The 62217-nt window shown below is 49.3% G+C and overlaps 24 protein-coding genes; 14 read left to right on the top strand and 10 right to left on the bottom strand.

The window, feature by feature from the left end:
- Window positions 1-1529: 1529 nt before the first annotated feature.
- Window positions 1530-3026, bottom strand: FFUJ_07711 (uncharacterized protein; the record flags this gene model as incomplete). XM_023577993.1 has 3 exons in its annotated part: window positions 1530-2052; window positions 2106-2498; window positions 2557-3026. 3 exons carry the CDS (start codon window positions 3024-3026, stop codon window positions 1530-1532), a joined length of 1386 nt encoding a protein of 461 aa, XP_023430966.1.
- Window positions 3027-4228: 1202 nt separating this feature from the next.
- FFUJ_07710 (putative GDP-mannose transporter) lies at window positions 4229-5597 on the top strand (the record flags this gene model as incomplete). XM_023577992.1 has 4 exons in its annotated part: window positions 4229-4516; window positions 4576-4666; window positions 4722-5105; window positions 5188-5597. The coding sequence occupies 4 exons, from the start codon at window positions 4229-4231 to the stop codon at window positions 5595-5597; spliced, it is 1173 nt and encodes a 390-aa protein (XP_023430965.1).
- A 1560-nt stretch (window positions 5598-7157) lies between these two features.
- On the bottom strand, window positions 7158-8672 carry FFUJ_07709 (probable RRB1-involved in the regulation of ribosome biosynthesis; the record flags this gene model as incomplete). XM_023577991.1 has 2 exons in its annotated part: window positions 7158-8419; window positions 8471-8672. The coding sequence occupies 2 exons, from the start codon at window positions 8670-8672 to the stop codon at window positions 7158-7160; spliced, it is 1464 nt and encodes a 487-aa protein (XP_023430964.1).
- A 1057-nt stretch (window positions 8673-9729) lies between these two features.
- FFUJ_07708 (probable thioredoxin) lies at window positions 9730-10131 on the top strand (the record flags this gene model as incomplete). The annotated part of the gene is made up of 1 exon (XM_023577990.1): window positions 9730-10131. One exon carries the CDS (start codon window positions 9730-9732, stop codon window positions 10129-10131), a length of 402 nt encoding a protein of 133 aa, XP_023430963.1.
- A 640-nt stretch (window positions 10132-10771) lies between these two features.
- On the bottom strand, window positions 10772-13952 carry FFUJ_07707 (related to WD repeat-containing protein 44; the record flags this gene model as incomplete). XM_023577989.1 has 3 exons in its annotated part: window positions 10772-13357; window positions 13430-13590; window positions 13817-13952. The coding sequence occupies 3 exons, from the start codon at window positions 13950-13952 to the stop codon at window positions 10772-10774; spliced, it is 2883 nt and encodes a 960-aa protein (XP_023430962.1).
- Window positions 13953-17636: 3684 nt separating this feature from the next.
- FFUJ_07706 (related to DOM34-functions in protein translation to promote G1 progression and differentiation) lies at window positions 17637-19112 on the top strand (the record flags this gene model as incomplete). XM_023577988.1 has 2 exons in its annotated part: window positions 17637-17720; window positions 17991-19112. The coding sequence occupies 2 exons, from the start codon at window positions 17637-17639 to the stop codon at window positions 19110-19112; spliced, it is 1206 nt and encodes a 401-aa protein (XP_023430961.1).
- Window positions 19113-19658: 546 nt separating this feature from the next.
- On the top strand, window positions 19659-20693 carry FFUJ_07705 (related to 2,5-diketo-D-gluconic acid reductase; the record flags this gene model as incomplete). XM_023577987.1 has 4 exons in its annotated part: window positions 19659-19733; window positions 19784-19794; window positions 19848-19905; window positions 19956-20693. The coding sequence occupies 4 exons, from the start codon at window positions 19659-19661 to the stop codon at window positions 20691-20693; spliced, it is 882 nt and encodes a 293-aa protein (XP_023431454.1).
- Window positions 20694-20973: 280 nt separating this feature from the next.
- Window positions 20974-22779, top strand: FFUJ_07704 (uncharacterized protein; the record flags this gene model as incomplete). The annotated part of the gene is made up of 1 exon (XM_023577986.1): window positions 20974-22779. One exon carries the CDS (start codon window positions 20974-20976, stop codon window positions 22777-22779), a length of 1806 nt encoding a protein of 601 aa, XP_023430960.1.
- Window positions 22780-23250: 471 nt separating this feature from the next.
- On the bottom strand, window positions 23251-24354 carry FFUJ_07703 (uncharacterized protein; the record flags this gene model as incomplete). XM_023577985.1 has 2 exons in its annotated part: window positions 23251-23430; window positions 23482-24354. 2 exons carry the CDS (start codon window positions 24352-24354, stop codon window positions 23251-23253), a joined length of 1053 nt encoding a protein of 350 aa, XP_023430959.1.
- Window positions 24355-25250: 896 nt separating this feature from the next.
- On the bottom strand, window positions 25251-26892 carry FFUJ_07702 (related to non-snRNP spliceosome component (pre-mRNA splicing protein PRP19); the record flags this gene model as incomplete). XM_023577984.1 has 5 exons in its annotated part: window positions 25251-25726; window positions 25779-26239; window positions 26289-26727; window positions 26781-26825; window positions 26880-26892. 5 exons carry the CDS (start codon window positions 26890-26892, stop codon window positions 25251-25253), a joined length of 1434 nt encoding a protein of 477 aa, XP_023431453.1.
- A 378-nt stretch (window positions 26893-27270) lies between these two features.
- Window positions 27271-27847, top strand: FFUJ_07701 (uncharacterized protein; the record flags this gene model as incomplete). XM_023577982.1 has 2 exons in its annotated part: window positions 27271-27744; window positions 27794-27847. The coding sequence occupies 2 exons, from the start codon at window positions 27271-27273 to the stop codon at window positions 27845-27847; spliced, it is 528 nt and encodes a 175-aa protein (XP_023430958.1).
- A 255-nt stretch (window positions 27848-28102) lies between these two features.
- FFUJ_07700 (uncharacterized protein) lies at window positions 28103-29323 on the bottom strand (the record flags this gene model as incomplete). Its single annotated transcript, XM_023577981.1, has 1 exon — window positions 28103-29323. One exon carries the CDS (start codon window positions 29321-29323, stop codon window positions 28103-28105), a length of 1221 nt encoding a protein of 406 aa, XP_023430957.1.
- Window positions 29324-31469: 2146 nt separating this feature from the next.
- On the bottom strand, window positions 31470-33695 carry FFUJ_07699 (uncharacterized protein; the record flags this gene model as incomplete). Its single annotated transcript, XM_023577980.1, has 1 exon — window positions 31470-33695. One exon carries the CDS (start codon window positions 33693-33695, stop codon window positions 31470-31472), a length of 2226 nt encoding a protein of 741 aa, XP_023430956.1.
- A 953-nt stretch (window positions 33696-34648) lies between these two features.
- Window positions 34649-35795, top strand: FFUJ_07698 (uncharacterized protein; the record flags this gene model as incomplete). XM_023577979.1 has 2 exons in its annotated part: window positions 34649-34939; window positions 34986-35795. The coding sequence occupies 2 exons, from the start codon at window positions 34649-34651 to the stop codon at window positions 35793-35795; spliced, it is 1101 nt and encodes a 366-aa protein (XP_023430955.1).
- A 1990-nt stretch (window positions 35796-37785) lies between these two features.
- FFUJ_07697 (uncharacterized protein) lies at window positions 37786-38733 on the top strand (the record flags this gene model as incomplete). Its single annotated transcript, XM_023577978.1, has 1 exon — window positions 37786-38733. One exon carries the CDS (start codon window positions 37786-37788, stop codon window positions 38731-38733), a length of 948 nt encoding a protein of 315 aa, XP_023430954.1.
- A 905-nt stretch (window positions 38734-39638) lies between these two features.
- On the top strand, window positions 39639-40733 carry FFUJ_07696 (related to FMN-dependent 2-nitropropane dioxygenase; the record flags this gene model as incomplete). The annotated part of the gene is made up of 1 exon (XM_023577977.1): window positions 39639-40733. One exon carries the CDS (start codon window positions 39639-39641, stop codon window positions 40731-40733), a length of 1095 nt encoding a protein of 364 aa, XP_023430953.1.
- Window positions 40734-41583: 850 nt separating this feature from the next.
- On the top strand, window positions 41584-42572 carry FFUJ_07695 (probable cytochrome-c oxidase chain IV precursor; the record flags this gene model as incomplete). XM_023577976.1 has 4 exons in its annotated part: window positions 41584-41803; window positions 41887-41979; window positions 42089-42348; window positions 42411-42572. The coding sequence occupies 4 exons, from the start codon at window positions 41584-41586 to the stop codon at window positions 42570-42572; spliced, it is 735 nt and encodes a 244-aa protein (XP_023430952.1).
- A 585-nt stretch (window positions 42573-43157) lies between these two features.
- FFUJ_07694 (uncharacterized protein) lies at window positions 43158-43655 on the bottom strand (the record flags this gene model as incomplete). The annotated part of the gene is made up of 1 exon (XM_023577975.1): window positions 43158-43655. One exon carries the CDS (start codon window positions 43653-43655, stop codon window positions 43158-43160), a length of 498 nt encoding a protein of 165 aa, XP_023430951.1.
- Window positions 43656-45443: 1788 nt separating this feature from the next.
- FFUJ_07693 (probable KTR5-putative mannosyltransferase) lies at window positions 45444-47184 on the top strand (the record flags this gene model as incomplete). XM_023577974.1 has 5 exons in its annotated part: window positions 45444-45727; window positions 45786-46184; window positions 46238-46324; window positions 46379-46790; window positions 46840-47184. 5 exons carry the CDS (start codon window positions 45444-45446, stop codon window positions 47182-47184), a joined length of 1527 nt encoding a protein of 508 aa, XP_023430950.1.
- A 788-nt stretch (window positions 47185-47972) lies between these two features.
- Window positions 47973-48839, top strand: FFUJ_07692 (related to Ser/Thr protein phosphatase superfamily; the record flags this gene model as incomplete). The annotated part of the gene is made up of 1 exon (XM_023577973.1): window positions 47973-48839. One exon carries the CDS (start codon window positions 47973-47975, stop codon window positions 48837-48839), a length of 867 nt encoding a protein of 288 aa, XP_023430949.1.
- A 1680-nt stretch (window positions 48840-50519) lies between these two features.
- On the top strand, window positions 50520-51486 carry FFUJ_07691 (related to MVP1 protein; the record flags this gene model as incomplete). XM_023577971.1 has 2 exons in its annotated part: window positions 50520-50836; window positions 50916-51486. The coding sequence occupies 2 exons, from the start codon at window positions 50520-50522 to the stop codon at window positions 51484-51486; spliced, it is 888 nt and encodes a 295-aa protein (XP_023430948.1).
- Window positions 51487-52066: 580 nt separating this feature from the next.
- On the top strand, window positions 52067-54585 carry FFUJ_07690 (related to MVP1 protein; the record flags this gene model as incomplete). XM_023577970.1 has 4 exons in its annotated part: window positions 52067-52571; window positions 52773-53674; window positions 53732-54325; window positions 54376-54585. The coding sequence occupies 4 exons, from the start codon at window positions 52067-52069 to the stop codon at window positions 54583-54585; spliced, it is 2211 nt and encodes a 736-aa protein (XP_023430947.1).
- A 455-nt stretch (window positions 54586-55040) lies between these two features.
- FFUJ_07689 (probable dihydroxy-acid dehydratase) lies at window positions 55041-57045 on the bottom strand (the record flags this gene model as incomplete). XM_023577969.1 has 5 exons in its annotated part: window positions 55041-56497; window positions 56546-56653; window positions 56703-56710; window positions 56763-56860; window positions 56914-57045. 5 exons carry the CDS (start codon window positions 57043-57045, stop codon window positions 55041-55043), a joined length of 1803 nt encoding a protein of 600 aa, XP_023431452.1.
- Window positions 57046-59905: 2860 nt separating this feature from the next.
- Window positions 59906-61023, bottom strand: FFUJ_07688 (uncharacterized protein; the record flags this gene model as incomplete). XM_023577968.1 has 2 exons in its annotated part: window positions 59906-60805; window positions 60859-61023. The coding sequence occupies 2 exons, from the start codon at window positions 61021-61023 to the stop codon at window positions 59906-59908; spliced, it is 1065 nt and encodes a 354-aa protein (XP_023430946.1).
- Between the last annotated feature and the right edge of the window lie 1194 nt (window positions 61024-62217).

Here is a 62217-nt window from a genome sequence, read left to right as displayed (position 1 = left end):
CATCTGCTGCTGCAATGATGGGAAGTGGGAGGAATTACTTGGTGGAAACTGTGCAGGATAGCGCTTATGGCCGCTGGTGGGGGGGGGGGGGGGTCCGTCTAGCCACTGAGGATATGCAGCTACAGAGGCTCTTGCGAGTGACGTAGAGATTCTGGGAAATGCAGGTGTTGATCAAACCTCCGCCATTGGTCCCCTGTCGCGGCGAATAAGGTAGGATGACCCCTTACTAAAACTCAAACAAATAAGCCAATTTTTAAGTCTATGTACTAAGGGTTGCAGTCAGTTTGAATGGATGGACACAGACAGACTTCGATGTTTTGTTTTACAGTGTTACCCGCTGTAAGCTTCGGAAGGATCATCGGTGCCATGCCGACGACTCAGTCAGCCGTTGATAGTATGCACAAACGCACTCGAGGCGCGAGTAATGCATGAGACTCCACCGGAATACCTCCTCTACTGCAGATGCAAGAAAACGCCCGAGGATACTTCACTTGCTGTACTGTACTGTAATGTGTGTACCGAACCGTGGGCCAAGAGTAAACAGGAAGCGAGACAAGAGCCAAGATAGCAGTAATCAGGTTTTGCTGCAGCCACGCATAACAACCCATCACCTTGTCCTCTCCCGTCCATGATCTTCCATTACCTCCTCAGCCGAATACTACCTTCATTTCTCTCCTCTTCTCTTCATTACTCCGATGTAGGATATTCTCCACGTGATAATTACACAAACTCGCCTCAGTGGCCAGAGACCGGCTGGAGGAATCCATGCAGCGTTTCAGCTTAGAGAGACGATCCCCAAGGTTTGAGTTCTCTCTTCCTCCGTGCTCGTCATTTTCTTGAACAAAGACAGGGCAGATCTCGGTGAGTTGCATTATAAGGAATCTTAGCCCCGAAAAAAATAATCGAGGGGAAGGAAAAAGTGGACGGCTCTTTGATGAAGATGGACAAGTTACTCCGCCCGGATGATGATTATGTGAAACCTGAGTAAGGCATTGGCTGCTTGGCGATGCGTGTATCAATCACGTTTGCGAATAATGGGTCCTGGAACTGGCCACTCTGTGAACAACGTGAGACTTGGGTGAGGTGATGATTGTTTTATTCTTGGTTTCGTTATTGTACAGCTCGCAAAGGACGCGTGTATGCGATTTTCTTTTTTCGCTCTGTCTTGATTCTTGTTCATACAGGCAAGGACATAACTGTAAAGAGACGAGCGAGTATGTAAAAAATCTAAGATGCGGTGACGAAATTAAACACAGTATGGTAGCGCCATGCATGGTATCCCCTGTTCCGTTCCCCATTCAGTGCCCCAGACAAGATAGGCCTGCTCCATCATGATGAGATGGGTGACATGTCGGTATGTATGCGTATGTTAAAAGTGTCTCCCATCAAAATAGCAGAATATCCCCCAGCCGGCTCGGGGCAACCATTTAACTCTAAGCAGAAAAACATCATTGGTAATAGTAATAAAGAGCTCCAATGCTGGGTATGGGTAGTAAGGAAAACATTGTATCTGGCTGCTAGCCAGTTCATCATGATGAGCCAGCCTCAGCCTGGGGAGTAGGTGTAGGTACAGACTTGGGCTTGGGCGGGTCAACAGCCCTGAGGCCATCCTTGACCTCCTGCTCAAAGTACATGCGCGCCACGTCAAACGCAGAGTCGATGCTCTTTGTAATCTTGGTACAGCCGCAGTCGCGCGTCCATGTGTTGTGGAAGTTGAGGTTCTTGCCCAACTTGCTATCCATCAGCACGTGTGGCACGCCTATGACTGTCGATAGAATGTGACCGTGGAGGCGGTCGGTGATGACGAAGTGAGCAGACCCCAAGAGCTCGAAGCCCGCCATCGACTTGGCCCACGCTCGCTGGTTCTTGCCCTCCTCGCGCTGTGCGTCGTCGTCGATCGAAGGGGTCTTGGTGAACTTCCAGTCAACCTTGTTGTATGTTACGTTGCCGATGCTGCCACCCAAGTCGACCTTGCCCTCGCCAAACTCGATGCTGGCAGAATCACCGTCAGAAATCTCGGCATCCTTTCGGGCGAGAATCAGAATATCGTGGCTAGATATAAAGTTAGCTCTCGTTCAACGGTTAGGCTGGCTGGCAGTACTAACGTCTTCTTTGTGTTGTGTCGGAAGTCAGATCGGTTGCCCCACATGAAGGCAATATCAGGAACAAGATCACTCTGAATACCCTCAGTCTGTCCAAAGTTGTCCATAAGCCAGTCGTAGCTGGGTTTGTCACGAGCAGCCAACTGCAAATCATGGTGCTTGGTGAAAGCCTTTTTGGTCTTGTCGATCCTCTCGGGGTTGGTCATGTAGATACTCTGGGGAAAAGCTCGGATGGAGACGTTGAGGAAGTTCTCAATCATGTTCATGCGCGAAGGTTGGTCCTCCCAGTAGTAATCGTTGAAGTTACCGCCACCAGCCATGATGATACCAGAGTGTGGGCGGTGGTCCTCCAACTTTTTGCGGAACTTTGTAATGTCGCAGTCCTTGTACATGAAGCTGTGTCACATTACATTAATATTGACGTTGTCCAACGTGGTACAGACAAGATGCTTACCGGCAGGCTTCCATAGTCTCGATTCCAAGGATGCTCAGCAGAATCTGCTGTGCGGACCAAATCGCAGCATCACCCTTGTTCTCCGTCTCGAGATAACCCCAGATGTTGGCATAGCGAATTCCTTCGAACCTCTTCTGGTAAGCGTGGATGAGACGCTGCTGTAAGTCGTTGACGATGTTCTCGCAGCCCGGTGTAGGAGCTCGAGTCAAATCGTAGGAGATGTCTGTGTTGGGGTCCTTGTCCAACTCTGTGTCCTCCTCTCCAGCGCCCACGGCACCAGCGGCGTCGGTAGGCTTTGGGGGCTCGTCGATAGTGACATTGTCGCCTTTCGAAGGCCAATGCCAGTCTGCGCTTGGTAAATGATCCTTGAAGCTCTCGGGTGCCTGGTAAGACACCAATATAGCGAAGACGAAGAGCACAGCAATCACGGCTAGCGCGATGCGTGTGAAGCGGTTCATCGCAGGTAACATGATGAACTCATGGGAAGCAGATGTTTTAGGTTAGAGTTATGGTTGTGCTTGTGGGAAAGGAGTGGAACACCCGGATACTTCTATCACGGGCTGGGCTTAAAGAAGCAAGGAAAAAACGGCGAAAAGACAAGGTGGAAGATGCAATGGAAGGGAAAGAGAAAAAGAAAGTATATTGAAACGTCTTTTGAACTTGGGAATAAAAAGATGCGACCCCCCATCCCCCATACCACAACATCCTAGTCCTTCTACTAAGTCGGTACCTACCTCTAGGCTCTAACTTAGTGTCTCCCGTCCCATCCATACCTAATCCACATTCACCCACCTCCATCTCCTGGGCTTGGCTGGCGTAGGCTGGTTCCTAACTTCCTCCACTCGGGCGATTCGATGATGGATGCGTTCAAAGTGCGCCACGACCACGCGCCTGCACCGCACCCATGATCCATCCACAGATTGTCTCGGCAGGGATGCAGAGGCTCTGATGTTGATGATAATCGTTGTAGCCCCTTATTCCTCTGTGGCATACGTATGTATGTATGGTATGTAAATATCCAAGGAGACTCTGTCTGCAGCCAGTTCGGAGATGCCAGGGACCCTCGGCCGGGATGTGGATTCCTGACGTCGACGGCCTCATCAGCAGCAGCACCCTTCGTATCCCGGCAAGATTCACACAGCGGGGTCATCCACTTATACGGCATATGAAGATAGACAGAAGATGCAATTATTGACTCTTACGCGGCGCAAGGGGAAAAGAGTGGGAAAGGTCTTACCGGGATCCTTATCGCCTTAGTTGAATGTAGCCAAGTTGGCCAAGAACGGACGCAAGCCCCCTTTTCCTCACTTCTCACTGACAATTGTACCGCGCAGCAGAGGTTACAGTGATACGCCTTTTTTTCTTATTCCCATCCCTCCCTATCCCTATCCACTTGACTTGGCATCTCCACGGTGGCCTTTGGTTGATTGACTGGATCGATTTTTATCTGGAGCCCTTCGCTTTTTCTCGTCTTATCTTGTCTTGTCTTGTCCTGTCCTGTCCCGCATATCGTATCGTATCGTGTCGTGTCGCTTCGTGTTCTTTTCGAGATTCGTCATTCTCTGCTACGCATTGAATCACTGTTGAACGACATTTCGGCCGTTCGTCCACTCTTTTTTTTAGAAGCCGTTTTAATCGCTTGCGACCGACCGACCGACTCGACGCCGCAGCCATGGCTGACCAGAACAAGAAGAACGACGACTTCGTGGCCAAGATGCCCGAGTCTGCCAACGAGACCAACATTGGCGATGGTGGCAAGGAGAACGACTCCCTTGTTGGCCGCGGCCCAGGCACTGATGCCCTCCCCGCACAGCCTTCAGGCTTCATGAACAAGATCGAGAACAGCGGGCCATTCTCTATTCTTTCTTACTGTCTCTCTTCTATTTCCATGACTGTCGTCAACAAGTATGTTGTGTCTGGTACATCATGGAACCTTACTTTCTTCTACCTCGCTGTTCAGGTATGTTTGTCGCTGTTCCCCGAGTTCAAGTGGTGTCAATTAACTCAGTGTCTCTGTAGTCCATTGTCTGCATTGTTGCCATCACAGCATGCAAGCAACTCGGCATGATCAAGTCCCTCGCTCCTCTTGAGATGGACCGCATCAAGAAGTGTACGTTATAATATCTTTCACGAATGAGGGGCAATGGCTAATGCGATCTCAACAGGGTACCCAATTTCGCTCGTCCTCGTTGGTATGATCTACACAAGCACCAAGGCTCTGCAGTACCTCTCCGTGCCTGTCTACACCATCTTCAAGAACTTGACCATCATCGCCATTGCTTATGGCGAGGTCCTCTGGTTTGGCGGTTCCGTCACACCCATCGCCCTCTCTTCTTTCGGTCTCATGGTTCTGAGCTCTGTGGTTGCTGCCTGGGCTGATATCAAGAGCGCTATCTCTGGTGACTACAGCGCTACTACTGGCGATGCTGATGCCCTTGCGACTCTGAATGCCGGTTACTTCTGGATGGCCATGAACGTCTTCTGCTCTGCTTCTTACGTTTTGGGCATGCGCAAGGTTATCCACAAGATGAACTTCAAGGATTGGGACAGTATGTTGACCCCCCAGGCGCAACCTCGGGGTTGCGCTCAAAAACACTGCATGAAAAAAAAAAACTGCTAACATGTCAATAGCCATGTACTACAACAACCTTCTCACCATTCCCGTCCTTGTCTTCTTCTCTCTGGTCACTGAGGACTGGTCCAGCGCCAACTTCGCCAAGAACTTCCCCGAGGACTCGCGCAACCGTATCTTCATTGGCATCATCTACTCTGGTCTGGCCGCTATCTTCATTTCTTACTGCTCCGCCTGGTGCATCCGAGTCACCTCTTCCACCACCTACTCCATGGTTGGTGCTCTCAACAAGCTGCCCATTGCCGTCTCTGGTCTCATCTTCTTCGCTGCCCCCGTTACCGTTGGAAGTGTTTCGGCCATCTTCATCGGTTTCGTCTCAGGTATCGTGTATGCTTGGGCCAAGGTCAAGGAGAACGAGGCCAAGAAGAACGCTCTCCCTACCGCTGAGAGCCGAGAGCCATCAAAGTAAACTTGACATGGCACGGCGACGGCGACAGCTTGTCAGGACCACTGTCACCATTCTGCAAGGCTCATTAGCTAATTAGCCATTTTTGGCCAATATTTCCATTTAGTCTGGTTAGACCTGAACGACAATAATGTACCATTCCACGGTATTTGAACGACACACGTAATGTAGACATTTTTTCGTATAACGTCGGGGGCAAGAGCTCGCTATCTCGATGGGGGTTTAGGGTGTCATTTAAAAGCGTTTATAGACCTGCTTCAATATACCGTCATTTCGCGACTGCAAACATGATGTCAACAACAATGGCGTAAGGCTACCTAGTAAATTGAAGATGAACCAACAGACAACGCTCGAGCCTTCATGACGTCTAGCACAGAGGGAACACGGCTCAGCCCTGTCCGTTGACATGGGAGACTGCTTAACGTTTAACGGCGTGGCCTTGGCACAGATCTCGCATGGCATGTCATGTTGCACAGCAACATAGTACAGAAACGTACACAAGATGCTGCATAAGCCCAACGTTACATCAGTGCATCTTGTGAGTCTTGACAAACGACGCCATGTCCTGATCAAAGTCTATAGACCAAGACGAATACAGTAAAAGACCGAAAGTACATATCTTGAAGAAATATCCATAATTTCATCTCAACTTAAAGTCATGCATTAATCTCCATCCTCTGCTCCTTCATCTTCCAGAAATCTCATCTCACCCCCTTTCTCCTGCAGAACAGGGCTGAGCCATCCTGTCAGATTAAGCCAATTTTGGCTCTCAACCCCGTTTTAAGCATATGGAGTGACATTCCACCCCCTTTTCCATAGAAGCATTTTGTGGCGTAAGGCCATTGTCGTTCTTTCGCTGGTGAAGAGGAAAAAAAGACCGTTCTGGAACGGCGGGCTCTGTTCGTTTGGCATGTTTCTAGGCGCGGGGGACGATCGTTACCGCTGGGCTGGGACACGTTGGTTTGAGTCGAAGCCTTTAGCGGGAGGACCCTGGAATCAATAGTCTAGCCCTACAAAAAGATGCGATTGTGTTCGAGAAATGGAGTACAATGGGGATTGCATGGTATGGTGGTTTTAGCGATATGGTGTAGTTTTGGCCCCAGGGTAGTCGGAGGAAGAGATGTCATCTTACCTTAGTTTATAGACTGGCGTTTTGCTAGTTGTTCAGCTCCGTAATCCTACGGTAGTTTGTATGGAGAACAGTAAAATGTTGATTGGGACTTCAGTTGGATCCTTGACCCAGTTTGAGAACCAAGAAATGTTTCATGAAGAGTGTCGATGAGAATTTAGAGTAGGATTATAAGATTAAAGATTAGCTTGTTTTACGTGTAATGGAGCCTCAGCTTACACACGCAAGGGTGAGGAAACATCAAAGGATTTCACCGATTCTTAACACCAAACAGAGCGAAGCCCAAGAAAAACGTGGTCATTTATCTATCAAATCCAACAAAGGAGATCTCATTATACGCCGTGCCATGCCGTTCAATCAATAACAGATCCACCATGAACCTGTCTGTAAACTTTTCCGTCCCAGTCATTTCACCCCCCAGATAGAGAGACGCCTTATACGCTGATGGTCCTGAAGACGCTGAACTCCTCTCCTGTGGCGACCAAGCTACCCGTGATCTGAGGGTGCCAGTGCACCTCCTTCACATCCTTGAGGTAGTGCACAAACAGCAGCTGGGGCGGCACGTCCTTGACACCCGCTGTGTCCTTGCTCTCCTCGTCGTCAAGCTCGACAGCAAGATCCCACAGTGTAACGGTGTTATCACCAGCGGCCACAGCGACGATAGAGTCGTCAGTGGGATGCCACTCAATGCTTGTGATCTGCTCCTTGTTGAAGTTGAAGCTGGCGATGGGCTGGGGCTTGTCGGAGCTGGCCTTCCATTGTCGGAGATCCCAGACGCCCCATGCACCGTTGTCGTCTCCGGAGGCGAGCAGATGAGTTGTCTGGCGCGACCAAGACATAACGTTGACATCGACATTTGAGACCTGCATGGTGATTGCGGGCTTGCGGGACTTGGATCGCACATCCCAGATGCGGATTGTGCCGTCACTTGAAGCAGAGGCAAAGACAGATTGCTCAGAAGGTGACCACTGGAGCTCCTCGACACTGCTGGTGTGGCCCTGGAAGGGTCGGTTGTCGGTGACCCAGCCGCCTCCATCGGTGCGTGTTGTCACGTAAATGAGACCGTCGTTGTCACCAGTGAGGAGCTTACCGCCGGGAACTGTGGGAGACCAGTCGACAGCATAACCTTCGGTCTTGTGGGCGCGGACAGTAGAGATAGGCTTGTTCTGCTGAGCGGAGATAGTAGTTCCGGGGTTGTCGAATGAGGCGAGGTGGGGAGTAATATCGTGGATATAGACGTTGCTTGACTCGGTCATCGTAGCAGTGAGGGTAGTTCCAGGTCGCCCAGCCTCTTGGCTAGGAATCTGGTGGGCGCGGATACGGTTAGTCGTAGAGTTGAGAGGGATGGACTTGCTCTCCAGGATAGGGTCAGAGTCCTCGTCATCATCGTCCTCCGAATCAGAGCCCTCGTCACCACGGTCCATCTTGCTGAGACCGCTGAACTTCATAACCATGATCTGGTTGTCAGAGGCCTTTCCAGTCTCGGCCTGTGTTCCAGAGACAGTGTACATGGTAGCAGGATAGGCCTTGCGGTTGTCGCCAAGGTTATCGCGAATAATATCGAAAGAAAGGCATGGCCAGGGTGTGCTGAGGTTGTGCAGCATCTCGTAGGTTGTCAGATCGGGGGCGAGAGTCTGGCCGGGTTCGAGTTTGCTTCGTCCGACGATGAAGGTTCCTTGGTCGACTTCCATGGCATCTGTCCACAGCATTAGATCCTTTTCTGAGCGATTCGTGGATAGTGACTTACCCTTCTCTTCAGCCTCGCGCTCAGCATCAGGTCGTCCATCAACACCAGCCTCAAGAATCTCGTCCTCGCTCTCGAACTCGTCCTCGAACTCATCTTCAAACTCTCCCATCTCCTTGGTGTTGTCGTCAATGTCCATCTTCTCAGGGCGTTCGCCGCCTTTTAGGGCATCGCCGTGATCGGCCTCAGCTGTTCTCTTTGCCATGATTGGAATATGTGGTGTTATTTGATTCGATCTACCAATTGAACCACAAAAAGAAGGAATTTTTAGTTATCGCCGTCTTTTTGGTGCCCCTCCAAATCAACTGCAGGAAAAAAATAAATTGGAGACTACCGAACCCCGCCATGACGCGGGGCTTTCCGAGAATGTACCGGCGCAAAGCCTTTTGTGGGATGAAAGAGATCATTGTAATGGGAAGAATTAAAGCATGAGGGCGAGAGAAGTAAGTCGTATCGGACTTTTCAAGGTATTTTGTTTATTTCTATAGATCATAAGACTAGACGTGGTATAAGTAAAGACAGAAAGTCTACCAGAATGTGTCTTGTCTTTGATGTAAGGCCTTTGATCATTAGTACCTAGCCACGGCATGAGCATGATGAAGTCGCATTAGACTCAAATCAAAGGGAGAGAGTTAGGCTTGAATTTTATGAATTTTAAATAATTTGACTGAGGCATGAGTTGAAAGACAATCTGATCTCAATCAAGTCTTACCATGGTTACTAAGATAAGATACACCCTGGATTGCTGATAAATTGAAGCCTCGCTTCGCCCCATACAGATCCGTCGTATTCGCGGATCGTAGTTTGATTCCAAATGGCTTCCAATTCCGTTACGCATGGAATACGTTCCAGGGCCTAACTATAGCTCGGCCGGGCCTGTTTTGTCAGCAGTTAATTCCATTCATTCAGCGGCACTCGGCCCAAAGGACCCCACGTCAGCCTCTCCGAAATTTCACGATTGTGTCATCGTGCCTGTCATGTTCACCACCACCGACTCCCGGGTTCCTGAATAATTGAGTACCTAGGTAGGTCGAGTAATCAATCAATCGCGAAACTGGAGCTTCTAGAAGCCTGAACAACCAAGTATATAAACGTATCCACTCCGCTATAGTAGATCCATCTTGACCTTTTGATTTCTACCCCTCCATATCATATTTACTCTAGTACTTATATAAACACAACCCCCCACCAAAACCCCTCAACCCTTCATCAACACCTACAAACCAAACACCCAAACCACAAACCACAAAACACTCTTCAAAATGGCTGCTCCCTCCGCTGTTGTCGAGATCAAGTCCAAGGCTCAGTTCGACGAGCTCGTCAAGACCACTCCCTACGTCGCTCTCCAAGCCCACGCCTCATGGTGCGGTCCCTGCAAGGCCATCTCCCCCATCTTCAACAAGCAGGCCGCCGAGCACAAGTCCGACAAGTACGCCTTCGCCAAGTTCGACACCGACGATGTCCCCGATCTCGCCTTTGAGCTCGGCATCCGCTCCATCCCCGCCTTCTTCTTCTTCGAGAACGGCGACAAGGACAGTGATCTGCTCGGCGCTGTCCCCCCCAAGCTGACTGCCGCTGTCAAGGGCTATGCCGACAAGGCCAACGGTGCTGCTGCCGAGAAGCCCGCCGAGGAGAACACCCTCAAGACCGACGAGAACTTCTAAATGGAAAGACTCGGGCGAAAAAATAAAAACACTACAGAGCAAATGGCGTCAAGAACGCATATTGGCAAGGATACCCCCTATAAACAAGGCGCACATCATGGGCACCATTCACCAAGGCGAAGACCATCATGAGCTAGGATTGCGACATATGGCTATGCGAAAGCGCAAGGCTTTGAGGAGGATGGGTTACATTGCTTAGCTAGAATAAACCTGATCACTTCAACACAATTCTTGTCTCTCTGTAGAATATTTGTAATTCTTTTTTTACTGCCTCTGGAAGTGAACTCCAGATTGCATTGTATATATATACGTAATATCAAGTAAATGTTCGCTGTGGCTCATTGTTGGCCGTGTAATCCGAGACTTCATATCTCGCTATGATAGGGATTCCAGAACTCATCCATCGTCAAACTCCTCTTACTCCATTGGAATCTTCTCTTGAGCCCCTTTTTCAAACCTCCTCCTGCAAGATTCCCACCCTCTTTGACACAAGAAAAGTCAAGTAAGTTAGTGTACAGGGTTCGAAGTGTAAACACCCTATCAGACGCCTTTCCAATTGGTATACAATCAAGCCCCAATAAACAGAATAAACGCCAACTCCAACAAATGCTGCTGAGATATATCATTCCCATGTCGTATCTCAGTAAGATTGAACAGCTGAATCCGCCGACTCATTGCTAATGCGGCCGACGCCAGAATCCACTCGTTTTTTACTTGGTGTGATTTCCTCATGTGTTTCGATTTGATCCTCGAAACCATTCTTCTGATCACCCTGAACCGAAAGCCTCGATGTCAGCCTTGGTCCTGCTGACCTGCGTCGGTTTGCAACATCTTGGCGAGGTGGCTTCAGCTCATCAACACCTAGGCTCATTCTTGGCGATGATCTCTCTCTAACGCTGAGAAACTGGCTTCCAGAGCGACTGTGGCCGGGGTTCGGCGATCCATTGGGGCTTGCAGGTGTGTTCAACGCCGACGAGTAGCGAAGGCTTTGGCGTGAACTTCTCCATCTGCTCAAATTCCAGAAACTCCCCTCCTTGTCGTTAACACCCTCAGAATCAGAGGCACTGATAAGGCTAAAACTTGGGGTTGGTGGGCTTGTGATGCCGTTTCTCTCCCGATCGTGTGAAGCTCTGACTGTGGTGCGGTTAGATAGACCACTGCCGGTAGGACTTGTAGGAGTTGGGCGGCTGATCGGACTCGTTGGCAAGGGCTTCCTTCGAGATTCTGGTGCCAGGTTGGCCGCTGAGTTGATCGGTGACTGTCCCGGTTTGGTAGGAGACATAGATCGCTCGCTTCGAGCTGGTGTATTGTTCATGCTGGGTCTTCCTCCGTCGATATCCTGACGCCAACTGTTAATTCTGTCAGAAGCATGCTGGAGTTGGATCGGATTGGGACCAGGAATGTTGAGTGATCCACGTCTCGATTGCACACGACTGCTCGCACTCGTTCTCGTCATGACACTGCCACTCCTACCGACACCAGAGAGACGGTTGCCCAATCGAGAACCCGACTCCCAGAGTCCTTGCTGGCGCTTCTTATGGGCACAGTCCTGTCTGAAAACCTTTATCTTTCCAGTTCTATCAGTGGTGATGATGATATTTCCGTCAAGATGCCTTGAGCGCTCGATGTATGCTGGTGTTTCTTCCGGCTTCTTGTTGCTGTGAAGCGAGTCGCCATGGTCTTCGTCTGATAGAGCCGAATGGCTTGGAGTGCTTTCTTCGAGGCTTCGCAGCATCACGGGTGGCGGGTTGCACAAGTCATAGATGGGATCCCCAGAAGCACTCAACAGCTGCCGACTCTTCGACGGGGCCATCAAAGCCGTGGTGACGACCTCGGGGTGAGCATCGAATGTTTCGTATGGCTGCTTATCCTTGATCTCGTCTTGAGTACCCAGCTTCCAAATGTAGGCCTTCCGATCTTCGCTGCCGCAGATAATATAGGTACCATCATCGCTGAAGCGTGCGTTAATTTGGCTTGACTGGTTTTCCAGCCCCTTATACTTAACCTGGATCACTTTGTCGTTCAGGTTATATACTCGGACTCGAGAGTCGTTCGAAGTGACCAGGACCTTGACCGTCCCAGCTTCGGGTCCTGACGGTGTTGTCATAGTTCGAATGCCAGTGATTTTGCTTCCTTTGGCATTTTTGCCCCTTGATGAGCGGACGTGAATTTGGTACTTGAGCTTCAGGCCCTCGGTAGCGTAGAAAGTACATAGACCACTCAGCACACCACATATAGCAATATTTCCGTCAGGGGAAAATGCTACCGCAGTAATGAATTCGCCCACAGGTGCTTGGAAAGCGACGCTCTTGTCCGGAATGCTCCATAATCGTAGTTGCGCATCCAGTGATCCTGCGAGAAAGAATCGATCATCTGTAGGGTGGAAGGCGATCGATGTGACCAGATCCTTGTGCATAAAAGTACACAAGCAATCACTCCTGCTCATGTGCCATAGTTTTACAGTCTTGTCCATCGAAGAGGATAACAAAAAGTTGTTCTTGCTCCAGCTCAAGGCAAGCACCTCGCCAGTGTGTTCCTTAAACTCTCGCACAGGCTTTGTGCGGAAGACAGGAGCACTAAGCTTCTCGCCATGAGTACCATTTTGTGCCTCCTCTTCCTCGTGTGCTTTACGTTCCTCCGGAGTAGATATCACAGCAAACACTCGTACGATCTGATCCTTTCCTGCGACGGCCAAGTATCGTCCATCTAAGCTGAATTCGGCTGCCCAGATAGCATCACCACCCCTAAGGATCTTGCTTCCAACTGCCGTTGCTACCGCTCGGCCGTGCGTATGTTTATGTTCTGAGGCGGTAAGTTCTTGTGCGAGGAATAGGTGGTTATAGTCTCTATCCTTCTTGTTATGCGCCTTGACTCGGATGTATCGTGGAGGTTCCTTGTGAAGAGGTATGTATCCTCCACCTGCACCGATGACGGATGTGAGAGCTCGTGCGTAGGTGCCATCGGTTCGCAGTTCACCCAGTTCGGAGTCGGATTCCTGCATGTCATCATCTTTCCTCCAACTTCCGCGCATTCCCAGTCGACTCAGGAAAGAAACTCCTTTCCTTCGATCCTTGCTAGAATCCTGGGTAATGTTTGGCGACTTGCTGAGTTCGGAGCTTTGTCTTTGTATGTTGTCTGCAGCAGGGCTGTCAGAACGGCCCTGATTAAGGATTCGTTGTGCGATGGTAGGCTCCGCGGTGTTACTGTTGGTACGCAGGTAGATTTGCTAGACATCACATGTTAGTTGCGGTCCAAGTATACCTCGTTACCCTTGAGTCAACTAGTTGCAAACACTTACCGTGCTCAAAGGGTCAAGCCCAGCGTTTGGGGGAGGACTGGGAGAACTCGACTTGAAGGGAGGTTTCCAGTCCTTTGTTTCTTTTGCATTCTGAGAGCCTGACACAGATGGTTGTGTAGTCGAGAGCCTGCTCGATGGGAGGTCTAGGGAAGCACCGGCACCTATTGACAAATTGTCAGCTTACATAGTATTGTAGTGAGCATTGTATATAGCTAGTATGATAGTGGCCAGTGAAAAGGGTCTTGGGCGCATAGGAAGCTCCAGTCGCAACAAGTCCCTGCATAAGCGGACATGCGCCCAGGCGTTCACTTAGTAGGTAGGGCATTGTGACTTGGCCATAGGACCGAGTGGAGGGGGCAAGAGTAAAGAAGCATATACAGTACATACCCTGAGAATCAGAACGAGCAGCGAGGCTCTGGCGGCGTTGAGGCTCAGACTCGGGAAGGCTGGAAAGGGCAGAATCGCGACGTCTATACAAACCACGTTCACCCCGGACAGCAGGCGAAGACTTGGAGGCGGACATCTTCCATACTTGATGGGCAACCAGTCCCTAAAGAATTTTGAACGAGATAGACCGGCTTGCGCGGGCGGTCGGCCTCGCGCAACTTGTGGGAGTCCAGTCCCCGACCCGATCAAAACGAGAGAGTGTGGCCTTGGCTGACGGACTCGGAGACTCGTGGGGGGGTGAGCACTGAGAAGTGGGCGGGCGTGGCGGAGACCGGGGGTAACGAGCTTCTGAAGTCCAATCCGAAGGGTCCGAGAGCGAGCGAGCGAGAGGGAACGAGACGTGAGGCTGGGAGGCTTGGCTCAAGGCAGATCCTTTCGTACCGGCTGAGGGCTCGATGCACTGTAGCTGTGTATGTACCTCCGACAGTGAGATGAATGCCGACTGGCTGGTGTTTAGTCAATAGGCCGTCGGTTGAATGTTGTCTCCTTATTTCATATTCCGCTCCGACTGGACTAATATGCAAGTGATGTTGGTTAGTCTCCAGCTGAGTGAGGGTCTAATTCCAGGCGTGTCAGACACGTATTGGTAGTGGTGAATAATGGATGATGACGGGAGGGATGTTGCTCAAGGGAGGGAGAGATAGAAAGGAGGTAAGGCTGTTCAGATGAAAGCAACCAAGCAAGTCAGAATGCATGTATCGTGTTTTGTAATACAGAGCTCAACAGAATCAGAATCAGGTGCTCAGAGTGCAGCAGGGCAACCAGCGATTTTTGCAATGGTTATATGAGACGGGTAACCATGACATGAAGGACTTAAGCGAAAACGACCCCTCGGGCGAATGCGACGACCGGGCAGGCGCTGTAGTGCGCTGGGGACAGCGCTGCACAGCAACCAGACAGCGGCAACTAGGTGCTTCCAGCTACTTACAGTACAGTGCAGTGGGGTCGAAAGCCAAATGGTGTTAGTGTGTAAGAGAAGCTCGATGGGCTTCTTTTTATTTTGGCGCGTGATATAATGAGAAAAGAAAAAGGAGTAAAAGGGGTGATGAAGTGTGCTGGTAAGAGGCTACTACGAATGAGATGTTGGAAAAGGGAGAGCTGATGCCCACGCGCGCAGAGCTGTGACTGTGGATGGCAAAAAGGTTGACAACCTATTGTATGAGCAGCTGATGTGTAACCGCAGCTCGTTACCGTGCTGGACACTCAGGTCAGGCCCCGGGCGCTGTGGGAAACAGGTAAGCACCGAATCTAGTATGGGCGGGCTGTGCTGTGGCTCTTGAATGAATTTACAGGAAATAAAAGGGGAAAGAAGTACAACTTGTAGGATTGTACCACACCTTTACCGGATATCGGCTGGATCTTCTGGGATTAGAATGGATGAGATGGAGTCTAAATGAGGTAAGACAAGACTTTGGTGCGATGATCTTGGTTGAGAGTGGCATCAATCAGGCTTCGTTTCATAGGGCAGAGCCAATTTGGCAGTTTGATGGCTCATCATGGCAACTGTTAATTGGTCTCATTGCTAGTGACGGTTATTAGTGAACATTCCAGGCTGGCTATGCGGCTATGTTGACAATGGCATCGCCATGTTGATGGCCGTTCTCTTTCTACGTGACGAACTAGTTGTTATTTGATCGCATAAGGCTGGATGATCGACCTTCATCTCAACGGGCTGGCTGTTCTCCAGATTGTCTGTGCCACAGCCACCTCAAATGCGAACCCACGGCCCAGTACTACTCACCGCATGTACTCTGTACGGTAGGTACATGTGAATGAGAGAATAAGACGATGAAATCTTGACCGCAAAAGCGAAAATACAGCAATTACCATCATGTCATTTTTCAGAAGGTATCGTATCAAGTTAAGTATACGAGTAAACGAGTATACGAGCATGCTGATATATCTCAACCATAATTAGAAGCTCATCGACAAGTCTAAATGTCTCGTGCTCTGTATTCAATACTCGTTTTAGTTGCTTCCGCGTATTCGGGACGCGCTGCTTTTGGAGCCAAGCCTCCAGGGACTGCACTAACACAACCACATTCGAACATCTGCACATATAACGTCGGGTCTGGCCCATGAACGAGGGGATTAAAAAAATGATGAGAGAGTTACATCGAATGCATCCCAAGTGAGACAAGTATGCGAGAACCAGCAGCTAAACGACGCAGACTCACCCTTGCATTTCACATGCTGGGCTTACGTCGTTGGCTTTCGAGACGGGCCGGGATTAGCAGCTTCTTAACCAGGCATGGTTTTGGTTTTTGGAGAGGAAACTCGGTGCCTTGCACTATCGAGATGCACGACGTCAGATCAGCAGGTATCAACAAGTAACATCAAGTGTGTATGTAAGTCTGTGTTGTTCTGTCAAATAGATAGCGTTTTTGATCGGCTGTATCATGATGACGCATTGTTCAGGCAAAGAACTAACTTTGACGTTTTCAGAGTTAAATGCTGACAAGATTTGAAGATGCTACCTAATAATTAGAGCTTACGAACTGATAATTTGATATATATCCAATCACTCACTAAACATCAGAATACGCTTTATTATCGGCAACGTTTTGCCTTGATGTCTTTATTCCCTCAGCCACATGGATCCAATGGATGCTTGCTTAGACGACCACAGACTGTCTGTCTGGCTGTCACACGATGCGAAGTGCAGCACTTTGCATATCGCCAAGAATGCAATGCAGTTCCGTGGATCACCTGGTGCCGTTCTTCCAGAGTTTTTTTTCGATGTCTCGCTCGCCAAGATCGCCAAGGCCTGTCATGGGTCTCTATGGCGTTCGGCGTACAGCGAACAATCCAATCCATTTCCGTTCCATCTGTAAATCCCCTCACCCAAACTCCGCCAGACGAAAGGGATAAAAAAAAAGCGCATAAGAAAAGTCAGTTTAGCGCTCTGTCACTGTGATAGCTTCAAACAATCGGGGTTGTGCTGAACTCCGTTCATCTCATCCTCCGCAATCCGCGGAGCTTTTAAGACTCCGCATCCATGCACCAGAAACAAATCTTGTGTTCGAGAACTTTGAGCTTGTGGAGTCACGTCACTCGAATCGTCGTCTAATTATCCACTTGTGGGCATCCAAACTCCAATCCCGTTGCTTCTGACTTTCAGAACTTGGCCTGATACTTTCAAAGAGTGGTCACTCGCAGGTCCACGGACAACATCAAAACCCCGTCGGGCCCGGCTTCTCTCCACCACCGACTCCGACGTCAACATCATCACCTCATCCTTGTCTGTACCTGACAGCGGCACCGAGAGATCTATTCTGAGCCGTCCAACTGCCGTATCGCCGAACTACCGTGGTCCATCTATCCACTTGGCACTTCACATTCACGATTTTGATAGTCACTCCCTCAGGAAGAGTTAGCCTCCACTGTCCAACAGCCGTTGAGCCTCAAAATCTGCCCGTCTTGGCTTTTTCTCGTCTTGGTCAGCCTGCCAGCCTAGCCTAGCCCAGCCCAGCCTTACTGGTCTTAGCCGCATTGCACCACCCACCTTGGGCCAACAATCTATTGGGTATCACTATCAATATCATCATCCAACATCCGTTTGTCATCGGCGAGTTCTCTGGTGAGACCACCAAGTTGCCCAGTAATTATCTGGGTCTTTGTCAGACACGGGCCAACTCTTGTTTCTGTCGTTGTCACAAACCCACCGAGGTCCGAGGCTCTGAAATCCAGCCTCCAGCTTGACTTGTTCACGCTTCACACTTCAGCTTTCATCAGCCACAGCTCGCACACCTAGCCAAAGATGAAGTTAGTAGCACGCAATAAGGCCCTCAATGCCTACGCGGAGGAGGCCGTTTCCCTCCTGCCCGAAGATCCCGAAGATATGGTCAGTAGCCCCTGTTCCTGTTGCTTGGTCTCTTCTAAGTTTATACCCCTGGTCTGCCATACCGTTTTCCCTTTATCGACCCTTTTAGACCCTGCCTCTATTCCTATTGTTACCCCTCCCCCTCCATCGTTGTCACACCCTCCGCGGTCTCTGCTGCTGTCCAGCATTCACCTTATACCACATGTCTCGCACTTCAAGCCGTTATCTGTTCCGAATCCCACCGATGTCACCGCTTGTTCTTATGAGACAGCACGCTAACAATGTTGATAGTGGCATGCATACAACCTGATCCTATCTGGAGATATCGTCCATGCTCACACAATCCGTAAAGTAACTGTTACTACAGACACTGGGAGCTCGAAATCTGAGCGTCATCACACTAATCTGACCATCAAAGTCAAATCCACCACCTTTGATCCTATCATCTCATCACTCCGCGTCTCTGGATCCGTCGTTATAGAGAACAATCTTGCCCCCTTAGGCTCTCATCACACCCTCGATCTCGAGGTGAACCGCCCGTTTAGTATCGTCAAGCTAGATGGATGGGACTCTGTCGCAAGAGCCACTCTTCAAGAGGCATTATCGGATGACAAGGATGGTGCCGTAGCAGCCGTTGTCATGCAAGAAGGGCTTGCCAACATCTGTCTCATCACACCGTTCCGAACCGTTCTCAAAGTCCGTGTTGAGAGCGTGATTCCCAAGAAACGCGATCTTGCATCAGACCAAGATGCAGGTATGCGCCGCTTCTTTGAGAAGACATTGTCGACTCTTTTACGAACTATGGACTTCACAGAGTCACGGCCGCTGTTACTGGCCAGCCCAGGCTTTGTGGCTGGAGACTTCAAGCAGTATATCGCCAACCAAGGACGGGACAAAGCAGACAAGGTGCTTACAGCCGTGGCGAAGCAGGCTACGGTGGTTCACTCCAATTCTGGCCACGTCCACAGTCTCAACGAGATCCTTAAGAGCCCTGAAGTCTTGGCCAAGATGAAGGATATGAAGTTCGCCCGCGAAACACAGTATGTTGATCAATTTTTCGAGATGCTAAAGCTGGACGATGGGCGTGCATGGTATGGTACTTCAGCTGTCGAGAAGGCTGTCAAAGAGGGAGCCGTGGGACCAGGTGGTGGTGTTCTTCTGGTCAACAATTCTCTGTTCCGAAGTGAAGACCTTGCCCTTCGCAAAAAGTACGTCGCTCTAGTTGACAAGGTACGGAGTGATGGTGGTGAGGCGAGGGTTCTCAGCAGTGATCATGAGAGTGGTCAGCGATTGACTATGTTGGGCGATATCGCTGCCATACTCAACTACCCAATGCTGGACCTTGATGAAGACGATGCTGAGAAAGATAATGAGGCAACTGGAGAGTCTACCATTGAAAATAGTGTCATCTAGTCGAGCGAGTATATAAAAGAAATGAGATACGAATTCATGAGGCTCTACTCCCTTATGCTGTTGTGGTGTTACCATGTACCGTTGCGTGAAACCCGCTCAGATGAAGTCACTCAGTATGCCGTAACTGTACATCTCCAATCTTCACCTGATAACGTGCATAGTTGACCTCTAACATGTTTTACTTCATTGCGTATCTCCCAAGGAAGCCTCAGATCTTGAGGTCGTCGGTTTTCTCGGCGATAAGTAAACAAGATCGACAACAAGGGCACGTAATTATCCCCGCATTTTCACCCAACTGTGAATGTCAAATCAACGCCACGACGATCATCCTCGCGCTTATCTGATCTATAAACGCGAGAGCACAAAATCATGTCGTAACTCCGAGCTCCGAATATATATATATACATCCAAACAATTTCGTTGTTGACAAAGTGTTGGCCCTGTAGAACCTGAAACTTAGTATTTAAATGATTCATCATCCTCGCCCCTACCCCTCATCCACAAATTCAACTCAACATCATACAGAAAGTGTTCATGAATTTCAGAATGGCCTCTAAACTCGCTCTCGACTCTACAAGGAAGCTCAATTCAGGCTACCAGATCCCTCTTCTTGGCTATGGAGTAAGATCCTTCAATCCTTCGTTTCACACCCTGCTAATGTAACTGCCTAGGTCTACAAGGTGTAAGTCCACGTCATGTTCCGGAGGCATTATGTACTCTAACCACGTCATTCAGTCCCGCTGAACAAGCCCCCGACCTCTGCAAGAAGGCTATCGAGATAGGCTACCGCCATGTGAGTTTATTCAAAGGCTCTGGCGTTCAATGCACAGCTAACGCACTCAGATCGACTCTGCTTCAGGGTACTACAACCAGGGCCCTAGCGCAGCTGGACTCCTAGCGTCTGGCGTGCCTCGCTCAGAGCTCTTCTTCACTACCAAGATCTTCACCAAACAGTTTCCCTTGAACTACGAGAATGCACACAAGCAGGTAGACATTGCTCTCGATGAGACGAAGCTCGATTATATTGACCTTGTTCTCATTCATGCCCCGTATGGTGGACCTGATGCCCGAAAGGGTGCTTGGAGAGCTCTTGCTGAGTGCGTCGAAGCTGGCAAGGTGCGATCACTCGGTGTTTCCAACTATGGCGTTCATCATCTAGAGGAACTAGAGGCATACATTAAAGAGCTTGATGCCGAGCTTGGACCGGGAAAGGGAGGCGTCATCTCGGTCGGGCAGTGGGAGGTGCACCCGTGGCTCACACGCCCTGACATCGTTAAGTGGTGCCAGGACCGAAACATTGCAGTTGAGGCTTACTGCCCCATTGTGCGTGGTGAGCGATTTGATGACCCCAAGGTCAAGGCCCTTGCGGACAAGTATGGCAAGAGTCCAGCACAGGTTCTTCTTCGGTGGAGCTTGCAGAGGGGTTATATTCCTCTGGTGAAGAGCGTAACACCCTCAAGGATTCTGGAGAATGCTCAATTGTTCGACTTTGAGTTGACGGAGGAGGAAGTGAAAGATTTGGCAACTGATGAGTATAGCCCTTGTGCCTGGGACCCTACTCGTGAACCTCTTGAAAAATAGATATCACGAGAAATAACATAGAAGGGACGCCGATAGAATCACTACATTTCAAGAGTCTGAGATGTCCATTATCCATAATTCAACGGGTCTCGCTGTCTTGCGAGTATTGATGTTTGTCATACTGTTATTGTTAATGGGCCCACGTGATCTCGTTTCCACCTCGTGTCATTCCCCTCCCCCACGCGTTCCATGTCATTCCCAACTCAATCATAACAACCAACCTCATCACACAACATCCGCCTGTCGTGCAAGCTGGCCAAATGTCGTCTTCAAGTTCAACATGGGCCAGCGAAAGTTCACGGTCATCCCGAAATTCCCGGGTCGTGCGGATTCTCCCGACAAACCGCCCCTACGGCCCATGACCTCAAAACAAGTCCGGAACGCCTACAAAGCAGCCAATAAGGGCCCTAAACTCACAAGGGAAGAATCCAGGAGACAGGAGAGGGCTGAGCAGGAAAGAATCAGAAAGGAATTCGAACGGGAGAAGGCAGCTGCCAAGGCAAAAGTTGCCAGGGACAAGAAGAAAGAGAAAGAGCTGGCAGAGAAAGAAGCGAAACGAAAGAAAGGATTGCCTTTGGTGAATGTTCGACCCAGTCAAGAAACGATTTCATGGTTTGTGAGAGGGAATGGTACTTCAAAGAAGAGAGATGCCCATGGCAACGACATTAAAGACGACAATCTGACGGCGAATGAGAGTAGTACAGACACAAATGAAGCAATGACAAGCGAAGAACAACCACAACAACCGGCGACCAAGGCGCAGAAGCTTGATGACATACAGGAAGACGATGAGGAAATTTCCGATGCTGCTATGGAAACGATTGCCGAGGACGTACCAAAACCGTCGCGGGAATCACCAATGCCTCAATCACCCGGGGGCAAGGAGGAGATAATCGCAGAACCTACAGAACAAACAGCAGCTCTTATTGCATCGGAGACCGCACTAGAAAACCCACCAATACCCGAAATAGAGCTAGAAGGATTGGAGGACGAATTAGATGCGGATTTTGAGGAAGACCTGGCCCTGGGAATTCTTGAGGATATTGAAGCAGCTATGAGCAATCCAAAATCCAACATGAACCACGGAGTCCAAAAGATCTGCAACAAAATACCAGAAGAAGCACATGCCACGACGAAACAACCACTGGAAGTCACTAGGAACGACGTCCCAAATCGCATTGCAGAAGATTTGGGCTTAAAGCGACCTGCCGGTCCAGTCTCCTTTGCCAAACCGCCTCTTCCACAACGGAATCTGGAACCACGATCCCCAAGCCCATCACACCAAGAACCACCCATGAGCACGCAAGCGATTCTCTTTAACCTAGATGATTTCTTCCCTTCATCATCTCAACAAGTTAGAGAACTTGAGGAAGAGCTGGACGAGGGAATAATGCCATCCGTTCCTTTACACTTGACCCCTATTGCAGAAGAAGAGGAAGAGGAGTCTTTCGATGAAGGACTAGAGAAATCCTCAGACCAGCCCCTCTTACCAGCACTTGAACCTGCCTCGGACTCGCCACCTCCACCACCAAGACGCTTCTTCACGTCTTCTGGCTCACACGAAAGAATGTGTCTAGCTATTCAGAGAAGTCGTCGTACAGCTGCGCTTGAGAAGATCCAGCAACGCGAACGAGCTCGCATGCAGGCTGGTATGATAGAGCAAGCTCAAGCAGAGTCTCGCAGAATTTGCAAACCGCGTGAACCTACGAGAAAATCACCAGTGTTTCCCAACCCCCCTCCACATGCAGCTCAATGCAACCAACCACGAAAACCTCCATTTAAGGCACCACCAACACTGCAGAAAACACCACACACCAGTACGACGATTTCCACAAAGCGGACTGAGCCTCAACTATCTAAACAACCTCCTAAGAAACCCTCATCTAGACTATCCAACAACCCTAACATTATGAATCCTCGGATTCCATCAAAACGAGTAGAGACTCCGAAACAACACCTATCACCACTACCGCAAGAAAGCAAAGAGAACCAGAAGCCGCCACAACAGCCTTTTGCACTTAGTGCTTCGCAAGAGTCATATGGCGGCGAATGGGTTGACGATTTGGACCTAGACCTCATGATATAACGATAAACATGTACATTGGATGACGACTACCGAAATGGCCGAATTGCACAACACTGGGGGGAACTAAAACTTGGCGTGGGACCGCACAATGGCTCGGAGTTAAGGGCCTCGTACTACCCTTTTGTATGGGTGCTGGGTGACAAATTATGCATATTTTTCTCATGACATAGCGACGGCGTTTAGAATATTATCCTGTTTTATTTGAGAAGATTACCTTGGTCTAAGGATTAGTGACGCTCTCGGACCAAGCTATCCCTACTTTCAACCCCTGATCCTCACCATGAAATCACATATATGAACGCTGTACCGTAAGAAAAAACAAGCCCTGCAGACTTCAGGGGGAAAAGTGTCTGATAAGGTACAATCCTTAACGCCAATGCTATGCTCGCAGTATCCCTATCGTCATTCATGACTTCGTTGCCACCAGCTCCCAGGGCCGACCACGAGTGAAGTTCGTCCCATGCCAGCAAATCAAAGGAAGATTCCAACCCACTCTGACTTTTGCGATACCTTGCTATCACAACCGTCCACCGCGCATCGGAGGTCATTCGAAGCCGCGAACACAGGTCGCCCATCAGGGGATCGGAAGCCTACGCCATCACGGTTCGCCTTCGTAGGCTTCCTGTTCTCATAACAATCGGCACAGTAGACCTGTGTATGTAAGTTTCTTGTAGCAATCCAAATTTCCAATGTGAAACTTACATGTCCGCACTTCTTGACGGCCCAGAAGTGGTGTTCTCCTGGTGCTCGCTTTCTCTTCCCCTTCTGCTGGCCCACAGAACTCTGAGTCACTGTGCCGCTTGGGTCATAAGCCAGCTCCTCATTACAGGCTGGGCATATAACCACGCTTTCAGACTCCTTCTCCGGGTCGGTGCAGGTATTGCGAGTGAACCCTTCTCGCGTTGGGGGCGGTGGAGACATTTGTGGCTTCGGGGTCGGTTGTCGTGCGAATGCGTTGCGTGAAATGTCTAGATTTGGTGGGTTGAAGGCTATGTCTGCTGCCCCAAAGATACCAGCCAATCTCCTGAAGGGGCCAAAGGCAGCAAAGTTTGGTAGAGACCCCAGAGCTGGTCGCTGGCTTATTATTTCCAGCTCAATCAGTTCGTCTGGCCTCGGTACCTCGCGTCTCCCTCTGAAGTGTGACCGGTCTTCCTCAGGTGAGTCCGCAGTTAAGTCAATAACATTTTCTGCACGTCCCACGAAAGTACCATCGGTGCGTGCTAACTGAGGCGGTGATATGCGCTGGGAGTTCGTTCGACGCGGGTTCCTTGCAGGTGGTCTCGCGGGCTGGAGGATGTCGAGAATAGCTCGGGATTGTACAGGAGAATCAGGCTCTTCCGTGAGGTCGATCACAGGGGTAGCTTCTTGCGGTTGTTGCTCTATTACTGGATTTCGAGCAGCGTGTGAGCGGCGAGCGTGGCGGGTGTTATGATACGCAGCGGGTGTGTGGGGATGTGGAAGAAATAGGTGATCTCCAGCATTTGGCCGTGGTCTGTAAGCATTTTCGAAAAAGGGGTCGATATCTTCATGCCCTCCCGCCTCAAACATCTCGAGAGGATCACTGTTTTCAGCCATGTTGTGTAGGTGTTGTAAGACTTGGACTGCGAGGTATCGAGGTCTAGGCGGTTATAATTGGAGATATAGTGTGTTCTCTCTTATCGTATTCACGGCACAAAGCCTCTTGAACATCCCCCGAGGCAGTGAACACTTATACAGTGGATGGCCGCTCAGGGCGAAGCAGATGAAAAGTGTGGCGATTGGCAGGTAGAGAAAGCTAAGCAAATGCGCTATGGCAGCAAGACTGAATTAGATGATGAGACATAGAATTATGCTCAGAGGAGTCGTAAGCGTCTGTATCGTATCGTATCGGTTCGTTGGGGGGTGTCGTGGGGGAGGCGAAGGTTGTTGGTAAGCATCAAAGTTAGTTGTATGAAAGGAAGTTGAAATTGAATGTCGCTACTGTGACGATCGATGCAAAGCTGCTCCCCATGTGACGACAGGACTCTAGCGCATAGAGACCCTGCACTGGCGAACACTGTTTACCCCGCTAAGTGGCCACTAAGAATAGGCTTCAAGGCTTCACTACAAGGGGTTACTATCGCCTGGCTCCACTGTCAATAGGTACCTTGTTGTATTGAAGCCCATGATGGGTTTTCGTGATGATTGTTTTGTTGTTGTTTTGGAGTATCAACAGGTAAACAATACACCAGCCTCCGGGTGCAAGAGGACTTCTTATATTTGGCAAAGGCCCCCAAAACAACCACTTAACCCAAAAAGTTAAAAAGGCAATGTTAAGTTTACCTGGCACTTTTTTGTCACTTACAATATTGCCAAGTTTTGCCTCCAATTTCAATACTCAAAAACCAGAACCATAATTATCAATTTTCAAACACCAACCTCTGTGCTTTGCTTTGACCCTTTATTCGGGCGTATAATACAAATTATCAACGAAATCCCTTCTAAACCCCAGTCTATTCCGTTGATGCAAGTACGCTGACCACACCCTCGCCATTGACTGTTACGAGCTGCTTTGCAGACTCTCCCCACCGAACAGCAACGGAGGGTGTAGAACTCTTCAAAGGCTCGGTCCACTTCTTGCTGGACTTTGTGAACTGTTGCACTGTGACTCCAGCCGCACCGCCAGTGGCGAGGAACTGGCCACTGTAGTCCCACGCCAGGGACTGGACCGGCCCGCCAGTCTCAAGAACCTTGGCCACGGCTGCGTCTCCCTCTTTACGCAGATCAAAGATAGTGACCATGGTCTGGCCCTTGGCTGTAGCTGCGAACCAGTAGCCGTTTTCGGAGAAGCTAAGAGCCTGGATAGGGGCGCCCAGGCTGAAAGAAGCTGCCTGCTCAAGAGTGTTGGTCATGAAGAGCTTGATTTCGCCTGATGTGGTACCGGCGGCAAAGAGGTGACCATCAGGGTGGAAGGCACAAGATGTAAGAGCTGGGAACACGTTAGCATCGAATCATCTTTAGGTGTACCAAAAGAAACTTACCAGCATCGGTGTAAGCGCGGGCAACACGTTTCTGTGCGACCAAGTCGTAGAACACGATGCTCTTATCCGTACCAACAGAGGCCAGAATTTCGCCGCCGGGGTGCAGGCTCAATGCCGTAGCAGCACCAGCATGTTCACTCAGTGATGCAACCTGGTTACCCTCCTGGAAGACCTTGATGCTGCCTTGGCCAGTCGCAAAAGCGACACCAGCCTCAGCCCAAACAGCGTCTGTAACAGGCTCACCCACTGAGAGGGACTGTTCGACCTTATCCTCGGTGGTAGAGTAGACAACTGCTTGTCCCTTCAAGCCTCCAACTGCCGCGGCATTGGTTCCTCCAACAGTAAGGGCGGTAGCCTCAGGAACAGGTAGGGAGTGTGTGGTCGCGCTCTCGAAAGCTGAAATCTCTTCGCCGGTAGCCCAACCCTCAGGGACAGGGCGCTTCTTGCGACCCTTTGATAGTCTATATGCTGGTTAGTCTTTGCTCGTGTAGTTGTAGGATAACCACATACGTCTGATGGGTCTCGTCCACCTTGGCAACGAGTTCCTCTGGTAACTTCTCCACGCTGTCGACCTGCATAGAATCACCATCGACCGCACCACCCGTCACAGTGACCTTGCTCAGAGCATCTCTGGCCTCATCTCGCTCCCTCGTGAGCCGTGCAATAACTCGGACAGCAGCGTCGTGCTGGTACAACGCTGTGGCAAGCTCCTCTCTAGTGCGCGCAAGTTGCTCCTTGAGGTTATATGTCTCTAAAGCCAGCGCGTCCCATTCGTTCTGGAAAGTAGCGAGGAGGGCGGGAATCGATGTGAGGGTAGGAGGACGCGGTCGGACAATACGCGACGAATGGATAGGGAGGAGGTCATCGGCGGTCAGGGCCTCGCCAGAATCGGGCTCGGTGCCATGTTCGTTGATGTATTGATCGATAAGGCGCTTCTCGTAAACAACACCTTTGCTGGGTTAGCCGTGAAAGCTGCGCGTTGATGATGTTGATAATACATACCAGACTTCTTAGAAACGACGGGCTCTTGAGGAGCCTCTCCAGAAACTGTCAAGAGGTCAGCGCACCGTTACTTATCGATGACAAAACTGAAGAACTTACTTCCACAAAGCATGGCGACTACAAATTTGAGCTCGTGGAGCTTTCAATTGCTTGTCGTTAGGTATAGCGCAAATCAACGTCTCGAAGCTCTGTTGCGACGACAATTGCCTAGTCGAGATTTTGCCCGTGCACTGACCAGAGCTTTGGATCACGGGATGATAAGATAAGGCGGACTGTATCTTATCGTGCATCAAGTTGATGCATGTCTCAACGCGGGGAGCACCGGTAATAGCGAGTTCGCATGTCTCCGTAATCCGATAATTGATGTGACTGCTTGTCGATAACAGCTATTGAGTGAAATATCTAATTACCTATTTTCTGCGGTGTTGATGAATGTCGAGTATAGATTGAATACGTTCTGTGACAAGTATCACCAACATCAACATTCATCATGGCCCTACCTCAACCTCAAGATCTTCGTGCAGCAGATGAAGCCGAGCAGATCAAGACTTTGGATCTGCTATTCGAGCCCAGTCCCTCAATCCATTCCACTCTCCTCCCCATTGTGCGAGGTGCAGAGTATACATCATACTCGGAGTTAATCGAGGCCTGCAGGACTCGCCTCGCCTCACTCGCCTCCTCGAACTCGTCAGCCAACCCAGATGAGACTCTTCTCTCAATTCTCGGATCACATCCCCGTTTAGGGGCCAAGAAAGTTGACTCAGCACAGTCAGCTGCAGAGCAGGCCAACCTTCAAGGCCAAGGCGAAGAATTGGCAAAGCTGAACATGGAGTATGAGCAAAAGTTCCCCGGATTGCGATATGTCGTTTTTGTGAACGGACGGGGAAGACCTGAGATCATGGAGAACATGAAGGCTAGAATTTCCAGAGGCGACTTTTCGAAAGAGGTTGATGAAGCGTTACAGGTATGTACAACTTGCGGTTTGATGTTTCTGATGTTAAGTCGTTGTTTAGGCAATGTGCGATATTGCAAACGACAGAGCCTCCAAGCTTGGCGTAAAGTCATGAACATAATCACTTATCAATAACAATCTGTTACCCGTTGCTTGAGCTGTGGTGTATCTAAGCCTCCCCATCTGGCCGAATAATAATACAAGCCAGTATAGCCTATTTTTGTTCCAGTCCTTGCGGCCGGATAATGCTTCAATGTCGCCGTATTGAACATGAATAAGAACATATTGCCACCCAATGCTAGAAGTATACTTTACATAATTCCCTTAAATGCTCCTCGAGATGCCCAGAGACGCCTATATATTTGCCTAACTATCTTGACATCCAGCAGATGCCGTCGAGTTCATCCAAATACTCTTCGTACGATCTGTCTTCTTCGCCATTGTTGCCGTCATCGCTCTGCCCGAATAATACGCTGAAGTCAGAATATACACTGTCTTGATCATCGCCCACATCGTCCCAGTCGTCATCTGCAGGATGCATGTATGCAAAACTATCCTCTTCGAGATCGTCCAGCGGAGGTAACGGTGCTGTAGGCCGTAGCTCTGGCGATCGAATGGGGAAGAGTCGAGGTGATGTACGCCTCTTCGTTGCAGCTACATCACCGACAGGTAGAGGCAGGGCCACAGGACTCGATAGCCGGCATGATGGGGGTTTTGGATGTTGAAATGCCTTTTGAGGTGGGTAGCTTGGCTGGGGTCTTGCCGACGATACCATCATGCCTGAAGGTCCAATGATTCCCGTGCCAGTTGGTGAGATCCTCAGAGATTTGCCCGCCGAGGAATCCTGTAGCATCGGAGGTCGCCAATTCGTCTTGCCAGCAGCTTTCGACGTGATAGTCGCGATTTCCTGCTCATATTTCTTATTACCTGTAGTCTGACCGAGGCTCAGTCGCTTTCTCAGACAATTCATGGTCGAGAAGCGGAGAAACGAAGTTGCATGAAGATGTGCAATCCTTCGGGTCATATCAACTGAAGTAGCCATCTTCAAGAACCGCTTGTCACCAGCCTCTTGACCTTCTCGGTTAAGGATGTGAGTGGCAGGTTGAGAATAAGGCTGAGAAAGACGACTCGTGATAAGTTCGGCACGGAGTCGACGTTTCTTGACACACAGGTCAGCGGTGTTGAAGCCATCGACATCAGACTTGCACCGCTTTCTCTTGATACCGCGGGGTCCCGTTGACGCTGCTTCAGGTCGTATGTCCAAAGGGCTGAATTTGGTTTTTACATCCTCTGTTGATGGAAAAGAAAATCCCGGGACTTCGGGCCGGGACCTCGGGATCAATGTTTCTTTTGCATTCGGCTTCCGATGACCTTCAGTACTTTCTGCTTTCCGAACAGTACGATATTTGGAATCTCCCATCAATGCCTCGAACAAAGGGTCTGAGCCGGAACATCTTGGGACTTGAGTCAAGTCATCGGAAGCGAGATCCAGTGGAGAAATGGCGAGGTCGTCATGGCAGCCGCCTGCAGAATGGCAGCGCCAGGGCTCAAGCAGATTGATTGAGCTCTGTCCATTAGCCTCTACCTCCATTACGACAGCTTGCGCTTCGTCTGAGGGGTGCTGTCAGAGCTGCCTGGTCCGATCCATCCGCTTTAACCAGTGTGAAACAAGATGAGAGAGGATGTTCTGGCCAGGTATTAGAAAAGCCGAGGAAGAGAGATCTGGCCTTTCAGTGCCGAAGAGTTTCAGCTGAGAATGATTCGACTTGGAGATGTAATCACAAGTTGTATCTGGTGGCGCGTGAAGAGCTCGGTATTTGAAATGTCTCCGGCTACGACGTGAAACAAATTGACGCAATTCTCTTGACCTCAGCGTTGCAGCAGAGTCGAATCAGGACAGTTCCATGCACCGAATATGCCTCTCCCAAGCCTCTCAGGGCGTCAAGAGTTGTCTACTTAAGAGTGCAGACGTTCAATGCTGGTGGATAACTGGCGTGATTGTCGACAAGCGAAGTGGGGAACTGAGCTGAGGCCCAAAGTTAGGCGGGATCGGAATAAAGGGAGCAACAATAAATGGTATATCCGACTCAGGGTAGAAGTCGGATAGGGAGAGAGATAAAGAGATAGATAGATAAACAGGACGAGGTATTGATAAGAGCAATAAAAGAGTTAGGACGACAGCGACTGGCAACTGATGATGGAGAGATTCAGAGACTGAAGAGGGGAAAGGTCGTCTTGGACAAGGAGCACCAAGACAGACAGACCAGGACCAAGCTACAGCAGCTAGTCTCCTGCAAGTGCAAGCAATAGGAGCAAGGATCACGCCGAACCAATTCGATGGGAAATCCGGGGCCGACACGAGCAAGCGAGTTGAGATGCTGACTGTGACAGTCGGATTGCTTTTTCTGGCCAAGGCCCAACAGCCATGACCTGGGGTTTACAGGGGGTATCCTAATACATCAGCATGCCTGTCTATCCTATTCGTAGACCGAGGCCAGAGACAGAGTTTTGTGACGTTGGCCTCTCAGAAGTCACAGCTGGAAAACTTAGTAGTCGAACGACAGTATGTCCTATACATACTGTAGTCCGTCCCTCGAGGTAACATACCCAGGCAAAGAAACCCGAGAAACAAGTCCGGGGTAAGCCACCCGGGGCAAAAGGCATGGTCGCACAGCATCTCCCATAGGCCGGGGGCGCTGGTCAGGCGGTTGAATCAAGCGTTCTAGGATACAGGGATCAACAAGATGAGCTTGCTTTTTCGTTGGCTGAGACCAGATGGTCGGGCAGAAAGGGGGGGATGGAAAATCAATCAGCAGGGATCACAGGGGAGGAAACCCGAGAGGTTTTGGTCAAACTGAATGGATTCTCATTGAGAAGTGAAGGTGAAGAAGCATCAATGCGGCGGAGGACAGAGTTTGTATCCTGGTCAGATCATATTATGCTATTGACCTGCTCAAAATAATCAGGCAGTGGAGGCCTTCTACTCAGCTTATACTGGTACTTACAGGTAAATACTATGCTTCAAGCAAACGTCTCGTGACTGTCAACTCTCCTCCAACCTCGTGACAAAACTATCCCACTAGAGGTATCCCAGCCACAAGCCAGCTCACACAGAGCTACAGTAGCAGTATGACATGGCTCATTACCGTCAATGCTCTAGAACTGCCACCTCCTCTTTTAACTGAAACCACTCCATTGGTATACCTGCAGTCCTGCACCGTGCTCTTCTTCTACTGGACACTCGACTCTGGGGATTGCCTTTAGGGCTTGGCCGGAGGCGGCCGCTGTTTCTGGGGTTAAGATTGAGAAACATGAGAGATCACATCCCCTGGTACCAAGTGCACACGCGTACATATGTGTATTCATGTACTGTGGTATCATTGGGATGTATTTTGGCCATTCTAAGCGGAGAACTTCTTCTGAGATGCTACCATGCCCAAACCTCACACCCGATTCGACGTCTGGGTGCTGAGCGTTACGACATTCCTGAAGCGGATACAACGGCATTACAGCTGTCCAATGCCTTCGATACATTTTGTCATGGACTTTCTAGATGCTTCAGTCATCATGAAAAATTTGATTCATCATGCGCCATCCCAACATGTACCCTTTTGCCTGTAGCCTTGTTACCTAACCACCCTAAGAAAACAAACTCCAGCAATTCCAACATGCCTCGCGAAACCAGCTAGCTAATGAGCGTACCGTAACTAATATACATGATGCACCACAAATCAACCTTAAACTCGGCTTGTGCTAACGTCAAAGATATCATTCTTCCATCCTCCCTGCTCATACTCAAAGAGCTTCTGCTCAGCATCCCTGCCTTCGTCCTCCCACAGCTTGACCAGACTACCAGGTGCATACCGCCCTTGGAACACGCCTGACCCTGCTTTGACGCCAACGCGGGCGTCAATGTCTGGATCGGGCGCTGGAACGAGACGTGCAGCAACTGCTCGAATGAACGTCCAGAGGTCCTTTGGATCAGCAATTCGTGTGGCACGGAGTCGCTCCCGTGCATAAAGCATTTCACGGTTCAGGAAATGAAGACCTTCAGCAATTGAAGCTGCAATCTTGACCTCGAGAGCTTTGCGCACAATGGGCCGCACCAATGGCTTCAGGATCCAAGCGAGGCAAGCAAACTTGGACTTGCTCAGCGTGTAATTAAGGTGATGGATCCGGACCTTGACATCGCGTAAGGAGACAATCTGTTCCAGTCGATCCTTTCCAATTTCAAGGTCAAGAGTGATATCCACGCCGCGCTTATCAAGATGGAATCCTGCGATACCTTCATCAACCATACGGAAAAGACCAGAGTGTAGACGGAACCAGTAACCCAGATCGTCTGCTGCAATAGAGAGGCCAGACACAGTCACTTTCATCATTGATTTCATGGTAGATTGCGTCCCATGGAGTGCCTTTCTCACTTGAACATCGTTATAGGTTGAGATGTTAAGCTGAAAGGGCAGGAAGGAGCTTGCATTGATGGTGCGACCGGGCTCAAGGACGAGATTCTCTAGCAGAAGATCGATGGCAGGTGCCGATACTTCAACACGTGGAATGGGGATGTACTGAATAGCCTGGATGAGGAGAGGGACAAAGATGTTGATAGTGTCAGTAACCAGGTCGCTATTAGCGTACTCGCCAGCTGGTGACAAGAGGAGAGCAATCCTTTCAGTCGTGTGGATGAGCTTCTTGATATCCTGGTCATCCAAGATTGAGCGGAAAGCAGCATACAGACTCGAAAGCAGGGCGTCCAGATCATCTCGAATTGATGATTTGGCAGTCAGATCATTGGACTTCTTGCGCAACTCCTGGAATCTTTCCTCGATGTTGTCAAAGAAGTCAGGGTCGCTCAGCATATACTGCACCAGGTTGCCAATTTGTCGCACAAGCTCATCAAAGTTGGGGTCAGTTTTTCCATCATCGACAACAGCTTCGAAAGATTTCTTGACCTCGTCCCAATGCTCGCGCTTGCCGAGAGAAGTGATGAACAACCAGAAATTGTGGACTGCTTTGTCGGCCTCTGGGTTGGGCTGGGTGTCCTCCTCGACTGCTTCAACGGTTGCAGCGGCTGCGTGGGAGTAGGCAAGAAGGTAACGTTGGATGAGCAGCGAGATTGTGGAAACCGATTCCTTGTAGTCTGTTCGCTTCCGGAGGTTCATCACAGTTTGCTTGAGGCGCTTCACCAGAGCATCACCTTCGTCGCCCTTCACATGCTCCTTGATACTCTGTACCGCCCCGTCGGCCACTTCAAGCGCACCATCTTTGACAGTCTCACCAACATCTACAACTTCATTCTTAAGATCTTCGTCGGAAGGTGGAGCAGGCGATTTGCCATTGCCATTTGCATGTTTAAGGGCTTCTTCCTCCTCCTTGGACGGCTGAATGGCCTCGCCAGCTTGTTTAGAGACATCGGACAAGGTGAAGGCAGTATCTCGAAGCACCTCTCTTCCAACAGTGCCAAGGTCGGAGAGGAAGATGCGGAAATCGGAGTTAGTCAAGAGAAGCGATCCAACAGTCTGCAAGCTCTTGTAGGTTGCAACAGCATCGGCTCGGACCTTTGCCCTGGCAGCTCGCTGCTCAATATGTGCGACGTCGACATCCAAGCGAGCTTTGGTGAGATACCAGATGAAGTCCTGAATCTGGTCCTTACTGTTCTTGTGTTGCAACACCTCGATGAACTGTTTGATCCATAGCTTGATGCTTCTGACCAGGGCTCGTCCAGACGGGCTGAGCTCTTGTCGCTCAGGGTTCAAAATCTGCGCTGATAGAAGAGTTCTCAAATGGATTATAAGCTGTTCGTTTGTTGGCATATATCCTTTAGAGATGGCGCGTAGCATTTGATATGTATGGAGCTTCTCATGGAGTCGCGTCTGTAGGCCGGTGTCGTCATTGTAACGCGGCAGCAGAGGTTCGCGCTCTGCGTCCTCGCGATTTTTACCAATGCCAAAGCACGACAGCATTTTGAAAGCTGCAGGCAAAAATAGCCTGACGATAATCTAGAAAGTCGTGCCTTTTTTGTGGTTGGGATGACTTGTTAAAGAAGAGATTCTTGCTTGATCATTTTTATAGCAAGCACCCAGGCCAGTGATTAAAAGTGACGACGTCATGACTCTGCCGGAGCTTCAGGTCCTAGGCAGGCTAGGCTTGCAGGTACAGCTGTAACACCTTGAAGCAACCACAACCCTTGTGAATCTTAGGGGGTTGCAGCTGTACGAAGCTCAGTGATTGGATGGTGAAGTTTACTTCGCAATCATGATGCCTTTCTTTAGAATTTGGAGCTGTCCATGATGAGAGGGGCTTGTGAGGGAATGCATCGGCTAGTGACAAAGGCATTCAACTGGCATCATCCTGCATTTCAGCAATCATCAGCAAGCAATATGTACTGTGAATTACGATTTGCATTTGGGATTCCTGTCCAATGATCGGACTATGTTCTTTATTTGCTTGGGAGTGAATTATTGCTGGCAATGCAACTTGTCTAGAGCTTCAATGCCACTGACCAGGCACTCCTCATGTGCTAACTTCAGTATCCCGATACACTGAAGTAAGAATTTATTTCGTGTAATTTCAACCGCATTGGGCCATATAATTCTCTATAAATTTCACTGCCTTTCACGTGTGCTAATTGTCGCTCTTATACACCTTTGGTGTTATTAAAATGAACTTTCGGCGACCAGAGGACAATCGGCGGACCTCGGTATCATCAGCTGGTGTGGGGCCGGGTGTACTTCAGCATCAACACCCGGCTTCTAACACTTCCTCAACGACAAGTACAATACTGCGCAAAGCAAAAAACTCCAACAGCTTAAGAAAAGATATTTGATTACCTGCAGACGTTCTCATTACCTGATGTCGCTCGCTTAATCTTTTGAGACACTACCTTGAAGTTACATGCTCCGAAATTCCAAGCTCAATGACCACGCCGAAAGAATGGAAGCGCCTCTCATTCCAAGAAGCCTTGGAGCTAGCCAGACTTCCGGATGATACATCGTCAACACAACAAGCAATCCAAAGATTCATGAGTCGGCAGCCAGCTTGGACACCCGGACAAGAACTCCCCTGGGATGCTGTTGGTATTCCTCCGCCAAAGATCACAAGGGGAGCTTATGGCGCTGTCGTATATGCTCTATCAGCTCTTGCAGCGACCCGTGTAGTCGAAGAAGAAGACCATGGCAATGTAGACGAGAACAGACGAGGGATCCATGTAAGTTAGATTTGTTTATGGATGAACACAGACTTATTCTCTTCAGTCCATCCACGCCGTGTTCACCAACCCCGGACTCTCGGATCGCCCTTTCATCCTAGATGTATCCGAAGTCCATTCAAGCCGTTCCTTTTCCACGCGGCTAGTTCACGCTCGTCAGCCAACACAATCATCAAGCAACCTATCGGGCCCGTTTCCCGACTCGGACTCCGAAGCACCTCTTGGAAGTCCTTGTCTAACCAGTATCGTCACTTTCAAACGCCCCGTTTCCAGCTCCGATGAGGTCCAAGGGATTCCGCCACAGGAGAGATTCAAAGACATACTCTCATCACGCAAACCTGATCAGTGGAATCCATGTCCACAGGCCGACGTCGATGCTCTAAAAGCAAAGTTCCCAAATGAAGGCCACGGAGCATTCCCTATTCTCGACATGTACAAAGTTGACATGTCAGACTTTAACAAAAGCAGGGCTATACCAGACCGGAGAGAACTGATCTACTACCGATTACTTAAACCTCTTCCGAATCAAGACACGAACGCACACATCTTGTGTCATGCATTCGAGGCAGACCGCAACAGTCTTTTCATGCTAGGCAACCATCTAGGCTACGGCCACGACCTGGGCATCGCGGCAAGCCTGAGCTATTCGTTCTACGTCCATGTCAACGCTGACGAGGCTGTGATGGAAGGGGACGGATGGTGGATGCAAGAAGTCTCTTGGCCAAGATTCAGTGCTGGTCGAGGCGCAATGGAAAGCCTGATATGGAGTCCTAAAGGCAAGCATGTTGCGACTGGCTACCAGGATGGCATCATACTGCCTATGACGGCCAAACCTGGTAGAGAGACAAAGCTGTAGGATGTGCGATTGACGAGACGTGGCTGGAGGCAAACATTATTAGCGATATCAAGATTTTGTCATGGAAACACCATAGACGGTAACAAAAACTACCTTGAGAAGGCCCAGATTGTTCAATTGTTGGGAACCCCGGCATAGCGCGAAACGAGTGATCATTTGGGTCTGACCCTCGATCCCCGGACGTTCACCTGTGGTCGGGACGAGAAGCTCGCCGTCGCATCAGCTTCGTTTCTTCCTCTTGCTTGTTATCACAGCCGAGAAGACGAGATCCCCCTGGTGCTGACTTATCTCATATTGGTGAATGCTTATCCAATATATATACTAATACAATAAAACGAGTTCACACCACGCTTTGTGTAACATGAAATTGAAAGTTCTCCATTAAAGTAGACCGAAATTTCATTGTCAGGCATTTCTGTTGCTTCAGCCTATTTGCTCTTTGGTACACTCAGCGGTTATCTAGTCCTTTTGTTGTTCTCAGATGCATATCGCTTAACGTAGATCAAAACCGTGGAACGTTCTAGACTTTCAGTCAGATAGCTATATAATGCCTCATCTCGCACATGGCCAACCTTTCTTTGAACATGCATCTTTTTAATCGCGTACTTTTCATCGCTATCCGTCCTAGTTCAGGAATACTTGACCGCACGCTTTAATCTGTCGAAGACTTGATACCACGTCTTCATTAAACTCCATAAAGCACCTGACCAAGTCTTTCATACACGCGAAAGGGAAAACAGTAGATAAACTGAGGTTTACCGCTGCCGACGATTCCTTATAAATAAAATAATTACAGCCCTGTAACAATATAATACAATATCAGTATAATACAATATCAGTATAATACAATATCAGTATAATACAATATCAGTATAATACAATATCAGTATAATACAATATCAGTATAATATAATATCAGTATAATACAATATCAGTATAATATAATATATATAAATATAATTAAGAGCTCTTGTTCAGAGGCTTCTAGTCTTGGAACTAAATAGCTTTGATGCGACCTGGAGACATAGCTCCTTGTATCGCATAGAGTATAACCTCAATAGTTCACGCACCTCATTAGCTGTCGCTCATCAAGATCAAGCTACTTACGGTGTTTGCCCAAGATAAAACAAGCATTAAAGGCAAAGCATATCTTATAATTGTCTCCTGTTTGCCGTGGCAGTGACCTGCATCGAGAGGCTCCTTCCCATCAGAATCCTCCAAGTGTGAGATCATCGTGAGCACTTATCACATTTGATCTCTTTCTTAATATCGACAACTCCTTTATCTTCTGCCATCAACAGCACCAAGCCAGAAAAGGATTTCAGCAGTCAAACAAGAAAAAGGCTGGAATTACTATCATAAACTACAACAAACCTCAGAACACAGATATTTACCAGCTAGTGCACTCTCTGTTTCGGAGTTCACTGTTCACCACTGCACGGCGATCTGGTCTATAAAGGAGGCAAAAGCATAATATCAAAGGCTCTGATTCACTGCCAGTCGCCCTTGATCTGCTTGGCATAGGTGCAGATTATCCTGCACCTTCTTCTTACACCACTGGATTTTATTATTTCAAGGAGCACCGCCAAAGATTTTAATCTTCTATAACTTCTTTCTCTTAAACACATCGCGATTTGCATATCACCCAACGCCTCCTATCCAGAAGTAACTTCATCTACAGCTTTCAAAGTAAGTCAAGGATTTAATAATCTCATTTGGCCTCTCGATATTCTGGTCTTGACGCTTGTCTCAGGCCTGACGAGAAGTTTCATCTCTTGAACTACTAGTTCTATTATTTCTATTATCCACTGAACTACTCTTGTCTAGTTGTGTTTACTGCCTTGGTCTATACTGATTCTCTCCTGCTTGCAGTAACTGCTGTCCTCTTACTACCCTTGACCTTAGGTAAGTAATTGGCCTGATGCTTGTTCTGGTAGGAGTTGCTAACTCTAGGATTTAACTTAGGCTGCTAGTTGTCTGCTAAGGCAAGATGGGAGATCAAAGCCTGACTCACAGTCATGGGACGGCTGTGCCACCTGAAGTCGTGACTGAGATGCTTCACACACCCTGGAGCGACGTCTACCGCATCAGCCCAGATGGCCAGAAGTACATTTCACCACAATGCCTTCTTGGCACCCCTGTGCAAAAGATCACCGAAAACAGCGACTACTGGATGCCGAGATGGCTCTCTCTTGAAACCTACCTAGCACAAGAGGAATCAGAAGAAAAGAAGAAGAGAGATTCAAAGGAACGACTCCGACTCGACCCCCATAACAAAGATCTTGCTAAGAAACACAAGCTCCATATGGATAATGTGTCTAAACAGCGCAAGATCCGCGAAATTTTCGGCCATGATTCACCATACCATCCGAATCAGCTGGTCTCCAAGCATCACCTACCAACAGATGGACTATGTGAGCAAGAACTGATGTATAAGCTTGCTTGTAAGGTGTCTGACTTGCGAGTTCTGCGTCATAAAGGGGAACTTGCCATGGACCCCTGGGACTTCCTCCGTTGGCGTATTGCAAAGAAGATACAGTCGATGTTCACAATGTCTGCTCAGAGCGGCAGGGATATAATCAAAAGAATTATATTCAGCATCTGTGAGGACTCAAGTTCAAAGAGCGCCTCTAAGGATTACGAGGACCCCAAGTTGCGCGCTGCCATTATACGCTCAGCTGGCTACCAGGGCCGACTGGCCAGCTTCCGCAAGCCTGGGGACAAAAACAGGATCACCAAGATCAAGACCAACACAACCGGTATTGGGCGCATCACCCAGCGGCGCTCGAAAGTCCACCCAACTCCGTCGGCACTCAGTCGAGAGCCAGCTCTCAGTCTGTCTGATAAGCGCCAGAAGAGGTCAGCTCAGCCGTCGACATACGGAGGAGTGAACGCTTACCGAGCACAACAACAACAGAGGGATAGCTCAAAGCTCTAAATTCACATCAGTCTTATCTTCAATTATCGCGGGTTAAAAGCATACTAGTTTGATAGCTGGTTCGTGTTCCAGAGCCATCCAGCCTTCTTTCTACCGCGTCAGAGAATCTTAAGTCTCAGCTAATGGGCCACTTTCGGAAGATGGAGGACGTGCGAGGCTCTGCGGATGGCGGATGCAAGACAGGATGATGATGGTGGTGGCCAGTGTTATGCCACTGGTCTATTCGTTTGCGCATTGGCACGTTCGGAGTTGGGGAGAGTTTGTGCAACAATTTGCTGAGATACGAATATTTTTGGGGGGTGTTGAGCTGCTGCACGCATATTTGTACCAATGCTACGCATGCTTACCTGCTCTGGTGCGTACATAACTTTAATATAATCCTTCGTACGACTTGAGATGACTTTTCGATGAACATCTTGTCAGTGGCATGTCAAGGCGACATCTGCGAGCAATGATTGTGTTGCCTCTCTGATCTTGTATCAGTGAACAACCCACGCCAAAGTCCATAACTGGTGACATGATCAAAATATGCAGATTCACTCTCGTCCACTTACCAACTCGTTCAGGTGGGACAAACAATAACCATTATTCCCATAATGCTCTCGTGGAATTCGATGATCGGGTATGTCGGGTACGTCGGAATGGAAGCAATGTCTTTAGTTGATCTCTTCATATGATTTCGGGTTCTTACCGAAATACAGTAAGTTACAGATGAACTGCTCACATCTTCTCAAACTCTTTATTTCGGCTAATTTTTCATTTCCTGCGCTCACATGAATGTGGCTTTCTCTAACCTCCAACTACTCAGTGCATAGATGAATGCCACGCGGAATAGCGAGTAAGACAATACCATCGATCAAAAACAAATCTGACTGACTGGAAGAACAAGAGCACAAGATACCGATATGAGTACTGCTCACGCGATCGCCAAAGCCAGTAAGGCTCGCTTCTTGAGCCATTTCCCATGGACCATTTCGCCTTTCATCATCGGCGCCCCAATGCGCGTCATGTCAGGACCTCACCTAGCCCTTGCGGTCTCCAAAGCTGGAGGTCTTGGGTTCATTGGGCCAGGCGCGAAGCCTGAAGATATGTCGAAGGATCTAGCTACGGTGAGGGACTTGCTACGCAGTTCACCTCCACAGACTCTGCCGTCCGCATTTCCATCCAAGGATACCCTTCCTGTCGGTGTTGGCTTTCAGCTCTGGAATGGCGATCTCAAGGCTGCTGTTATTGCTGTACAAGAACACAAGCCCTGTGCCGCATGGCTCTTTGCGCCGCGTCGAGGACAAGAGGAGCTTGATGAGTGGACGTCTCACATACGAGAAGCCCATCCGGAGATACAGGTCTGGATACAAATCGGCACTGTTCAAGAGAGTATTGAAGTGGCCAATAGTGCACATCGCCCAGATACGTTGATCATTCAAGGCGCAGAAGCGGGCGGCCATGGTCGAGCCACCGACGGTCTGGGCATAATGACACTCTTTCCTGAGATCGCAGACCAAGTCCGTGAGTCGGGCGTGTCTCTATTCGCGGCCGGTGGCATCGCAGATGGTCGAGGCGTGGCAGCAGCCCTCTCACTTGGTGCAACCGGTGTCGTGATGGGCACCCGCTTCCTAGCAGCAACCGAAACTCGTATCAGCAAAGGCTACCAACAAGAGATTATCCGAGCTAAGGATGGAGCTCAGTGTACCACCAGAACCATGCTCTACAATCATCTCAGGGGCACTATGGGTTGGCCAGAGCAGTATAGCCCACGGGGTATCATCAACCAGAGCTTCCACGATCACCAAGCAGGCGTAGAATTTGATGAACTAAAGAAGAGGCATGATGAGGCATTGAAGTCTGGGGATAAGGGATGGGGGCCAGAAGGAAGGTTAGCGACGTACGCGGGAGCGGCTGTTGGGCTTATACATGATGTGCAGGATGCTGGTGATATTGTCAAGAGTGTGCAGAAAGAAGCTAAAGGGATTATAGCTGAGCTTGCGGATGATACTATATAACTTGTATCTTACCATCTCTGTCGAGATAGTTGAGAGGCTAAAGATCTCTGCGTTGCAAAACGCAACTTTGGCCATGGCTGGGACCAAAGGCTACCCAATTTCTCGGTCCATCTAAGCTTGACCAACCGCATCTTTCCTTGCTTTAATTGATATACGATTCATTATCAATTCAGTCGTTGCAGATAAAATACGTTTCGTTTATCAAATAATCAATACACCTGAAGGCTTACTCAATGCCCCAACGACACAGCTATCAGGCTATCTAGGCTGGTTTCTTGCTGCCTCATAAAGAAACGTATATGCCTTGACCATCCAGCTTGTTCTAAGTGCCTTAATGATAGAGAGATAGAGGTCTCGAATAAATCAACTGTCCAAAGACGTTTAGTACATGTGAAACTCGTCCTTTCAAAATCATCAGACATCTTTTACCGTATTCCAATCGACTATCAACCGCTAATGAGAGATGTTGATTGAAATAAATTCAAGATTTGAAAAGAGAGTGTTGGCATCTATTTATTAATCAATCTCATGAGTAAGAAGCAATGTGAGCCTCGGCAAAGAACACGATCTCGGGAGGCAGTGTACTGAGATTTTGACAAAGCGAGCATAAGGCCCAAAGAGTACATATAACTAAAATTGTGCTTCAGTGGCATCCTGTTAGTCCGTGTCGTTATATAGAAGCCATTCTTTCTCATTACAATGCCAATTGTGGCATCCTATAAACTCTTGAAACTTTTGATGACGTTCCGAAACTCGCCTTAACAATTGGGTGAAGGTCAAGATCCGGAGCTTTTGACAGATCACGTGGTCGTAAATGCAGCTACTCCAATTGGCCAATTGGCTCGCAAAGATGGGTCCATCTTCCAACTTCGGCCCAAATCAGCCCATTCCTCACAAATCCCTCGACAACACCTCTCTCAGCCCATCCCGAGTCATCCTCAAAGCTCGACCCCATTGCCCGGCGCAAACTATCAACAGAATGTTCCTGCAACGCTCCGCCCTCACTGCGGCTCGCCGCGTCGCCGCCCGACCTGCTGTCGCTCGCACCTTCACCACCTCTTTCGTCCGCCGTACGCATTTCCATTTTGCTCCTCCAGCCAGCCAATGGCGATCGTCGTATGATGGCTGACTAGTGTTTTTGCTTCCGCTACAGGAGATGCTGCCCGTCCTGCCACCCCCAACGAGCAGGCCGCTGCTCTTGCTGGCACCGCCGAGAAGAAGGTCGGCTCTTACAAGACTCTGAAGGGTATGTTGCCCGACAATGCCGCCGCCGACTGCCTCAATGGCACCCCGTAACCTCGGCCGATGGATCGTGACGTGACGTACGACAATCGCTGACAAGCTTGCGTGTGCAGAGGTCCGAACTGAGGAGGATCTCTTCGGTCCTGGTGCTGCCCCCGGAACTGTCCCTACCGATCTCGAGCAGGCCACCGGTATCGAGCGTCTCGAGATTCTCGGTAAGATGGAGGGCGTCGACATCTTCGACATGCGCCCTCTCGACGCCAGCCGCCTCGGAACGATGAAGGATCCCATCATGGTCCGATCCGCTGGTGAGGAGCAGTTCGCCGGCTGCACTGGTTTCCCCGCCGACTCTCACAGCGTCCACTGGCTCGGCGTGAGTCTTGACCTTGAAATTCCGGACGGACGGATGTGAAATGCTGACATTTATAACTCTAGATCACCCGCGAGCGCCCCATCGAGCGATGCCCCGAGTGCGGCAGTGTCTACAAGATGGACTACGTCGGTCCCGAGGACGATCACCACCACCACCACCCTCCTGAGTTCGAGGAGCCCAAGACCTTTGCCGATTACATCAAGCCCGAGTACCGATACAAATAAATGCATTACATTGAGCTGAGAGGTATTGAGGAGACTGGGTCGTAGCATTAAGGGAAAACTAGATGGATGTGCATGGTGCCCCCGGGGAGAGGAGCCGTTTTGTGTAGATTAGGGTGCCTTTATTCCCTGTGTCAATTTACTAAGTTAGCTTCCAGAAGTTGATGTTGACTACATATTGGGCTTGTGGTGTTTGTGATAATAGCAGTTTGATCTAATTGAGCTTGTATAGATTGGAAATGACTTTCCAGGCTTCCATAGTCTGGGTATAGCTGGATTGTGATGTCGTTTCGTGATACGGATGTGAAACATCCATTTGCGGTTATGAAACCCAATACTGCCAATAAGATAAGCCCATTCGCAAGACGACGAGTATTGGACCGTATATCGGGCGAGCTTTTATCTATTCTTTTACCGGCAGTCCTGACATCGTGGGAGTATTGGCTCTCATCTTGTTGATGCTGGGCATCAAAGTGGCGTGATAGTGTCGTGCGCCGGGCGCAGACATACACATGAGCCAGGCCATAGCGATGCCCATGGCGGCTCTGGGGGATGGGAAATGTGTGCAGTAGAGCTCACTCATGGCGTTCAACCTTCATCTTCATCAAAGCTCAGCTTAATCTTTTTGGCCTTCTTCTTGGGTTTTCGATTCTTTGCTGGCTCTTTTTCGGCATCATCCTTCTCCTTTTTCTTGTCATCTCCTTTGCCCTCATCCTTAGCCTCATCAGCAGCCTCACCGATGACTTTTCCAACCTTTCGTTTCCTTCCTCCAATAGCAGCTTTACTCTCTGATTCTCTGGCGGTTTCTTTCTCTGCTGCAGGTTCCACGTCGTAATCTCCAGTATCTTTGACAACTCCATCCTTGTCGACTTCAAGACTCACAACGTTTCCGTCTTCGTCTACGACAAGCGGGACATCTTCTGCTTCCTCACTGCTAGAGCGCTTCTTAGCTGACCTCCGTTGGGCAGCGAGTAGTGGATTGGGGCCTGTAGCGCCAGCAGCTTGAGCCCTTAGAGCAGCAAGAAATGGCGGCGCTGCTGCCTCGGTGTCGTACGACAGGTTTTTTGAGTTGATCTTGGAAGCCATGTTTGTTGGTGATGCATGAAACGGACTGGATACAGCTCTGCCTGCTATGGTTGGTTGAGCCGTAAGCGATTGGGTTGCGGCTCTTTGTCAGCGGGACGGGCTTCTTGACGGACGGGAGGATTCGTTGATCAGGTCGTTGTTGATGAAGCCGATTCAAGATCCAAGATTCAACCCCAGCCTAGACTCTTCTGAGTAATAGTGCAGCTGCATGCAAGCGCTAACTTAAGTTACACGTGGGTCTTGGAGCGACCTGAATTGAATTTCTTGCTTGCTTTCGCTTGTTCGTAGAAGCCTCCACACGGACCTGTAGTGAGTGTGAGTGTCAAGTGACAATCTGGATGTGAGAACCTAATCTAATTATAAATCTAATTATCTTTCTCCTTACAGGGAGTTTTCGTTTTCTTCATTTCAGGTCAGTCAATTTTGCATCAAACGCATTCAGGTACATGTGCAGTACCGGTTCAACGTGGGCCCTGATATCGGTGTCCGGTAGTGTTCCGTCCTTTTTGTTTGGTGTTTGATTGGATCGACGCTGTCATGATTCAAAGGATGAGCAAGCTATTGGCTCACGGACGAGCCCGTGGCCCCTGTATCGACCCGGGATCTTGATGAATGTTCATGAATAACTGCAGTTGGTACAGCTCAAGCTACTATAGGTACAGTACACCTATAGTACCTCCCTACTCTGCTACATCAGTCATTATCTTCAATGGCTAGGGGATGAAGAAAACTCGTGACCTTGATCCTAAATGATAAAAAAGACTCAAGTAACTTAGTATAAGTTTAGGATACCTTTTGCTGAGTTTATTTTGACACTCTATATCAAGGTCCGATGTTTTCTTGCTCCCCAAGGAGTGGCTACAGACTCTACTCTACGGCCCCATCATGTTTTGTATGCTCCGACTTCCCACCCTCTCATGTTCCATCTGTCTCTGTCTGTGCCTTCTCCCTTATTATTTGCCTCTATCTTATTCTTTTTTTGGGTATCCCTTTCAAGGCCAAGACCCTTAGTCTGAGTACAAGAGTCAGTCAGTCTCTGCCGCCCTTGCTGTACATGGACATACGTGCTTAAATAGAACGTGCACTGTAACTCATAACATGGATTCCCTCATTCATTGGTGATCTCTCGCTATCATCTGCCAAGGACAAGGAGTCTGTGCCCCACCGACCAACTCTACCATGTCCACGCGTCAGTAGTTTTTTGCTTGCTAGATCAAACTCTGGGCCTGTCTTGTCTTTCTTTGGCTTTGACTTTGACTTTGGTGGAATTTTCTACTGTCTTGCACTAGAATCAGGGAAGTGGTCCCTGCCGCTCATTACTTAATTCAGACCGTCTCGTCTCCCTGTCTGTCTGTCTGTCTGTCTTTTATTAGAGATCCAATATCCCATCCCACAACTGCTTCTCCTTCAATGCTACGTCTATGGACGACGTGCGATGATACCATCGAAATCCACGAGCCACGACAACGATACCACGACCGTCTTCTCTTCTGCGATCACATTTGACATAATTTTTTATTTTTTTACCTTTTTTTTTAAACTTCCCGGTCCCACCTTGAAGATCGACCGAACTACCTACGGCTACCGTACAAGTTAATTGCCCCATCCACCAATACCGACCTTCATCCCTGGCCTCCTATTCCTATTCCTCGACCACGACCACATCTACAACTTTATTCTTGTCTTCGACGGCCGTCGCAGGCGCCACGACACGGCGCTTTTCATGTCCTCCAGACCCCGACTGCCACCGATCACAATACCTACCGCCGTGGTAGGATCTTCCTCGCCATGGACTTGATCAGGAGGGCCACCAAGGTGGCTCCCAGCAAACCTCCTCTACAACTTCCCCTCGACGAGAAGAGGGATTCCAAACATAACAAGGCGGTCGATTCCCGCATGGCCTTTTTCCGGAGACCCCTGCGACTAAAGGGGAATTCTACAATTTCCGTACCTCTGGGCGTGGTTGTCTTTTTTCCAATGCTTGTTTTAATCCTTATTTTTATTCTCTTCGTCAGCCATCCCAGCTCCCCCGGCAGGTTTCTGATACCAGGGGGCGCTCCCCCCAAGATGCGGTAAGTCTGATATCAGCATGCTTGGCATATCACACCAGATAGCTAACAGCCCAAACAGGAAAATCAGCGAAAAGTACGATAAGGTGTTCGTCGAGGGCTGCGCCCAGCCTGACACCAGCCAACCTCGAGCCAACGCCGCATTTGTCATATTAGCGCGAAACAAGGAGATCGATGGTGTTTTACAATCCATAAAATCAGTCGAGAGACATTTCAATCGCTGGTATCATTACCCCTATGTGTTCCTCAACGATGGTGACTTCGACGACAACTTCAAGGAGGCTGTTAGAAACCATACCTCGGGAGATGTTGAGTTTGGAAAGGTTGGACCAGACATGTGGGGGTTCCCCGATTGGATTGACCCCAAGGTAGCTTCAGAGGGCATCGCCAAGCAGGGCGACGCTGCCGTCATGTACGGAGGTCTGGAGAGCTACCACAAGATGTGCAGATTCTACTCTGGGTAGGTTGAGGCTCTCTTAGTGATCGAGGATAGCCCGGCTAACAGCGCAATAGTTTCTTCTTCAACCACCCCTTATTACTCAAGTACGAATGGTACTGGCGAGTCGAACCCGAGATCAGCTACTTCTGCGATATCACATAGTACGTTTTGCTCCTTTCAGACGCAGTCGCAGTCGCATTACTAACTAGTTGCAGCGACCCTTTCCAGAAGATGATCGAACACAACAAGACATACGGCTTCACAATCGCCGTCAAGGAACTTCGGGAGACCGTTCCCAATATCTTTCGATACGCCTCCGCCTACAAGCGACTTAACAACATCACATCGAAGGGCTTGTGGGAAATGTTCGTCGAGCCACCAGAGGAAGATGACGAGGACACTTCTAAGGACAGCGATATCTCACCAAATCCCGAGAAGAGTTTCTGGGATACCCTCACGGGTAAAAAGGAGAACATTGTCGACCCTGAGTCAATGGAGGGAGAGACCTATAACATGTGCCACTTTTGGTCCAATTTCGAAATTGCGAAGCTCAGCTGGTTCCGCAGTAAGGAGTACCAGGACTTCTTCGAAATGATGGACAGAAGCGGTGGCTTTTGGATGGAACGAGTATGCAAGCCAAAGTCCCCCTTTTTGTAACGATGCTAACATTCCTTAGTGGGGCGATGCTCCTATTCACTCCCTTGCCGCCGGCGCGCTTCTCGGTCCCCAGGATATCCATTACTTCCGAGACTTTGGTTACCGACATACAACGATTCAGCATTGCCCTGCAAATGCGCCGGGCAAACAGCTCGCACGTGAGCCCTACCTAGAAAAGACAACATTTCCCGAGTATAAGAGATTTGAGGAAGACGACTACTGGGAGCATTGGGACGACGTACAAGAAGGTGGCATTGGCTGTCGCTGCAGATGTGATACGGACGTTGTCGATGTTGAGGGCAAAGAAGGATCATGTCTTGCAGAATGGGTCGACGTTGCCGGCGGCTGGGAACATCCATACTAGGCCACTTTAGACTTGAGCTGTCTTGAGTGTGGAATCCAACAAACGGATCATCATCAGTATTCGAGCACTGCGATTATCAACCAAACATCAACGGCGCTTCAGGGGCATAAGCAACTTCATTCGACTAGGTCAAAGGGATTATTGCACATTCAGGGACAGGGAAAATTAAAAGGGGGTGCGGCGTTTTGTTTTTGTCCCGAGCATCCTGACTTTGCTTTCGCCATGGTCGGAATACTCGTCTAACATTGTACTAAAGGGATATGGCACGCGCATCGTGGGGAATCTGCTGCATACACGGTTTGGGAGGTCTTTGTCAAGATGATCTGATAGACGATGGATTTACATTCTACTCTAGATGTCAGAGAGCCCTTTGCATTAATGATATATGTAGGATGAGGACCGCCTCATTCTACGACCAGAGAAGTGGTTTTGTTGCATGTCTCATTCGGTGGTATTATGCATAAGTGATCGCCCTGACCTTAATTTATGGTTCTTACAGCTGCAAACCTTAAGCCTCATGCAGCCATCCCTTGATTGTGTACTAGATTCCGTGGTAGCGTAGGCAGATTCCCAGGGGCTGAATGGACGTGGCGTTGGAGGCCCCGGTCTAGAGAGCACTGCCCTCAAGACACTCAGCTACAATTCTAGACCCACCAGTTCATGGAGGGCTGACCAAGTCCTATATAAGAGTCCTAGAAACCACAAAGAGAAGCCTGTGCCAATATCATTCAATCCACGGGTTCTTCTCTATTCTCATCATCATACAAACCATATCAGTTTCAGTCACAATGGATACCTTGAATCGTGTCTCAGAATATCTCTTCGGCCCTGCGATTCCTCATCGAGAACCATGTGGCCGAGCAGTACAGATCATGTCGGATCTTCATCTGGAGCTAAATCGACAATACGCAACGTTTGACTTCCCTGTCAAAGCACGTTTTCTCATTCTTGGTGGTGATATTGGCCGTTTAGTCGACTACGACATGTTTCTTCCTTTCCTCGCACGCCAAACCGAGCGCTTCGAGAAGGTTTTCTTAGTTCTTGGCAACCATGAGTTCTATGAGATGAGCTATGAGGACGGTGTTGAAAAGGCGAGGGAGCTGGAAAAAGAAGAGTCTCTGAAGGGAAAACTCGTGATCTTGGATCGAAATCGCTGGGACGATCCGAATTCGAAACTCACAGTTATCGGCGCAACATTATGGTCGAATATCCATTCTTCAGCAGCTGAGACCATTGCCCTCCGAGTATCAGATTACAAGCTCATTAAAGACTGGACCGTCGCCAAGCACAACGAGTGTCACGCCCGGGATCTCGCCTATCTCACAGAGACAATATCCGAGCTCAACAACCTTCCAGCAGAATCTCAGAGAAATGTCTTGGTGGTGACGCACCACGCGCCCTGTGTGAAAGGGTCTTCAAGACCAGAACATGCGAATGCGCCGTATAAGATGGCATTTTCAACGGATGTTATACAGGCCAGGGAGTTTATGCGTGGAGTGCAGGTTTGGATGTTTGGTCATACGCATTATACGACTGAGTTTAAGAAGGGTGGTGTGAAGGTCGTTGCGAATCAGAGGGGGTATGTTTTGGGTTACAAGGGGCCGACACTGGAAAATACAAAGGGTTTTGACGACGAGAGAGTTGTAGAGTTGTGAGTTGGGATAGATTAGTTTCTTACACTTAGATGGTACTGGGGATCTGCTCTCAAAGAGCTTGGAGTTGGTATACTGAGTTAGTTCATTCCATGTTACGTGTTGACCCCGTTTGTATGTATGCAATCTATGCATGCAACGCCGACTATATGTCCTGAGCATTTGTCGTCAGAATAAAATGATCTATGGCTCATCTCGAGTTACGGATTATGGATGTTGGTTTTAGTAACTAATAAGTCCCATATGGATTGGGGGAAAAGCTTACGCAGGATCTGGTAAGCTACTATATCTGGAAGCTTAAGAGCTGTTCTTCTGCTGTGTCCAGGCACGTATCTGAGCAGTATGCGTCTCTCAAAAGTTTGGGCAATGGGCTGAGTCAAAGAAAAGCCCCAGACCGTGCCTTGCATGGGTTTTAAGCGTGATTAGTTAGCTTCATAACCCTTGATCTTCTTCTTTCATCTTCAAATATTCATCAATTGCGTGTTGGTTGTATGTTTCATACCCCTGTTGTTGGCTATAGATCCACGCAGTTAAGACTGTGCCTTGGGCTATGCTCGAATACAAGGATGATGAAAGCACAAGAATGTCGATTTATACGAACCTAGAGTTTACCACCTGATGTTATATATCAGTGTTGTCCTCAATGTTTCATCCATTTCGCACATCGTCTCCTCTTCACGATTTCCGCGATTACAAGATTCTATGAGGATTTACTAGGTAGTTCTTCATCCATATACACCCACGATGTCAGCCAGAATATCTAATCTCTACTACAATCAATATCCCAGGACGAAACCAAGAGACAGGTTATCCTTCTAGGCGACAGTTGTGCTAGACTTCCATCAGCCAAGCATTTCGACAGAGCGTCGTTAACAACAAAACTGGACGTTTTGAGCTGAGACAACGGAAACCAGCCGAAAGACTTATATAGTACTCATTTAATCGCTGGCTTTACAAAGTTTATCTGGGTAGCCTCGAACATAGCTATATCGATTGTTCAAATGGGCACCATGATGATCAAGCACCGCCAGGCTAAAACTGACGATGACCCAGCTAGGTTCGCGACCGATCCAATGTTTTTATTTCTTGTGATTGGTATGCCTCTCATTGCATTATTTCTCGGCTGGGTCGGCTGCTTGGCTATTTACAGACGCAGAAAGAGAATTAAAAGAGCTAAGCGCGCTGCTAAGGTGAGGGAAGAAAGACTCGCGGGCACGGCTGGGGATAGGCAAAGCCTTGGGGGAAGGACTCTCTGCAACTGATTGTCATTCTTTCGGACAATGTTGCTTCTTGATAAATGTGGCATGGGATGAAGATGTTCAGGCGAAGGAAGGGCTTGTACTCTATGCTTAATGAATGGGTGAGGGCGGCGTGTAAGTGATATCTTTGAGGGGTTTTCAATGGCTCCCTCTTTCTGGAAGGGCGAGGCTTTTATACGGTTTATGAAGATACAAACGACTTGATAAAGTCTTCTACTAATAATAAATTAATCATTTTCAATCTCAACTTCTAAAATGTTGACTCTGAGCCTGTCGTTGATGATATCTATGAGTTCTAGCCTGAGGCATCCACTGCCCCAGATTGGCATTCTTGCGCTAAGCCATTCAAAAAATTGGTTACCGTCGACTTCGAGATCGCCAGCATCAATTCCAGACTCACGGCCACGGCGCCCTCTCCATGACGATGCCTCCTCGAATCTCACCCTTTAGCACGCCGCTGTGCTGCAGGACGACTGCCAATGCTCCTGTTTCATCGCTGACCGCTTACCTCTCCGGCCTCTCCCTCCAGACCCGAAATGCGTCCATCCTCAGCAGTCTTGCCAACAACCCCGGCGCCGTTCACCAGAAGAAGCGAGTTGGTCGTGGTCCCTCTTCCGGACACGGAAAGACATCTGGTCGTGGTCACAAGGGTCAGAAGCAGCATGGAAAGGTCAAGCCGTGGTTCCAGGGTGGTCAGACACCTTTGATCGTCAAGCATGGTCGAAAAGGTTTCAGCAACTTGTGAGGCGCCTACGAATATCCGGACAAGATTTTGAAGAGTCAGGAATTACAGTAGTTCAATTGACTAACAAGTTTGCAGCCGAGCTCCTCAGATGTCGGAAGTCAACCTCGACCAGATCCAGGTTTGGATCGACCAAGGACGAATCGACCCCACCAAGCAGATTACACCGAAGGAATTGATCGAGTGTGGCATTCTTGGAACTGTCAAGGATGGCGTCAAGGTCCTTTCCCGAGGTGCGGATATGCTTAAGCAGCCCATTGATGTTATGGTCTCACGTGTTTCTGCTGGAGCTATTGCTGCTATTGAAGGTGCTGGAGGCAAGGTCGTCACCCGATACTACACCAAGCTGGCCATAAAACGACTCCTACGAGGCCAGTCCGTCAACACAGATAAGCCTCTCCCTCAAGGATTGGAGCACGTCGACACTGTGCTAGCCGCAGCCCGCGATGCACCCTTCCGGTACCGATTACCCGACCCTACCAGCCGTGAGGACATTGAGTACTATCGTGATCCCGCACACCGAGGATACTTGAGCCACCAGCTTGCGCCAGGAGAGTCGCCCAGTTTATACTTCAGAGTGCCTGGAGTGCACAAGATCAAGAGCGAGGTTAAGAAGGAGAAGGCAGCCACTGAGGAGACTCTGTTCTAAGAGTTGGCAAGGGCATAAGAAGAATTGTATTATAATGACCGAGTATAGACACTTGGATGTGATAACAAGCAATGTACAAACAAATGAACTCACGAACTTGTTTCTTATTAACCTTTGGCGATCAGCCACAGTCTTGACAGGCTGTGGCGTCTCCAGGAACATCCAATCCATTTTAACCGTTGCATGCATCGGGGGGTACGTACCTTACCCATGACGCTCCACAACAGCTCCGTCCGGTTTAAGTTGATGTCGCAGACCCAGGTCTTCTCCACCTGGAATGACTTCACCAACCTCCCAGTTGCCTCTCAATTCGCGTGTATTTCGTCGCTAGAGCTTCTGTATTGCGTATTGGCTTTGCTTCAACTCCTGTAGCTGCTGCTTTGTTCCATCGCAGGCTCGGTATCGCGCATCCAACTCGATTGCGCTGTATATCGTCCCCTTCGCGGCTTCGATTACGAATCGCTATCTAGACGATCGATCTACGCTCTCCACGAGTATTCGCGACTCGGCTGATCGACATCGACGAGATTGATACGCGCCGCAAGATAATCTTACAATCGCTGCTCGTCTGAAAGTTATAATGTCACTTTTTGGTTCATCACCGACGGAGGACAGCCCAGGTCTGGGCTCGTCTACTGGTCCAGCTCGTCGCGGCGGTGCTGGACTCTTCGACGATGACTCTGGCTCTGGAACTCCAAAACCATCCATCAGTCTCTTCGCTGACGATGACGACTCCCATGATTCACCTTGGGACATGCCCACGCCGCGCAAGCAGCAGAGCAGAGCCGATCTTATCCGCAACCTCCTCCCTGGTAGCGACGTGCCCGATGCCTATATCGAGACCTTTGATACAGTAGTGCGCGAAGATGGCAGCGGAGGTCAGGTCACTTCTGGTGGTGTCGCAAAACTCTTCGCTACTGCCAGACTCGGTGCTGATGCCCAAGCTCGCATTATGTCCTTGGTAGCTCCCGGGGGCGGGGATGTCCTGCTAGGTCGAAACGAGTTCAATGTGCTGCTGGCTTTGGTCGGCCTTGCGCAAGAAGGCGAAGTCATAAGCCTGGACGGCGTTGATGAGCGCCGAAAACGTAAGTAAACATATCCCTTCGATTCGCATTTCGCATGATTATTTTCCCCTCACGTCAATCGCTTGTTTGCCTAGACTTACAAGCTGCCCTATCAACTGGTCAATGCAGTGCCATGGATGTCATATCAGTGCTGGCATATGCCCCCCCGGCGCTTGGTGGAGACACTACTCAGGTCCAGCTAATAACTCATTTCCATCACAGGTCTTCCGCAACCCAAGCTCGCGGGTCTCACTGCAGAGCCCGTCCTACCTCCAGTTGCTGAACTTTCCGCGAAGCCGCCTCAGACGCCTCCAAAAGATATTCCTCCTCAACAACAACAAACTCCTCCCGCGCAACAACAGCCCAAGCAATTTCGACCTGCCATGGATGACCCAGAGGATGATCCATGGGGGAGTCCTGATATGCATAAAACCCATGATCATGGTCCCTCCAAGTCCAACGGCACCCAGCGAAACAGCACAAATGGCCATACCGGCTTTGGCCAAACACCACCGACAACAGTAATCGACGCTCCTCCTCTGCCCAATATTGCATCCCCCCAGGCCACTACGTCTCCAAACAGCCGGCGACAGCATAGCAGCAACTCGGTGACAACGCCTGGTGGATGGGGATACTTTGATGGGAACAACCCTGTTGTAGGCTTTGGGGAATCTCCCTCTGGGCCTGTCCAGAATCCCTTTGGTGGAGCTCCCGATCTGACACCAACTGCACAACCTCCAGCTCTTCAGCACCATACGAGCAGTGGTAGAGCCAGCCGCGGCGCCGAGGAGAATGTCGTTGTTGTGCTTATGCCGGAAAAGGAAGGCGTTTTCATGTTCCAGCACCATAATTATGAAATCTCGAGCATAAGGCGCGGTAGCAAGGTTATTCGCAGATACAGCGACTTTGTCTGGCTATTGGATTGCCTACACAAGAGATATCCATTCCGTATTCTACCGCTACTTCCACCTAAACGTGTAGGTGTAAATGGTAGCCATCTGTCCAACGATGGGGCTTTTATCGAAAAGCGAAGGAGAGGTTTGTCGCGTTTCCTGAATGCCCTTATCAGGCACCCGATTCTAAGCCAGGAACAACTTGTTGTCATGTTCTTGACCGTTCCTACAGTAAGTCGATTCTGCCACCAAGTGTAAATCAACTGCTGAAGCTAATATCAGCATCAGGAGCTATCTGTGTGGCGCAAGCAAGCTACCATTTCTGTTCAGGATGAGTTTACTGATAGAGCACTACCACCTGGCTTGGAGGATTCTTTGCCAGCTGAACTTGAGGATCTATTCAACCGAACACGCAATGGCGTCAAACGATCTGCTGAACTTTACATTAACGTATGCAACATCATGGATCGTCTCGTCAAGCGAACCGAGGGCGTGGCTGCTGACCACGCTCGTATTGCTCTTTCTTTGGCCTCTTTGACAGAAACATCGGAGGATACTTACGCAACTGACACCAACGAGGTTCCTCTTCTTAATGATGGGCTTGTTGCCATGAGCAAACACCTCAGAACTTGCCAAGCTTTGATGGAAGATGAGAGCCGTGGATGGGACGAGGGAGTTCTTGAGGACCTTAAGCGCCAACGAGATGCTCTTGTCAGCGTGCGCGAGATGTTTGAACGAAGAGAGCGCTTGGATAAAGATAATATTCCTTATCTGGAGCGAAGAATTCAGACAAATGAGAACAAGCTTGCTAACTTGAGATCCAAGCCAGAAGGCGTGGTCAAGGCTGGTGAGATCGACCGCATAGCAGAAAACATCATCAAGGTAAGCCTAGCTCCGGGATGTTAGAAGGGGAGGCACTAATAAAGAATCAGGATAAGGAGTCTATTGTTCAGCAACACAATCGCTCCATCTTCGTCAAGGAGTGTATCCGCGACGAGCTCATCACCTTCCAGTCAACTCAATACCAAGTCAGCCGATGGAATCAGGACTGGGCTGGTGAGCGAGTCAAGTACGCCGAGATGCTCGCAGACAACTGGCGACGATTGCTAGATGAGCTTGAGGGCATGCCCCTGGGTGACTAGAGTCCACCAGAGAGTCACCAAAGATCATTTGCTACAGCGCATGACGAGCCTGTCGATGAAAGCGCCGAGATAATATGGGGGGATGTTGAGTGGTGATTGGATATAACTACGGGAGAGGAGAGAAGCCGTTGTGTGTTTTCAAAGTATATTTATGCGTGCAAGATGTATTTGTGTATCAAGACAAGAGCAAGAAGGTGGTTATGCATGGGTTGAAAGAGGAGCGTTAGTGGGAGACAGAGAAGCGTGTGGATATGCTCGATACCCTTCATTCATTTTAGTTTCCAATGCTCATTCATAATAGAAATCAAGCCTGCCCAGTTTATACAAGTCGCTGCTCTTAAATTATACGGTCGTGATAACTCTTGTTCACAGCATGCGAGATGATGGTGTTGTTTCACTCTTAACGTAAATATTCCCTTTTTCATTTTTTTGCTGTCCATGTCAGTCTTGTATATCTACCACTGATCTGTCACGGCACCATGAGAAGCATCTCCGACCAACTTAGCATACTTGGCCAGCACACCTCTCTTGACTCTAGGCTCAGGAGCCTTCCACTCACTCCTTCGCTTCTCCATCTCCTCGTCAGTGATATCGACGTCAATGCGGTTTCTAATAGCATCGATAGTGATAACATCTCCATCCTTGACCAGAGCGATAGGGCCTCCGACCATGGCTTCAGGCACGACGTGACCGACGATGAAGCCGTGAGAGGCACCACTGTATCGACCGTCTGTGACAAGGGCAAGATTCGAGAGACCAGCACCCATGATGGCTGCAGAGGCCTTCAGTTGTTCGGGCATACCGGGACCACCCTTGGGACCTTCATATCGAACAATAACGACTAAGTTACCGTCGGATTGCTTGATCTCACCCTTGTTCAGGGCAGCGTTGAGCATCTTCTCAGTGTCGTATACACGAGCCTTGCCAGTGAAAGACAGACCCTCCTTTCCAGTAATCTTAGCAACAGCACCACCTGGGGCAAAGTTTCCTCGTAGAATTCGGATGTGGCCGGAGTCCTTGATAGGGTTATCGAGAGAGCGGATAATATCCTGGCCAGGGTCCAGGCTGGGCCAGTCTTCCACGTTCTCGGCAAGAGTCTTGCCGGTGACCGTCATGATGCTGCCGTCAAGAAGACCACGGGCGATGAGCATCTTAATAACGGAGGGTGTTCCACCAACGTTGTACAGATCCTCCATGTAGTACTTTCCACTGGGGGCTAGATCGGCGAGGAAAGGGGTTCTGTCACTGGCGCGTTGAATATCGTCGATGGTCAGGGGTACACCAGCTGTGTTGGCCATGGCGAGGAAGTGAAGAACACCATTTGTAGAGCCACCCAGAATCATAGTCAGAACAAGAGCGTTCTCGAAAGAAGCTCGGGTCATGATATCGCGAGGACGGAGATCCTTCTCCATAGTAGTGCGGATAACCTGAGCAGCGCGCTCACATTCGCGACGCTTCTCAGGGGACTCGGCGGGGTATGATGAAGAGCCAGGCAGTGAAAGACCCATAGCCTCAATGGCAGTAGCCATAGTGTTAGCCGTGTACATACCACCACAGGCTCCAGCACCGGGACAAGCATGCTTCTCGATATCATCCATGACATCAGAGCTCTCACGGCCAGCCTCACCAGGATTTGTCTTCGCGTGGAGTCGGCCATAGGTGAAAGCGCCAGAAGCTTCGTAGCATGTGCTGATGTTGATGGGCTGCTCGAGGAGCTTAGAGTGGCCCTTGCGGATGGTGCCGCCGTAGATCATGATAAAGGGGCGGTTGTGACGAGCGGCGGCCATTACAGTGCCGGGCATGTTCTTGTCACAGCCAGGAATAGAGATGTTGGCGTCATGGTGCTGGGCGCAAGTTACAGACTCGATGGAATCAGCGATGATTTCTCGGGTCTGAAGAGAGAAGCGCATGCCTGAGAGGTGTGAGTTATTTGTTGACTTTGTGGGTGAGTTTCACTGACCTTCGCCTCCCATAGTGATGGCGTCAGAGACACCAACGGTATTGAACTGCCATCCGATCATACCCTCCTTTTCGATAGAGTTCTTGACGATTTGGCCAAGATCGAGGACTGCAACTTTGTGAGCATAGATTTTCCAGGGCGAGCTTGTCTCACTTACGATGAGTACTGCAAATCATTAGTATTCGGTCATGAGAGAGGCTTTTGGTTCAAAACTCACTTGCAAGGGTTTCCTTGCCACCACACAGTAGCAACACCGATTTGAGGGGCATTCTTCATCTTGTCCTTGTTGGGGACACCAGCTCCGTAGAGCATAGCCTGGTAAAGTCAGTGAGCTGTTGGGATATGGTAGAAAGGGAGAGGGGGCATACCTGAGCTCCAGGATAGTCATGCTCACGAGTGATCTTTGTTGACCAACGGTTTAGAGCACCACCTGGAGGAAGACAGGGAAAGGGGATGTAGTCGGGATCTTGTTTAGGGTCGTGTTGGACTTGGTCCGCCATGATGATGAGTTGTGAAAGCTGATCTCAGTCTGTATGTAGTCTGTTTGTTGGTGGAGTTCAGCGGCTTCCAGTGATTCAACGGCTGAGAAACACGAGAGTCAAGTCAAGGTGAAAGAAGCTATCTCCTGATGACTTGAGATTAGTTTAAGGTAATGAGAGGGTAAATAGCGATGTCGGAGAGAGAAAGAGGAAGAAAGGATGAGCCGGTTTATGTTACAGTGAAGAGGATGCCAAGGCGTAACCCCACGGGCAGTGACTGGCAGTGACAGACCTTATATATAGCAATTGAATCCGGACAACAAGGTCTTTAGACTTTTGGTCTTGGGTGAGGGTGACAGAGAACCGAAGACGAAGAGAAATTGACCAAAGACAAGCGTCGGATTAGACAAGAATTGTGGTGCGAGTTGCAATGCGTCTGCCGAAGAGCGGAGTAGTTTAGTTTTAGTGACTGTAAGCGGAATGTCCTGTAGCCTGTAGCCTGTAGCTTCGTAGCCCTGTGACTTGAGGTAGTGTAGTGTGCGGAGTAGAGTAGTGAGTGGGTGGCGTTGGCTCTCTTCTGTTGATCAGTTGAAGGTTTACGATGTTACAAGTCACGAAGAGAGAAGAGAAGAGACAGAACTGAGATGAAGATAATACGGAACAAAGGAAGTGATAACGGCTGCTGCAGCTGGGACATTTTGTACTCCTCAAGCTAATGTAGCTTCCGCATGATACCTACTCAGATAAGAGAAGCGTCGTGAGAAATTGCGTCAAACTCGTCTACCTCGTGTTGTCAGAGGCTATTCTCACTCAGAAATCTTGGCTTGCCTCACTTATCCTTCCTTTGCCGGACCGAACAGCTCGGCATTCGCTCCGGACCTCGAATCAAGAGTTCCCCCATTCCCCTTCTCTTGATTCTTCTTTTTCTTTTAACCCCTCTTGACTTGGTATGATCATGACATATCCACTTCCCGCCTGCTAAAGAGGCCAGCAACCCCGCACATTAGTTTGTTAGCTAGGTAGGTAGAGCTTTGTCGAATACCAACCGTCGGTTTAGCAATTACGGACCCGTCGAGCTTTAATAGGTCCGAGCTAGTCATTGCCAATCAAGCAGAGAGGGATCAAGAGCTGTCTGTCTTGCTGAGTGAGTGCAAGAGAGAATAAATACTTGAAACACTCGAGTTCATCCTCACTCGTAATAAATATGCTCCCCTCACGATGCCTTCACAGCGTGGGGATAACTAGATTTAAATTCTAACCCCCAAAACAAAAAAAACATGACAGCGGCTAAATGGGAAAAACGCATTCATCCCCTAAGAATATCTACCTATAGTACAGTACAGTACCTTGCAGTTACATTCAGCCGGGACTCCGCAGTCCCATTCGCTATGGATCCCTTGCCATGATCCCCGATATGCCCCTCTCCGCGTGACATCCACTATTTCTTCATCCACCGGGGCCGAACCGCGGATCGGATACGGGGGAGAAACACCGAAGTTTCGGCTGACACTCACCCGAACGGTTCTAGCCACCGAGACCCTGTAATGTTTCGACGTATCAGATATATCATGCTGTAGAATTGTCGGTTGTTTAACTACAAACAAACAAACACACCTCTTTACGTCTTCCCCTTGAATACTGTACCGTACCTCAGCTACCACTACTACTACAAGACACAGTGTACGTACTCACAACTCGTCAATATCATCCCCCAATATCATGCAAGTCATATTGGTCTATGCGTCTTGATACACGCCCGTCGTCATTGTGAAACAGAGACTCGGAAAACGCATTGAAACGCTGCACAGCCAAGACACATACACCCACCCGACTCACTCACTCAACTCAGCACATAAGCACCACTCAGCAGTACCATGACAATTCGGGCTTTTGCTGCGAAATGATCTTCATCACACCTTCTACAGACGCTGTTCGGACGTATCACCGTCTCGAGCAACCTCAAACATATCCCATCCCCATATCCTCCCCTAACACACGCTGATCTAGTTTCACCTCAATTACGCAAGCAAGCTGCACTTTTTTCCTTCTTTTCCAACGCTGTCATGTCACAGTCCACATGAAACAATAAACAGTTCAAGGTGAAGAAGATTATCAATTGATGCCTGCCAGCTTTTACCACTGACAGGGTGTATCTAATATTATCCTCCTCCCCATAAACCCCATCCACTCAGTAGTAGTAACCCGGGGCCGGGCGCCTTGAGCTTTGGCTCTTTTCTTTCATCACCGTAATTTCATCAGTCCTGAACACGAAACAACAAGAGGACTGTACAATGTAAGGAAATCTGCCGAAATGGCAAGCCAAATAAAACGGGTTAGAAAAAAAAAGCGTCAAAAAAAAATCCGGAAATTTAGACCAAATGAAAAGTCCATGACTCTCTCCACTACCCCGGGACAGGTCTTTACTCCAAGCATAGGACGGAAAAGGTGTATAGTAGTGTCTGCCTCCATCTCCGACAAGTGCTCTTCATGTCGTGTAGCAAATGCCGTGCATCTACCTCCTTTTTTCCACCTCAAGGATCCAGTACTGAACTGGATCCCAACCACTAGACAATACTTTGTTCGTAAGATAAGAACGGTATAGGCGCACAGTGAAAAGAATGAAAGTGATGTACTTCGTGAAAACGAGTGCGGGCGCAAGTAAAATGCCCAGGTGTATGGCAGATATGCCGTGTCGTGTGCGTGCCTCTGGTGGTAGAGAGAGCAACAATGCCGTGATTGAAACGAAATGCGAAAAGCAAGAGGCGTATCATACAATGAGGCGAGACCAGGCTGCAGTCTCACCTTGTCCTCATTCCAAATTACCTCGCCTCTGGACGGGATGAGGATCAAGACAGGGTGACGTGACCCGAGGAGTCCATGTTCAGTGAGCGGTTTGCATCATACCGAATCGCTCCTCTTCCAGCCGTCTCACGATATCCCGATCGCGAGCGGTTCGTGGGTCGGCGTCGATTCCAAGGATCGAAGAGATCCGTGTCTTGTCCTGTCCCTTGTTGTAGGACTGGCTCTGTGCATCCTTCTCGGCCTGGCCTGGGCTTGAGATGGGGGTGATTGGTGTCAGGGAAGAAGGGCTGCAGCAGGTGCCAGTCTTCCAGGCCTGCTCGAGAACAGTGGGAGACACTGAAGGACCATACTCATTGGCGATGGTGGTCCAGAAAGACGCACGATGGGTTGAGTAGATGGAATGTAGGCGTGAAAGATCGACATGCGAGGCGTTGTGTGCAGGAGGTGAAGATGCGGGTCCAGGAGTAGGCACAACTGAGCAGTCAAGACGCAGGGGAGGTGTTGTTCGTTGAAGCGAGGCTGCGCGCTGGTGGAAAGCAGCATGAGGCATCTGAACAGGAGCGTCCATCGTTGTCGTATATGACTGGTTGGTGACAGGAGGTGGGAGAGACATGCGAGATGGCTTTGGGAGAATGGACGGTAGACGAGTGACATCGCTAGGTCCAACGATGCTGGGGAGTTGGATGTGGCTGGCAGTGTTGACGTTGCAGGGAGGAGGGCTGTAACTTCGCACACTTCCACCAGGAGAAACTGAACGAGAGACTGTCTCTCGTGCAGGGCTGGGGACGTTCACCTGGTGAGTGTGGGGGATGTCGTTGGAGGCACCCGATGAGACTGAGGCAGCACGCTTGTTGCGTCGGTTGCTGCCATGAGAGAGCTGATGGTAGTGAAGACGGCAAGCCAACTCTGTCTTCTTGAGGTGGGCTGCAATGTACTTATATGGCATCTTCTGGAGGCGAGTTTGGATGAGATATGACTCCTAAACTTGGTGTTAGTGATATGGTCCGGCACAGCTAAGCAACGTCGACTCACCTCCTCGTCGCTCCAAGCACGTCCACCGCCAGTCGACGAGGCCTTACGGTTCTTAGAAATTCCGTAGTCGTGGCGGTCCATGGAATCCCGTGATGGGATATAAGGCGCAGGGGCCTGAGCCATCTGATGTTGAGGCATGCCTGAGCTCATTGGTCGGCTGTTCATTGTGCTGCCTTGAAATCCGCAATGGGGTATCGTAAAGTAAAAGTCAGGTTGATGAAAAGAATCGTCGTTTTTCGAAGAGTCGAAAGTCGTCGTATAAGCTGGTCTTGAAGAAGAAGCCAGGCCAAATGTGTGATCGAAGCGAGCGATATCGTTCGAATGCCGGATGTGCTGTTTAAGCCAGCGAGAATATTTAAACTCGAAAATACAGACACCGGAAAGGAAAGTCCTCAGAAGATGAAACTGTTTCAGGCAGAATGAAACAGAATTGTTATAAAAAGGCGTTGAATGAAAAACCAATATCGGTTTTGTTGTATAGAAGGTAATGTGTTGTTGGTGGTGTTCAAAGGAGTGTCAGCAGCCAAACCAGTTGGTCCAAGTTGGTACTGTTAATGAGTGTGTTGGAGCTAGCTGCGTAGAAGAAGTGAAGCAGAGCCGAGCCGAAGAAGTGAATACAATTACAAGACGCAACAGCGTTTCTTGCAAAGCAGAAGAAAAAAGAAAAGAAAAGATGTGAGGTTGAGGATGGCAATCCAAAGTGAAGAAGGGAAAGAGGAGGAGGAGAAGTAGAAGTAGTTTATTAGAAGGGGAGGGGCAAGTGGTGTAGTAATAACAATGGACGGCGGGCAAGATTCAGAAACAGGCACAATAGACAGACAGACAGACAGACAGACAGACAGACAGACAGACAGACAGACAGTTTACAGCGGCATGCATGCAGTAACAGGCTCACTAGAGTAAGGTACAGTACGTACGGGGCAGATTGCAACGGCCACGACGGTGGTGATGGTTCGGGCCATGCATGCATGGATCAGGGCATAACAAGGGTTTGCTCGCTGCTGCTGCCAGGGCCCCTGTTACATCTAACAGGAACAGTCTAACAGCGTTGACGAACGGGGGTGGGAGGCGTTCCAGGCCTAGACGACAGACAGGGCATGGGGGTAAATTCAGGGCCTGCAGGGCATGGGCATGGCATGTGGCTTGGCTGGAGTTGGGATGCTGCAACATGAACAAAACCAAAACATACATCCATCGCAGACGGAACAAGTCGTGGGTGATGATTCATCTTACAGTTCCTGTCTGGGACTCAAAACAAATACTGCTACAACCAGATCTGAGGCTCTAAACGGAGACAAACTAGACGACACTATACTATTTTAGCCTGGCCATAGACTGCGCGCGAGACGAGACTAACAC

This window comes from Fusarium fujikuroi, chromosome FFUJ_chr05, assembly GCF_900079805.1.
Source record: "Fusarium fujikuroi IMI 58289 draft genome, chromosome FFUJ_chr05".
Classification (NCBI taxonomy): Eukaryota; Fungi; Ascomycota; class Sordariomycetes; order Hypocreales; family Nectriaceae; genus Fusarium; species Fusarium fujikuroi.
This window is presented reverse-complemented; position numbering and strand designations above follow the sequence as displayed.